This window comes from Panthera onca, chromosome D1 (assembly GCF_046562875.1).
Source record: "Panthera onca isolate mPanOnc1 chromosome D1, mPanOnc1 haplotype 2, whole genome shotgun sequence".
NCBI lineage: Eukaryota > Metazoa > Chordata > Mammalia > Carnivora > Felidae > Panthera > Panthera onca.
The window spans coordinates 102,699,782-102,771,870 of NC_138348.1; the positions used below are offsets into that span (position 1 = coordinate 102,699,782).

Genomic DNA, 72,089 nt, shown 5'->3' on the forward strand with positions numbered 1-72,089 from the left:
TGAAGAGTCTGGATAGAGGTTTATGAATTTTGCTTATCTTTTCAAAGAACAAGCTCCTAGGCTATTTATTCTATTTTATCGTTTGTTTCTATATCATTTATTTCTGCTCTAATATTTATTATTTCATTTCTTCTCTTGGTTCTGAGTTTGATCTTCTTCTAGCTCCTTTACGTACAAGGTTAAGGTATTTGAGATTTTTCTTCTTCAGGTAGGCCAGTATTGCTATAAATTGTTCTCTTAGAACTATGTTTGCTGCATCCTAAAGATTTTAGATTATAGTGTTTTATTTTCCTTTGTCTCCATGTATTTTTTATTTGTTCTTTGATTTCTTGGTTGACCATTCATTGTTTAGTAGCATGTTACTTAACTTCCATGTATTTGTGCTCTTTCCAGATTTTTTCTTATTGATGATTTCTAGTTTCATGGTATTGTGGTCATAAAAGATGCATGGTATAACTTGGATCTTCTGGAATTTGTTAAGACATGTTTTGTGGCCTAATATGTAATCTATTCTGAGGAATGTAGAGAAACGAATGTGTATTCTGCGTTAGGATGGATCTTCTGAATATATCTATTAAATCCTTCTGGTCCAATATGTCATTCAAAGCCACTGTTTCTTTGTTGATACTCTGTTTAGATGATCTATCCATTGATGTAAGCGGGGTGTGAAAGTTCCCTGCTATTACTGTATTATTATCAGTGATTTCCTTTACGGTTGCTATTAACTATTTTATGTATTTGGGTGCTTTCACGTTGGATGTATAAATATTTACACTTGTTATGTCCTCTTGTTGTATATCCCCTTAATGATTATATAGTGTTCTTTGTTTCTCTTGAAGTCTTTGTTTTAAAGTGTATTTTGTCTTATATAACTATTGCTACCCCAACATTCTTTTCAGATCCATTGGTATGATCAATGTTTTTCCATGCCCCTATTTTCAATTTGCATGTGTCTTTAGGTATGAAATGAATCTCTTATAGGCAGCATATAGATGAGTGTTTTTTGTTTGTTTTTTTTTATCCATGCCATCACCTTACATATTTGGATTGGAGCATTTAGTCCATATACACTCAAAGTAAATATTAATAGGTATATATATATTGTCATTTTTTTTTAGGTCTTCTCTGTTCCTTTCTTCCCTTGATCACTTTTCTCACCATAAGTTGGCTTTCTTTAGGGGTGTATTTAGATCCCTTTCTCTATATTTTTTGCATATCTCTTACTGGTTTTTGATTTGTGGTTACCACTACATTTGTATATAACATCTTCAGCATATAGCAGTCTATATTAAGTAGATGGTCACTTAAGTTTACTCCTCCCCACATTACAGGTATCTAGTGTCATATTTTACATGCTTTTATATTGTGAGTTCCTTGGTTATTTTTACTTCTTTTGTGTTTCCTGTTTTTCTTAGTCTTACTTATGGTTTTCCCTTTCCACTCATGTAGTCTCCTTTGACATTTTTTACAGGAGTAGTTTATTGGTCATGAGCTCCTCTAGTTTGTATTTTTCTGAGAAACTCTTTATCTCTCTAATCTGAGTGATAGTCTTTCTTGATAGAGCATTCTTGGCTGCATGTTTTTTTCCTTTCAATACTTTGACTATATTATGCTACTCCCTCTGGCCTGCAAAGTTTCTGTTCAAAAATCTGATGGATTTATGGGGTTCCCTTGTATGTAACTGTTTTTTTTTTCCCTCTTGTTGATTTTAAAATTACTTACATTTTGCCATTTTAATTATTGTGTGTCTTTGTATGGACCTCCTTGGGTTGTTTTGTAGGGGGATCTCTCTACCTCCTGCATTTGAATTTCCATTTCCTTCTCCAGATTTGGGAAATTTTCAGCTATTATTTCTTCACATAAAATTTCTGCCCCTTTTTCTCTTCTTCTGAGATCCTTATTATACAAATGTTATTACCTTTGATGTAGTCACTATGTTCCCTAAGTCTACTCTCATTTTGCATACTTTTTTTTTTCCTCACCTGCTCAGCTTGATTACTTTCCATTACTCTGTCCTCCAGGTCACCAATTCATTCTTCTGCTTCTTCTAGTCTGCTATTTATTCCATCTAGGGTATTTTTAATTTCAATTACTGTGTTCATCTCTGGTTCTTTTTAATCTCTTTGTTAAGAATTTCACTGATGCCTTCCACTCCTTTCTCAAGTTGAGTATCTTTATGATTATTACTTTAAATTCTCTATCAGGCATATTACATTTTCCATTTTGCTTAGGTTTCTTGCTGTAATTTTTTTCCTGTTCTTTCCTTTGAGACATATTCCACTGTCTCTTCATTTTGTCTAATTCTCTGATGTTTCTGTGACTTAGAAAAGTCAGCCACATCTTCTGCTCTTGAAAGTAGTAGGCAGGGCATACCCTTTTGATTAGGTATCCTCCACAGTTGACTGGCCACCAACACAGACCAAGGTCCCACAAAGTACAAAGTCAGAAGACACAGCGTTGGCTTGCACCACCAGTCTTCTGGGGAAGGGGACCCACAGCCCCAGGACTGAGGCAGTCTTGGCTTGAAGGGACATGGCAAGATGTAAACAAGTGGTGAATGTCCATGCCATTATGGTTCCTGAAGGTAGCCATGTATTTATGCTGAGGGGCAGGGGAGAGAGATGACAATTGCCAGCTCCTTTGTTCCTAGTCAAGTCCCTCAGAGAACACTGGCCTCCCAGGACATGCTCTGAGATGAGTAAATAACTCTTTCTCTCCTATGTACCTCAGAAATTTTTCAAACTTCTGCTTTTAATCTATATAGTTACAGGCAGTTTGTCCTGCTGTCTCTGCAAGCGTGGGGACTCAGCTTTCTATGGCCACGCTGGCTCTCCAAGAGACAAGCCCACTGACTTTTAATGTTCCAGGGTTTGAGTCCCACTGGTTTTAAGAACTCAGAAAATTCGTCCACTCTAGTTTTCCAAGCCAAATGCTATGGGGATTCTTCTTCCCCATGAGGGCTTCCCAGTGTGATAATCTGTTTCTTTTTCCTGTGTCCCCAGCTCCCTCCCACTTGTAGATGGCCACTGTTGATTTAGCTTTCCACTATGTCTCCGCTCTTCCTACTCTCTTCAATGTGGCCTCTTCTCTGCCTTCAGTAGTGGAGTTTGTTTTGCCAGTCTTTGGGTCATTTTCTGGGTTATTTACACTGATATGAGAGTTACCTAGTTGTATCCATGGGGCAAAGTGAGCCTAGGGTTCTCCTGCACCATCTTCCCCAGAATTCCTATATAGGTTTACTTTGGGGCTTTCTATTCTGTTCCCTTCAGTGTTTCCATTCCTTACCAATACCACATTGTTTGATAACCGTAGCTTTATACTAGGACTTGAAATAGGGTAATGTGAGTCTTTAAACTTTTTTTTTCAAAATTGTGCTGTCTATGCTAACACCTTTGCCTTTCTATATAAATCTTAGAATCAGTTTGTCACTATATACAAAGCAACTTTCTGAGATTTAAGATTGCACTGAATCAATAGATCAAGCTGGAAAGAATTGATGTAACAATATTGAGCCTTTCAACCCATTAACTTGGAACATCTTTTTATTCCTTCCATCTGTGTATTGTAGTTCCTCATACAGATCGTGTACATATTTTTTAGCTTTATGCCCAAGTACTTCACATTTTTTTGGTGCTATTGTAAATGGTATTTTTTTTATTTCAAATTCCAATTGTTAATGCTAGTATATAGAAAAACAAATGAATTTTATATCTTTCATATTCTCCCACCATGCTATATTCACTTGTTCCAACATTTATGTAGATTCTTTAGGTATTTTTTTTTTTACATAGAATAACCATGTCATTTGTAAACAGTTTTATTTATTCCTTTCCAATTTGTGTGTGTATGTTTGTTTGTTTGTTTATTTATTTATTTCTGCACTCTTGGACCTGAAAGAGAGCACTCTTTCCTGTTTTCAGTTTTGAAAGAAAATGTTCAATCTCTCATTATTAAGTATCACTCTTATTTTTTACTCTTTCTGAATTTTCGTTTCAGGTGGGTCTTATATAGACCATAGTGTTGAATTTTGCTTTGTTAAACAATCTGAAAATAGGTTTTTGGGTTTTTTTTAAATTTTAGTTGACACACAATGTTAGATTAGTTTCAGGTGTATGCCACAGTGATTCAGCATCTCTATACATTATGCTATACTTTTCACAAGTGTAGTTAGCAACTGTCACCATACAATGCTATGACGATATCATTGACTATATTCTCTATGCTGTAACTTCTATTCATTCCACAACTGGAGAGTGTATCTCCCACTCCCCTTTACCCATTTGCTCATTCCGCTACCCCCTTCCCTCTGGCAGCCATCAGTTCTCTGTATTCATACAACTGATTCTGCTTTTTGTTTATTGGTTTTTTAGATTTCACATATAATTGAAATCATGTTATTTGTCTGAGTCTGACATACTTCATTTAGCATAAGTCCTAGGTCCACCCATGTTGTTGCAAATGGCAAGATCTTCTCCTGTCTTATGCTGCCTAATATTCTAACGTGTGTGGATAGATGTATCCATTCATCTATCTATTGACGCTTTGGTTGCTTCCATATCTTGGCTATTGTAAATAATGCTGCCATAAACATAGGGGTGCATAGATCTTGTTGAATTAATATTTTAATTTTCTTTGGGTAAATACTCAGCAGTGGAATTATTGGATCATATGGTATTTCTATTTTTGACTTTTTGAGAAACCCCCATACTACTTTCCACCGCATCTGTACCAATTTACATTCCCACCAACATGCATGAGGGTTCTTTTTTCTACATCCTTGCCAAGGTGTTTGTTTTTTTGTTGTTGTTTTTTACTTTAGCCATTCTGACAAGTGTAAGGTGATATCTCATTGTGGTTTTAATTTGCATTTCTGTGATAGTGATACCACCTTTTCATGGGTCTATTGGCCATCTGGATGTCTTCTTGGAAAAATGTCTGTTCAGGTCTTCTGCCTATTTTTGAATCAGATTGTTTTTAGTGTTGAGTTGAGGTTCTTCATATATTTTGGATATTAACTCCTTTTTGGATATATCATTTGCAAATATTGAACAATCTGAAAATTGTTGTTAGGACAAATCCATTTATATTTACTGATGCAATTGATATGTTTGGTGCTAACTTTGGCATTGTTTTAGGGTATAATTATATATATTTACATCTTTATAATATCTATTTGCTCTTTTATTTTTGAATATTTTTCTGTTACTTAGAGATGTTTCTGTTTTTGTTCTAATGGTTACTTTTATTCCAATCCTTGTGTATAACCCTTTTTGTCACTTGGTTAATGTCTATTGGTCCCTTACCATCAGCAATATTGAAATTAGCTAGTAACATCATTTTTTCCCAACCCTGACTCTTCCTTATCTGACTTGAAGTAATACCCTTTTACTTCAGTTAATGACTCTCAGTCAGCTACCTAATTCTGCTTTTTCCATCTCTTCCCATTCTCCAACTTTTTTATAGTTTTACTGCAATTACATTAGAATACATAGCCATTGCATACCATACCCTATATCATGTAATCATTAGATTTATGTCTGTGAGTAAATATATATTTTTTCTTAACACAAATCGTTATATCAAATTGTCCAGTCATTTTGGTTATTTGAAGTTCACTCTGTTTAATAAATTCCTTAGGAAAGACCTTAAGGGAAATAGTTCCTAAATTATAATGTGTTAAAAGAAATTGTGCTTTTTAAATTGAAAGTCAAATTGTTTTACTTTAAAATTTCTGGCTCATATTTCCTTCGAGTTTCTTAAACATTTTATACCATTGACTTCTGGTGTAAATTGTTGATGTTAAAGAGCAAAGAAAAGACATAAACATAAAATGAGATGCTACATAAGGAACAATCTACAAAAAATGTATAATAATCACACATTTGGATGATCCTAGCAAAAACAGAATTATAAGCTAAAATTGATATCACCACAGCCATAGTGGGCAATTGTATTATATCTTTCAGAAACTTATAAACCAAACAGACCTGAAGTTAATAAATGTATATAAAGTCTGAATACAATTGATATGCATAACCTTGATCTAATAGAGAAACACTGAGAAGTGGGGAGGCAATTTAGTAAAGTGGATTAAGGAGTGTATTTTTATTTCAGATACTGTTTTTTGTTGTAATTCTGTTTGGTTCTTTAATATTTCTGTCTTTGCCGAGATTCCTTATTTTTCCATTCATTACAGTATCTTTACTTCATTGAGCATAGTTATAATAGCTGTCTCAAAGTCCTTGTCGGATCATGCCAACATCTAGATTATCTAAGGGTTGGCTTCCATTAATTGTCTTTTCTTTTCAGAATGATTACATTTTTTCTGGTTCCTTCAGTGCTGAGTAATTTTGAATTGTATCCTGGACATTGTGATAGTTATTTTATGGAGACCTAGATTCTATTTTACTCCTCAGATTGTGTTGAAATTTTTGTTCTGGCAATCAATTAACTTGGTTCAACTGAAACTGCAAATACTGTTTCACCTGTGGTTGGAAGTAACTCAAATCTCAGGTGAGTTTTTTGGCTTTAGCAATAAATTGCTTTGTGTCTACCCCAAAGGCATGCTTCAGGGATCAGTAGAGATTTGAGTACCATTCATACTCACAATTTGGGGCATGCCCTTCTCTGGTTCTTACTGTTCTGGGATTTCATTCTTTTTCAGTGACTGTGGTTGCTGCAGACTCTGCTCTCAAATTGTTGAAGCCATTTTAAAAAATAGTAGGTTTCTATTGCATTTCAGTACTCCATGCTTCTCTGTAAACTGTTCTCAGGTGAAAGGTTCAGAAACAGAAAACTTGCCTTTTCGTGGCTCCTTCTTCCAAGTTTCATCTTTCAAAATTTGCCTGCCCCTGTTCATTCTACATAGCCTTCAGGTACTTGTTTTTAGTATTTTCTCAGAGTTGATTATTGTTATCTGAAGGAAAGTCAATCTATCTTAAGCTACATGGCCATATATGATTTTTTTGTTGTACTTTTTTCATTCATTCTCCATACTCTCATTCCCTTTTTCCCATGGTCACCCATTACATACTATTATTCCTCATAGCATTCCAGTTTTTATTCAACACATATATTTAGGCATGTATGTGACCTTGAAAGGCATACAGTATTGTGTTAGTATTTTTATTTTACTTACATAAATGCTTTAATTTTTTCATTCAAAATTATTCTTTGATGTCTAATCACATTGCTACATGTAAATATAATTCATGATCTCTGAGAGCTGCATGTATTCTACTGTATGTGTACATGCAAAGTGTAACTTATCTATTCTCCTAAATGAAATGCATCTCTTTCCCAATGTGCCCAATAAGGTGATAAACATTTTGTCTATTTTTCTGCTGAGCTTACCGACATGTTCTTTATTTTCAGTAGTAACTCTTACACTCTACATAATAATTCTTCATTAGTTTTAAATGTTCCATATATATTATCCCAGTCTGTCATCAGTGAATAAAACTTTTAACTTTGAGTAACTGAATATATAACTACTTATAGTTTGTTTTGAGATCTTTTTAAAAAATACTTCCTAATTTGAGATCATAAAGAAACTATAAACTTCTTTATATTGCATTTTCATTCATAGGTTTTTATTTCATTTGAGCTTCTCTGTATGCAGCATGAGATAGGAATCTTTGTTTTTTCCAATTTGTCACAAGTGAGACAACTTTTCCATTATGGTTCACTAAATATAATTTTCTGATTTGTGATGTTACCAATGACATATAGCAAACTCCCATCTATAAGCAGGTCTGTTTCCAGAGGACCTATTCAATTTGATTGGTTTATTTGATACTACAATACTGTTTTATTACTATAATTTATGGTAGGGGTAGTCATATTTTTTAAATGTTTCCCAGGTATTCACAGACTATTACATTCTGCAAGATTTTACAATCAGGTTTTCTCTCCCAACCCAAGAAAAGCCTCTTGGGAACTTAATTCAAAATACATAGAATTTTTTTTTTAAACATGGACACAGTTGGCAGATTTATTCTTTCTGGTTTCAAGACTTATATAGTGGCGCCTAGGTGGCTCAGGTCACGATCCCATAAGATAGATCCCTGCATCAGGCTCTGTGCTTATAGTGCGGAGGCTGCTTGGGATTCTCTCTCCCTCTCAAAATAAATAAACGTGGTTTTTTTAAAGCCTTCTTATAAAGCCACAGTAATTAACACAGTGTGGTATTGGCACAAAGGCAGACATAAAAATAAATCGAGCAGAACAAATAGTTCAGAAATAAACATTAATATACAGGACCAATTGATTTTCAATTTAAGTGCCAAAGAAATTCAGTGGTGAATAATCTTTTTAATAAGTGGCCAGAACACATATGTATATCCATCTGCAAAAAATGATCCACAAACATTCCCTCACACCATAAACAAAATTTAACTCAAAATGGAAAAAAAGTTGGTAAATATAAGTGAATGATTGCTTCAAAAAACAAAATATGCTGTTGATTTTAAAATATACATAGAATTAAAATACTAGACAAAAATAACAAAATACAAAAAGGGTAAGTAGTGTTAAAGAATTCTAAGTTTCTATCATAATCAAGGATGCAAGGTGTAATTTTTAAGATAGCCAATAAAAGATACTAAGATAATGTAAAACCCTTAGTTAAATAGAGGAATAAATGGAATAATTTAAACTATTTGATTAATCAGGTCCCTGGGTGGCTCAGTTGGTTAACTATCCAACACCAGCTGAGGTCATGATCTCACGGTTCATGAGTTGGAGCCCCGCACAGGGCTGTCAGCACAGAGCCCGCTTTGGATCCTCTTATCCCTCTTCCTCTTCTCCTCTCCCACTCGTATGCTCTCCCTCTCTCTCAAAAATAAACCTTTTTTAATTTAAAAAAATACTTGATAAATCCAAAAGGAGGCAGTAAAATAGGTGGGTCCTGTAGGGAAAAAAAAGATTAAATATACTAAAAACCAAGATTTGTCTCACCATATTAAAACAAAAAAACTTTTATGTTGATTACAAGTGCCGTATTATAAAGAACTTAATGTTTGAAAGTAAAAGAGGGATGTATTTACCATTTCTCCTCCACCCCCAAAATAAACCAAACACTAACCAAAAAGAGAGGCAAACCAAGAAACAGACTCTTAACTATGGAGAACAGATAGTTACCAGATGGGAGGGGGTGGTGGGAGATGGGGATCAAGGAGTGCACTTGTTGGGATGAGCACTATCCTGAACACTTGAAACCAATATGATACTGTATGCCAACTGACTGGAATTTAAACAAAAACGTTAAAAAAAGTGCTTCTTTTCTCAAAGCCTCTTTTGCCTTTCGTTATTGTAACTACACAAGCTTTTTTTTAGTTTATTTCGAGAGAGAGGGAGAGAGCACATGTGCATGCATGCAGGATAGGAGCAGGGAGAGAGAGAATCCCAAGTGGGCTCCATGCTGTCAGCAGAGAGCCCAACATAGGGCTCAAACCCAGGAACCATGAGATCATGACCAGAGCTGAAATCAAGAGTTACCTGCTTAATCAACTGAACCACCTAGGCGCCCCCAAACAGACCTTCTTAATGATAATATACCAAGAAAATATAATCAGGAAGATAATATACTCAGATAATCCACCAAGAAGTTATAATGATGCATGTACTAATACTATGACCTCAAAATATATAAAGCAAAAATTGATAAAAATAGAGACAAATCTACAGCCATATTAATAGACATTAACCTCTCTAAGTAATTTTTAACAAATGAAACCTATGTGAAATACAATTGTGAACTGCATATTCTTGTAGGTGCACCTAGATCATTTATGAAATTGGACCATAGCCTTCACATAATGCAAGTCTCAGTTTCTAAAGGTTAAAATTGTTGAGCGTATGCTTTCTGATATAGTGAAATTAGATCAGAAATCAAAAACTGTAAGTAGAAAGGGGCACCTAGGTGTTTCAGTCAATTAAGTGTCCGACTTCGGCTCAGGTCATGATCTCACTCACAGTTCATAGGTTTGAGCCCCTCATCCAGCTCTGTGATGACAGCTGAGAGCGTGGAGGGTGCTTCAGATTCTGTGTCTCCCCAACTCGTGATCTCTCTCAAAGATAAACATTTTAAAAAAACTTTAAGTAGAAAGCCATCAACAGTTTGAGAACTAAATACATCAAGAGAAATACATAGAATTTTAAAGTTATTTAAGGGAAAATTAACAAATTTATAATATTAAGCCACCCTATTTTTCAAAGTGTTAGAGTTTTTCACTCAGGTCTTTTCAAAATGCCTCCATCAAGTTCAGAACCTACCTTCTATTATATTGTTTTGGTGATTATTACTGGTATAGGTAAGTGCTATTGATTTTTGCAAGTTTATTTCGTATCCAGTTCCTTACTGACTCTCTTAATGCACATAATTTGCTATGTTTGGTCTTCTTTGTGGACAATCACAACATCTGCAAAAATAAGGACAGTTTGCTTTCTCTCTTAAAATTCTCATACCTCTGATTTTTTGTTTTATTCAGGGTTTCTAAAATTGCTAACCTCTTTGTCTTCTTCTGACCTCAAAAAGAAGGTATTTAGGGCTGTGTGGGTGGGTCAGTCAGTTAAATGTCCAACTTGGGCTCAGGTCATGATAACATAGTAATGTAATTGGAGCCCCACATCAAGCTCGGTGTTGACATCTCAGAGCCTGCTTCAGATTCCGTGTCTCCCTCTCTCTTCCCCTCCCCTACCCCACTCACACTCTGTCTCTCAAAATTAAACATTATTTTTAATTTTTTAAAAGTATTTAACTTTTTAAATTGAATTTTAATGTTACATTAGTTTCGAAATATAGCAAATGTGATTTTGGCAACTGTACTCCTAATTTGAGAACAGTAAAAAACATGAAATGTTTGTCTTTAAACCACTAAGAATAAATTATACTGTAAGATTTTTCTCTCTGGGGCCATTTGTTAATCCTAAATTAATACATAATTGACCATGATGAATAAACACACATACATACTCAGGCTACATCTGTATCTACATTGATGGATATAAAAGAATCTTAAAGCCATGTTCAACATATTCAGAAGGGAAGGAAATAGGCCTATATTTTTCTTATATTGTGCTTGTGAAGTCTTAGCATAAAACATATTTCTAACTCATAATATTAATTGGACAATTTTTTCTCATTATGTAACCTAGGGATATCTGCACCCACTGATAAAATAATCTCAGCCTGTGACTTCTAGAAGTGGGGAAAATGGTAACATGTTTATCATTATCACAATTACATTATTATTACTGTGATTATTATTTATGTGTATTGAATGGTTATTCTCCATCCAATTTTTCTATTCCCTTTTGTGCAAATTAAGGTTTTTAAAATTTTCCAGAAGTACATGAAAAGATTCTTGTTTGGGGTTTTATTTATTTGCATCTCTATTTCTTCATTGATCTTGTCAGAGGTTGAATCTTGGGATCCTTTAAGCTTTATTTTTTATAACATCTCATCTCCTTGGGTTTTTGTTTGTTTGTTTGTTTTTGTCCCTTTTGGTTTGCTCTATTGCTTTCTACCAGCCACAAGGATTTTATTGATTGTTGCTGGGGTGGAGACATATTTTGGTTAAGCTTTATGTGTGTTGTTAACTTTTTTTTTTCTTCTGGTTTGTTAGTGTACAGGAATGTAAAGATTTATGTAATTTTCTGCCCTGCAACTTTAATGAATTCATTTATTCTGTTTGGGCTTTTTTCTTTTTTTTTCACAGGGTCTATTTCCTCTATACAGTCATATGTCATCTGGAATTAGTTAAGGTTTTACTTCTTCCTTACCAATTTGGATGCATTTTATTTCTTTTTCTTTTCTGATTGTTGATGCTAGAACTTCCAATAGAAGTGGTGAAAGTGGACATGTGTGTCTTGTTCCAGATCTTAGAGGAAAAGCTTTCACGTTTTTACCACTGATTATGATGTTAGATGTGGGTGTGTCATATATGACCTTTATTATGTTGAGGTACGTACTCTCGACATCCACTTAGTTGAGAGTTCTTATTGTGAACACAAGTTGAATTTTGTCAAATGCTTTTTCTCCATCTGTTGAGATCATATAATTTTTAATGTTTTTGTTAGTGTTAATGTGGTATATTACATGGATCAATTTTGGATGTTAACTCATCCTTGCATCCCTGGAGTAAATCCAACTTGTTCATGGTGAATGATGCTTTTAATATATTACTGGACTCAATTAGTTGCTGAGAATTTTGGCATCTATGTTTATTAGGGATATTATGTAGTTCGGCAGATTTTTTTTATAGTGTCTTTAGCTGTGGTATCAGAGAATAAATTTGGCATCACAGAATAAATTTGGAAAATTTGTAAAGAATAAGTATTAATCCTTCTTAAAATATTTGGTAGAATTAGCCTGTGAAGCCATCTGGTCTTGGACTTTTGTTTTTTGGGGAGATTTTTGGATTACTGATTCAATTCTGTTACTAGTAACCAGTCTGTTCTGATTGTCTATTTCTTCCTGATTGAGTCTTGGAAAATTTTATTTTTCTAGAAATTTTTCCAGTTATTCCAGTTTCTCAGCATGTAGTTTTTCATAGTAGTCCTTTATACTCCTTTGTATTTGTGTGCTGTTGGTTGTTATTTCTCCTCTTTAACTTCTGATTTGTCCTCTTTTTTCCTGTTGAATCTGGCCAATGGTTTATCTTCTTGAATTTACTGAGAATTACTTTGTAGCCTAACATGTGATCTATCCTAGAGAATTGTTCCATAGGCATTTGAAAACTGTACTCTGCTGTGTGGGGATTGGAATGTTTTGTATATAATTGTTAAGTGTATCTGGTCTAATGTGTCATTAAAAGTCAGTGTTTTTAATTGACTTGCTGTCTGGATGATCTACCCATTGATGCTGGGATGTTATAGTACCCGACTATTATAGTATTCTGGTCAATTTCTCCTTTTATGTCTGTAATATCACTTTATATATTTAGGTGAGTCCATGTTTGGTACATAAATATTTACAACTATTTATACTCTTGTTGAATTGATCCCTTTATCATTATGTAATTTTCTTCTACCTCTTGTTACAGTCTTTGTTTTAAAGTCTATTTTGTCTATTAATATTGCTACCCTGACTTGTTGTTTCCATTTGCCTGGAATATATTTTTCCATTCCTTCACTTTATTTCTGTATGTCTTTAAGACTGAAATAAGCTTCTTGTAGGCAGCATATAAATGGGTCTTTGGGTTTTGGTTTTATTTTTTTAATCTCTTTAGTCTCCCTTTGTCTTTTGTTTGGAACATTTAGTCCATTTACATTAAAGTAATTATTGATAGGTATGAACTTACTGCTTTTTTGTTAATTGTCCTCTCGTTATTTTTGTAGCTCTTCTCTGGTCCTTCTCTTGCTTCCTTCCCTTGTGATTTGAAGGCTTTATTATTATGGATTCCTTTTTCTTTATTCTATATCTATTAGAAGCTTTTATGTTTGGTTATAATATAGTTCATATATAGCCCCTAAGTGTATAGCAATCCATTTTAAGTGGATGGCCACTTAAAATGTGTTCCAACTTAAAAGCACTATATTTTTTCTATGTCTCTGAAAGTTTAATATATATTTCATATCTTATTTTCTGTAGCTCTTAGTTATTATGGATATAATTGGTTTCACTACTCATGCTATCAACATTCATATGTTATTGATCTATCTTCATTATGTTTCCTTTTGCCAGTGAAATATTTTTGTCACAATTTTCTTACTGTACTTATGGCCCTTTGTTTTCCCCTTTGAAAAGTGTCATTACTATTTCTTGTAAGGTCAGTTTAATGGTGATAAACTTTCCTACAATTCTGAATCATTTTGCCGGTTAGAGTATTTTTGCTTGTAGGTATTTTCATCATGTTGAATATACCATGTCAGTCTAGTCGGGTCTGAAACATTTCTGTTGAATCCCTTCTAGGGCTCTCTGTAAGTAACTAGTTTGTTGTTTTGCTCTTTTTAAGATTTTGACACTTTAATTATTATGTGTCTTTGTGTGGACATCTTTGTGTTCATCTTGTTGAGTTTTCTGGTCCTTAATATCTGTTTCATTGCCCAGGTTTTCAAGTAAATTGTATGCCCCTCTCTTTCTCTGTCTCCAGAGGGGTCTGTAATGTGAATGCTACTATACTTGATGCTGTCCCAGATCCCTGAACCTATTCCCATTGTTTTCTTTTTGTTACTCAGCTTGGGCAATTTCCTGTCTTCTAGATCACTGATCCATTCTTCATCCTCTAATCTGTTGATTCCTTCTACTGTATTTTTTGTTTCAGTTGTTATTCTATTCTGCTCTGATGGGTTGGGTTTTTATTTCTATCTCTATACTAACTTTCTCACTCGAGTCCTGTGAGCATCTTTTTGACGGTTATTTTGAATTCTTTCCCAGGTAGATTACCTCACTTGTTTGTTTGAAGCAATTTCGTCTGCCTCTCCATATTAGGTAGGTCAGCTCTATTTCCTGTTCTTGAAAGTAGCAGCCTTGTGTAGAAAATGTCCTGGGAGGCTCAGTAGATTCTGATCACCAGGGGTGACTCCTGCATGGGCTGCATGTGCCCTCCTGTTGTAATTCAGCAACTATTGGGGGGTGGCTGCCATCCAGCCCACCAGCATGCCCCCAGTAGTCATGGCTATCAGCTTGCCAGGAGGTGGGGTTAGCTCCCAGCATAGCTGGCTCCCTTCCCCCACCACTATGACAGGAGTTATTATGAAGGGACACCTGCAGTGGGGGGCAGCTTGGGTGATGTAGATCAGCACAAAAAAATACCAGGGTGAGAACTAGTAGCAAGGTAGATGGAAAGTGCCTGAACTGCCTCCTGCAAGGCTAGGCTGAAGGAAATGGCACTCCCTGATACTCCCAAAAAAGCTCCTACAGATTTCTGCCCCTCCAGCACATGCCCTAAAATTAGTCAGTGAGCTTCCTTCACATATAATCCAGACATGTTTCAAAGTGCTGCTTCTGTGCAAGTGATAGAGTGTGCTTGTCCTTTAAAAGAGAAGTCTTTATTTCCTATAGCTCCCTCAGGATCTGCCAAAGCCGGACATTATGGGTGCTTATCTTTTTAGTGAAAGCTTTCCAGGGCTGCGGGCACCTAATGTGGAGCTTGATCCCCTTGTTCTTCAGGGAGTAACTGCACACCTGTGATATTTCTACTGCAAGGGGTCACCACATTGGGAGTTTGGTTCACGACCACCTCCCTCCCCCTCCTATTCTTGTCAACGTGACCTTCTCTTTATACCTTCAGTTGTGGAGATCTATTCTGCCAGTCACAGGTCATTTTCAGAGTGAGTTGCATTATATGTAGTTATTGCCTCAGTGTGTCCCTGGGAGGAAGGGAGCTCAGGATCCTCTCGCTCTGCCATCTGCCAGACCAATAATCTTTTAGATTCAATATATTTACCCACAACTGTTCAAGCCTTCCATAAAATATGGAAGTTAAAATATATACCGCAGAGAATACTGATGAATAATTAATTGACTCAGGTGCATTTACTCTTCCTTTACTTATACAACTCATATCCTGCCATAACTAAGTTCTGTTAGTTCTACCTCAATCTAGTTGTTTTTTTTTTTCTTTTACCTATGTCTAATAGTCTTTTACTAGTCAAGAAGAGAAGTGAAGAATCTGAGCTCAATTCCTCCTGCAGACATAAGACTGCAACGGCATATAGTATACCTCATTCTGAGAAAAACCCGAAGACTGTGCAGGACAGCTTTTCCACAGTTAAAGATACGAAGACAAAGCTACATCTAGAAAGGTACGATGGGCAGAGATGCAGTCCTGACAAAACCCGCAGTGACCAACCAGCAGGAAGGATATCACAGGGGTGGAGGTCCTCCCTGAAGGATGAGGGTTTGAAGTCCCTCATTGGGCACCCTCAGTCACAGGGATCTGCATTGGCTCAATGAGCCCATAACATCAGGCTTTGAAAATAAGCAGGGGGTTAACTTCAGTAAGAGTGGAGGGCTATCAGAAAGAGGGATACACCCTTAAAGGGCTCAAGTACAATGAGACCACAGAGGCAGCAGTTTGAAAAGTGCCCAAGCTACACATGTAGGACATGTGTCAGGGGGGCAGGTACCACTTTTCTTGCCCCTCTTGAGCCTAGCTGGCCTGACACAGGTAGGTGCTAGTTGGTCATTCGACATCTATCCTGTGGACTTACCATTGCAGGTGTTCCTGTATAGCGACTGTTACCCTGCCATGCCTTGTGGTCAACCCGGTCCAGAACCAGCACCACTCCAAAGCAAGTCTTGCCCTAGTGAGAGAAGGAGGCAGCCCTGCTTACCACCAAACCCGTGGCAAGTTGTACCCAGGACTTTCACCCAGCTGCAAACATAGGAGACACCACTGGAACATCTGGTTCTACTAAACAGTAAGTACTGCACTAAAGGAAACCCCAAGATTTGTTAAGACCAGGAGACGTAGCTGACCTAATACATAGAGACAAACAGAGTCAGACAAAATGAGGAAAAAGATGAGTATGTTCCAAATGAAAGAACAACACAACTTCAGAAAAACAATTAACAGTATGGAGATAAATGACCTACCTGATCAAGAGTTCAAAGCAATAGTCATGAAGATGACCACCATACTTGAGAGAAGAGTGGATGAGCAGCTTGAAAACTTCAGCAAGGAAGCAGAAAATATAACCAATCAGAGCTGTAAAGTACAACAACTGAAATGAAAAATATAGTACAGAGAATCAACAGCAGATAACAAGATGCAGGACAGATCAGTGATCTAAAAGAAGAAACCTCTAGGACAACATCAAGGATAATGCAATTCACATAGAAAACTTAAAGAAATAATCACTGAAAACTTCCCTACACTGGGGAACGAAACAGACATCAAGCTCCAGGATCGACAGAGAGCTCCAGTGTGAACCCAAAAAGGCCCACATCAGGACAGATACTAATTATGACATAAAAATTAAAGAGAATTTTTAAAGGAGCAAAAGAAAAGCAATTGCTTACTTGCAAGAAAACCCATTTTAAGCTTTAAGTTGATTCTTGAGCAGAAACTTTGCAGGCCAGAATGCAGTGGTATGGTATATTTGAAGTACTGAAAGGAAAAAACCTACAACCAAGTATACTGAAACCAGCAAGGTTAGCATTCAGTATTGAAGGAGACATAAAGAAGTTTCCAGATGAACAAAAGTTAGAGTATATCACCACTAAAATGGCCATATATAAGACATATTAGACTTCTTTGAAAGGAAAAAGCCAATAGAGAAAAAGCAGACCAAAAATACCAATTTTATATAGTTAGTTAAGAGATACAAAAAAGATAGGAAATATTTCATATACATGGAAGAGGGAGTAAAAAAATAATTCTTTTAGAATGTGTTCAAACTTAAGCAACAGTCACCTTTACATGAAGTGCTATATGCATAGGATGTTATATATGAACATCATGGTAACCACAAATCAAACTATAAAAGAAAGGAATCACAAGGGAAGAAAAAAGGAAAAGAAAATTAACAAAATGGGAACAAGCACATCTATATTAAATAATTACCTTAAATGGACTGAATGTTCCAATCAAAATAGACAGACTGAATGGATTTCAAAAAGAAAAAAAAAGATCCACCTATAGGTTGTTTACAAGAGACCCACTTCAGACCTAAAGACACATACAAACTGAAAGTTAAGGAATATATAAAGATATTCCATGCAAATAGAAGCAGGGGGAAAAAGCCAGTGTAGCTATACTTATATCAGACATAATAAACTAAGAAACAATGAATAATAATAAAGTGATAAACAAGAAGATACAATTGTAAATATCTGTGCACTTATCATAGACGCACCTGAGTATATAAAAAAAATATTAACAGACATAGGGGAGAAAGTGACAATAACACACTGATAGTAGGGAACTTGAACACTCCACTTATAGCAATAGAAAGATCATCCACACAGTCAATAAGAAAGAGTGGCTTTAAATGACACATTAGACCAAAGGAACTTAAAATATACACATAACATGCCATCCACAAACAGCAGAACACACGTTCTTTATATACACATAAAACACTCTCCAGGATAGATTATATGTAAGAACACAAATTTAAATAAATTCAAAAAGATTGATCTTTTCCAAACACAATGGTATGAAACTAGAAATCAATTACAAAAATAAAACTAGAAAAACAAGAAAACAGGGATGTTAAACAACATACTACTAAACAACCAATGGGTTAATTAATGGAGAAAACAAGAAGGAACTTAAACATGAGGACACAAATAAAACTGGAAATATCATGGTCAAAAATCTTTGAGACACAACAAAAGCAGTTCCTAGAGGGACATTTATGACAATAGAGCCATCAGAAACAACACTTAATGGAGTTAGAAAAATAAAAAACACACCCAAAATTAGTAAAAGGAAAAAAAACAATGAAATACTTTAAAACAGAGTTCATTATTTGAAAAAAGAAACCGGGGATAAAAAAATTAACTCTTACCATTTGCAACAATGTGGATGGAACTAGAAAGTATTATGCTAAGCCAAATAAGTCAGGCAGAGAAAGACAAATAACAGATGATTTCACTCATTTGTGGAATTTAAAAACAACAGATGAACATAGGGGAAGGGAAGGAAAAATAATATAAAAACAGAGAGGCACACCATAAGAGTCTTAAATATACAGAATAAACTGAGGGTTGCTGGAGGGGAGGTGGGGGGAAGGATGGGCTAAATGAGTGATGGACATTAAAAGAGGTCACTCTTTTAATTTTTTGAGGAAACTTCAGACTGTTTTCCAGAGTGGCTGCACCAGTTTGCATTCCCATCAACAGTGCACAAGGGTTCCCCTTTCTCTACTGTTTCCTGAGTTGTTAATTTTAGCCATTCTGACCAGTGTGAGGTGGTCAGAATTGGTTTTGATTTGTATTTCTCTGATGATGAGTGATATTAAGTATGTTTTATAGGTCTGTTTGCCATCTGGAAATGTCCATTCATTTCTTCTGCCCATTACTTAACTGGATTATTTGGGCTTTGGGGGTGTTGAGTTTGGTAAGATCTTTATAGATTTTGGTTACTAACCCTTGATCCAATGTGCCATTTGCAAATATCTTCTCCAATTCCATTGGTTGCCTTTTCGTGTTGTTCCCAGCAACTGCACTACTAGGCATTCATCCAAAGGACACAAAATACTGATTTGAAGGGGCACACTCATGCCAATGTTTATAGCAGCACTATCCAAATTATGGTAAGAGCCCAAATGTCCATCAAGTGATGGATTAAGAAGATGTGATATACATATATATCTCACACACACACAATGCCAAATGATGAAAAAGAAAGAAGTCTTGCCATTTGCAACAACGTGGATGGAACTGGAGGGTATTATGCTAAGCGAAATAAGTCAGAGAAATATTATCATATGATTTCACTCATGTGGAATTTAAGAAACTCCACAGATGAACATGGGGGAAGGGTAGTAAGAATAAGATAAAAACAGGGAGGCAAACCATAAGACTCAAATATAGAGAACAGAGGGTTGCTGGAAGGGAGGGTGGGTTAAACGGGTGGCGGGCATTAACATGGGCACTTTTCAGGATGAGCACTACGTATCATATGGAAGAGATGAGTCACTGGATCCTACTCCTGAAACCATATAAAGCACTTGACAAAATTCAGCATTCATTTATGATAAAAACTCTTAACAAAGTATGTGTACAGGGAATATACCTCAACATAAGAAAGGCAGTACATGACAAATCCTCAGCCAACATCATACTCAGGGATGAAAAACTAAAGCCTTTCTTCTGAGATCAGGAACAAGAAAAGGATGTCCAGCTTCATGTCTTGTATTCAACATACTACTAGAAGTACTAGCTGCAGCAATTGGAGAAGACTAAGAAATAAAGTTATCTAAATTGGTAAGGAAGATGCAAAACTGTTACTATTTCTAGATGACATGATACCATATATGGAAACCCTAAAGATTTCAACACACTGTTAAAACTAATGAATTCATCAAAATTCAGGATACAAAATTAAGAATATAATCCCACTTAAAATTGCATTAAAAAGAATAAAAAACCTAGGAATAAATATAACCAAGTTGGTGGAAGACCTATACTTGAAAACTATAAGACCCAGAGGAAAGAAACCATGCTCATGGTTTGGAAGAATTAATATCGTTAAACTGTACCTTCTACCCAAAGCAATCTATAGGTTCCATGCAATCCTGATCAAAATACCAACAGTTTCTTTTCCCACAGAACTAGAACATACAATCCTAAAATACTCATGGAATTACAAAAGTCCCCAAATTGCAAAAGCAATTTTGAAAAAGAACAAAACGAGAGATCTCAGAATCCCAGATTTGTCAAAAATATCAACACATATCAAGGGAACAGGGTAGAGATTCCAGGAATCTACACATTTATGGTCAATAAATATATGACAGAAGAGGCAAGAATATACAAAGGAGAAAACATAGTCTCTTCAATAAATAGTGTTGCAAAAACTGGACCACTTTCTTACACCATAAACGCAAAATGGAAGATATGAAACCACAAAACACTTAAAGAATAACCTGGACACTAGCCTTAGCAACATTTTATGGACATCTCCTCAGGTAAGGGAAACACAGCAAAAATGAACTGCTGGAACTATGTCAAACCAGAAGATTTTGCCCAGTGATGGGAATTTTCAACAAAATGAAAAGGCAACCTATTCAATGGGAGACGATATTAGCAAATGATATATCCAATAAGGTATTAATATTCAAACTATATAAAGAACTCACAAAACTCAACACCAAAAATAACAACCTTATTTTAAAAATGGGCAGAGGACTTTTTTTTCGACAGTCATTTTTCAAATAAGTCAGACACATGAAAAGATGCTCAACGTCACTCATCATCGGAAAAATGCAAATCAAAAACACAATGAGCTATCACCTCACAGCTGTCAGAATGGCACCGAGACAAGAAACAACAAGTGTTAGCAAATATGTGGAGAAAAAGGAACTCTAGTGCACTACTGGTGGGAATATAAATGCATCCTGTAGGCAAAAACAATAGGAAGATTCCTTGAAGGTTAAAAATAGTAATACCTTGGGTCACCTGAGTGGCTCAGTCCATTGAGCATCTGACGCGGCATAGGTCATGATCTCGCGATTTATGTGTGTGGGCACTGCATCAGGCTCACGGATGTCACCGTGGAGCTGTCTTGCCTCTCCCACCATTGGTACCCTCTCTCTCAAATAAGCTTTAAAAAAACATAGACAAGCCATCCAGTAACTATACTTCTGGGTATTTACCTGTAGAAAATGAAAACCCTCATTCAGAAAGACATATGCACCCTTATGTTTACTGAAACATTGCTTACATGAGCCAAGATGTGGCTAAGTGTCCATCAATTGAAGAATGGATAAAGAAGATACAGGGTACATACAAAATAGAAGATTACTCAGCCATGAAAAAGAATGGAATATTGCCATTTGCATCAACATGGATGGAACTAGAGGATATTATGCTAAATGAATTAAGGCAAAAACCGTATGATTTCATTTATATGTGGAATCTAAAATATAAACAAATAAAGAAAAGCAGAAATCGACTCAGAACTATTGGTTGCCTGAGTAGGGATAACCGTAACACATAAAGGGGATTAAGAAGTACCATCTTCCATTTATAAATAATAATAGTATAACAACTTTGTATAGTGACACAAGGTTACATTGACTGTGGTGAACATTTTGTAATGTACAGAAATGGCAAATCGCTATGTCATATACCTGACAGAAATATAACAATGTATATCAACTAAAGTTGAAAATAAATATTTAAGATATTTACATGTCTTTCAAAATTATCAGTTTAAATAATACTGATGATTATAGGCAAATAAACATTACAATTCATAACTAAAATGACTTGAAGAGGTTCATTTCATTATGTCACATACCTGGTAATGTCAGCTTGGGTCTGGTCTAAACTTAGTGATCTCATTCTATCAATGGAACACTTCAATGAAATCCTTATACCCTGAACTATCACTGATACTGTTAAAGTCACCAACAGAGACTGAGCAAAGAATAAAGGGAATCAGAGAGAAACTAGACCCGCTGACCCCACTCAGATCTTTCACCCGCATGAACACCACCCCTCGTGCTGCACACAGCACAGCACTGTTCTCCACGGTGGGGGGAGGGGGCAGTTAGACATCCTAATGGAGGTGAGGGACCCCTGGGGATGCAGGAAGGAAATTGGTGGTGATTCCCGGAGGGCTGGGATCTGGGATATGCTCCCCATCTCAAAAAGCAGGCACGACACGAATGGAGGCAGACTTCAACAACAGCACCTACCTTGTCAGCTTCAGTCTGTTCTGGGAAGGCCAGCTCTCCATCTCTCCTGATCATCCACCCCAGTGAAGGAGTATTCTGGAGGGCAAGGAGCCAAGGCTACGACAGGGTTATTTTCAATGGTAAATTTGTTAATGGAACTACTCATGTCTTCATTGAATTTGGCCTGACCCCAAACTCACGTATGAGCTGTGGGAGTACTTGTATACCCAAGACCAAGAAGCCTTCTACTACCTGAAACCTCAGCACACACACTGTGAGGCTCTGACTCACAGGGCCACCAGGAATTGAGAAATGTCTTATCCTGCTGTGAAGGAAAAAAGCCTTTTTGTACACATCAATATACTTTTAGATAACCGGGAAGTTCTGTGGGCAGAGCTACATTCAATTAATATTGAACATAACACTTTCAGATAGCTGTCCTACTCGATAAGTGGAGTGTTTAGGAGACCTCTTTTTATGATTTCCACTCCCAAGGTTGGCATTCTCACCAAAATGTTCCTGCCCAAAGTGGAACTCCGTATTATATGTACCTGTACTTTCCCATGAAAACACACATCCTTTACCACAGACCTAGGTCTTACAAAATATGTTCAGTGTAAAGGTATTCTGATATGTGTTTAAAATGTTATGCCAAAAAAAAGGATTCTTTGATGAAGTATGGAACGCCCATGTACGTTCATCCCCTGTATCAAATTGTGTAAATTCTACCTCTTAAATATCTTTTGCATTTACCCACTTCTCTCCAAGCCTAGTGCTGCTGAGTTCAGATCATCATCATCTCATCTAGATTACTTGTCACAGCTTCCCTCCCACCAACTTTCCCCCCCTAATCCGTTGTCTATACTGCATCCTAAGTAATCTTTCCAAAAATCCAACTTCTACTGGTCATCTCCATTTGATCTCAAGATCAGATATTCCTCAGCATGTACTGCTCAGGCTGAAGGAGTCCATACTCCCCAGGTTGCAATGGAGTGATTCTTAAAATCCCTCAAACAGTCCTCCACAAACTGGGTTGAAAGCCTATTTCTCCTATCAGAGCTGCATCAAGGCCATGCCTTTCTTCCCTTACTCACACACAGATGCTCACTTCCTGGCCTCCTGGATCTCTATTAAGCTGGAAAATTTCATTGCTTAGAATGAAGTATCAGGGTCTCTTCATAAGCCACTTTGCGAAGGGTAACTAGGTACCACCACAAATCCTTGAACTTGGTCCAAGCCCTGAGAAAACCTGTCAGTTCCAGACTCCTTTGCTCCTTTAATAACTTCCTGTAAGTTTCAAGGGCTCAGTCCATTTCCTCTTTTCATTCCTGGGGATTCACTTTTCCTAAAGTTGATGACAGACTGTAATGTTAGCTTCTCAACAACACCTTTCTTGGTGGTTTTCAAAGTCAAGTTTGCAGTTTTCCTCCCTTACACTTTCAAAAAATATGCTGAGAGGAAGTAAAGTATGGATAGCAAACACGGAAAAACAACACACATTTCAGGTCTTATGTACTTTTCCAGGTGTTGATCTGTAGTCTCTGAAAGAAGTAAAAGTTCAATTGGGTTTCTGGTCTTTCCCTTTTATCTCTGATGGTGTACCTCACCAAATCTTTTCCTACCCACTAACCATCCTGAGGCCTAAAGTCACAGTAATGGATGAAAATGTGATCTCTTCCTTTTTCTGACTTGAACCTAAGGAGTCATCCACAGCAGAAAATTAAGTACCACTTCTATCCATTGTACCTAGCACCTGGATCCCCGTTCCCCCTTTATCCCCTTTCTGCTTGCTATCACTTACATACACATGTACACAGGTTTGAAACAGTGAGTCAAAGGGAGGATAAGAGCTTTGAAGCAGGAAGGTAGTCTTTCATCAGCTGGAGGAAAGAAATACAATGTACATTGATTCATGCATCAGACTAAACACCACTTTCTGCCAGCCACTTTGATAGATAATAGGGAAATAGCAGATCAGAAAAATGCATTACCTTCCTTGATAAGGTTTACGATTGTCAGAAGGCAAATTTCTAGGAAAAAATGGGAGGTAAGCACAGCAAGAAACATGTATAAATAAGCAGCAACCCTGTGACAAAAGGTCTGCAGACCATGCTAAAGAGCCTGAACTCCTCAAGGAAGAGGTTGGGATTTTAAAGAGTAATGAATACAGTTACATTTGCAACTAGAAAGGGTGTTCTGGAAGTTGTGTTGAAAATTTAGGTGGGGTAAAACTGAGACAGCTTGGTTAATTAGAGGCCCACATTAATCCAAGAAAAATATTACGTGAACTTCAAAAAATGATGTGGAAACGAGAGAAGACAACTTGCATATCAGGTAAATATTTTGAATCACAAATTTCGAGGACACACTGATTGCATGTGGCAGATGAGCAGAGTGGCCCTGGACTTGACATGCTCTCAGACAGGGAGAGAGTTTTCCAAAATGCTAATCCACATACAATGCCCAATATATGCAAAATTCACAACAATAATAGTTGTCAGTTGTAGAAAATTTTAAGTTATTTCTTACAAGCAAAAGAGTTCTATTACCTGTATTGTGTGGACAGACAGAAGGCCAATTTATGATCTTATTTTTTGAAGGTCCAATGTGGCAGTTGAAATGATGAAACCTCCTAAAGTCATTGACATCTCCCAGTGTAACAGTAAGTTTGCTCTGTCCTATGGTAGGTGGTGCTTGTCCTGGATCTTCCAAGAGTCATTCTTACACAGGGGGATGGTGATCAGTACCAGTCCTAGTAATCATGGATGTCCTGGAGCTCAAGTCCTAGCAGGTGTCTGTGGTATCAATCACCTTGTATTTTAAAGAGAGAAATCAGTTCAAAGAAATTATTTCCAACTTGTTTTATAGCAGATTTCATAGCCATTTTTCCTAAAGGGGAAAGTATCAATATTCTACATTCATATTTAAACATGGTAGCGCATCTCCTAGAGTTGGTGATTCTGTCTGGGGCACTGTGCAAATGTCTTTGATGGTTACCCACGGCTTCAGAGTTGGAACATTTTGGTTTGGTTGGCCGAATTCTCTGTTGGCATAACTTCCTAACCTTTAGTTTATGCACTTAGCAATTTTATATGGAGTTTCCATTTTATTAAATGTGTTTTAGTGGCAACTGTAAAGCCATGTTACTTAGAATAATGTTTATACTAGGCTTTAAAATAACTTTCTTTAAAGCTTATCTGAGTTTACCAATAACATTCATTTTGAGATTTATTTCAACTAATGATTTATTGCCTAATATTTATTCATGTATTCTGCAAATGTTTATCAAGGTTCTAATAGATATGAGGCATTATGGGCAAATGGAGAAAAATAAATGTTCAGCAAGGTTGCAGTCTGAAAGACATTCAATGTAGCAATTCTATAAAGAAAGTAAAAGGTAGAGGGCTTATGTTAAAGTTTATATTTGACTTAGCCCTGAAGGATATCTGTAGACAAAGAATGAGGCAAAAGAGAAAACTCATAAGGATCATAAGTAGGATTTCCAGGCTTAGCAAATAATAATCTAGGATATAATTTAGATTTGAGTAATTTTTAATTTTTTATGCATATTACATGAGATAAAGGGTAAACACTGCATGGGAAATTACTAAAAAATTTATTGTTAAAAATAATTCAAGTTTAATTTGGTATCAATAGGCCAATGGAGTGGAAGTATTTGAGGAAATACAGCAAAGGAAGAGACTAGAAAAAAGAAACTAAATCATGGAGGTTCTCATATACTCTGCTGAGAACTTGAGGGTTCATTCAGAAGGCTTTTGAAAGCTACAAAAATCAACTAAGGAAGAAAGTGATACAATCCACTTTGTGCTTTAAAAGGCCATTTCACAAATTTAACAAAATGTGTATGACCTACAGAAAAAATGTTTTAATGTTACTAAGGGATATAAAATAAGGGTGGTTTTTTTTCTTCTATTTATATAAATTTTGTTGTTGGACGGGATGATTTGATGTTGAAAAGTGTCATAGTGGCTTAAAATAATACAAATATATCATCTTGCAGTTCTGTAGTTCAGTAGTCAAATATCTGTCTCACTGAGCTAAAACAAAAGTTGAGCAGGGCAGCATTCCTTTCTGGAGGCTGTAGGGCAGAATCAGCTTCCTCACCTTTTCCAGCTTCTAGAGGTGCCCTTGTTCTGCACAGCCCCCTTCCTCCATTTTCCAAAGCTACAACAGTAGGCCAAGTCCCCCATAACATCTTTGTGATCCACTCTTCTGCCCTCCGTCTCCCACTTTTGAAGACTAATGAGATTTAGGTTGGTCCCACCTAGATCATCCAGGATTATCTCTCATCCCAAAATCCATACCTTTCATCACATTTGGAAACTCCCTTTTGCCATGGAAGGTAACACATTCACAGGTCCCAGGAATTAGAATGCAGATATCTTAGCAGAGGGGGGGATGCTAGTCTCCCTGCCATAATCTTTAATCAACAAGTCTAATGGAATCTTAATAATTCTGGAGTAGGCTTAACAGTATATTGATAATAATGTTAAGTAAAATAAACATTAAGACTAATCATAAGAAAATTTGTCGTAGGGGCACCTAGGACCTCATTGGACCTTCAAGAGTCAGTTGAGCAACTGACTCTTGATTTTGGCTCACGTCATGATCCCAGGGTGGTGGGATAGAGCCCCACAACAGGTCTACCCTGAGCATGGAGCCTTCTTAGGAATCTGTCTCCCTTTCTGTCCCTCTCCTGTTTGTACTTTCTCTAAAATAAATAAAATGAAAAAAAATTTTAATTTTAATTTAAAAAATTCGTTATATATTTGAGATAGTCTTTCAAAGCACTTAGTTTGACACATGGCAAAATGAATACTCTGACACATATATATTGTACAAGATATGGTTTACAATAATAAGCACAAAGGCTATATCTTCCTACCAAAGTATGCCAGTACATTAGGATTATTAAGATTCCAGGGTTATAATCGTCAGTCATCCAGGCACAATGCTATCAAACCTCACAGAACCCCAAACATGTCACACTGAAGTTTTGATATAATTATAGGATTATGGAAACTCTCATGAGCAAGCCTAATCACTATAACTTAACAATTCTTTCAGGTAATCCTGGAATAGTTCAGAATTTTCCAATTCTTCCACTAGCACCATTTTTCCACTTTGTCTGTAGGTTACAAACACAGTACAACCATGCTTATGAATATTCTGTGGAGACAGACAGCCAGAGACTGCAAGGCCTCTGGGGGTGCTAAGCATGCAGAGTAAAGCAAAGACTGGGTGTGGTCTTCCACTTCCCATTCTCCCTTCCCTCTGTGGTAATAAAACACTGCAATTTTAGCTAGGCCTGTGATCACCCAACTACAGGCTGTCTTCCTTGAAGCTGGTGGTAGCCATAACTAGATTTTTGACTGGATTATGAGCGCAAGTGATATGGGAAACTTGTGGGTCATGCCTTTAAAAGTAAAACACCTTGACCTCTGCTTCCTACCGGCTGAACTCTCGATATAATGCTGAGAGATGAAAGATCCATGTTAGATGATGAGACTGAAGTCATAAGAATAGCACCTCCGTTGTGACGGTGGTATCATGGGTGCATGCATATGTTCAAACTCGTTCAGCTGTGTACATTAAATACATGCAGTAATTTGTATGCCAAGTATATCTCAATATAGCTATAAAAAATTAAAAAGTTAAGATTATCATACCTTCTCAAAAAAAAAAAAATTAGAACAAGACAGAAAGTGTCCTTGAAAGCATGTAATGTCATATCAGCCCTAGCTTGCTCAAGTTAGGACTGTTTTGTGAGGGATAAATAAATGTATATGCTTAAGTCATTATTATTTGCTTTCTAGATAATACAGAATATGATATCAGTATAGAAATGCTTTGTAACAAACCTAAAATACAAGGCATGAACTCGGTGGTGGGGGAGGGGGGCATGTACTGAGTGAAAAGGAACCAAGACAGGTAAAATATCTGAGGATTTTCATTATGCCATAGCAAAACTTTCGGTGCATTGCTACCTGCAATGCCTTGGAAAGCAGACTATGTGCCAACAGAGCCTCTAAATCTAATGGAACTTGCTGGAAAATCTCAGAATATTGATTAGCACTGTCGGCTGTATGTTAGTTTTTGTGAAATCCTATCTAAATATATCCATTCAAGCTACGTATTTCATAGTGTTTGGACTTTTTAAAATGCAGACATACTATATTTTAAGCTATTTTGTTAACAAAAAAAATATTCCTATAAAAATTTCATAGAAAAAATAAGACCACTGCTTCACTAATGGAACAAAGGTAAGTAATTTGGTGCAAGGACACCAACTGTCAGATCACTAATATTCAGGTTAGAGACAAAAGCCTAAGTCACTAAAGAGTCTGCAGTGATGGCAAAACTTCAAAACTTAGCTAACAACCAGATTTGGGAGAAAACGAACAAGGAGGAGTCAAGATGACTCAAAATCTCAAAGAAATGCATACAAGTGGCTAAAACAAAGCTGGTGATCAAAGAATAGTAGGAGGAAGGAATTAGGAAACAGGAGTATGAGAAAGAAATCAAAAAGTGAAGGACAGAGAAAGATTAGATATTTAACTTACGCCAATAAAATCACTTACCACAAGTGTCTCTGTTATTAGAGTGAAAAATTAAAAGGATAATGCCAAGTCAGAATGAAGACTCCTGTCCCTGGTGGTTATACTTCAGAAGGAAGGTGGATTACATTTTGTAACCAGATTCAGTTAAATACAATGGAGATAAATGGCTCTTTGAAAGGAACATTCATTTATCTCCTGGGAGACTCTACCTTGCATCACTGGATCGAATACTTATCCAAACTTGTAAAAAAGTATGTAATTATGTTATATTATTTTAGAAATTCAGGCTGATATTAAAGTACTATTAATGAGATCTCTATTCTCTCACTTTGATTGTCTTATTTTCAACTTCATTTCACTTTCTAGGTTTGAGCCTTTTAATTTAAAACGTTTTATTCCCATTTTCACAAGAAATGGTGTTTCTCCTTATGAATTCCAATGAAAACTTTACATTTTGATTGATATTTCACACATACGAACAGATAATCTACCCCAAAGCGTAGGATGTTCCAGTAAGAAATAATCTAGATGGATGACTATTTTAAATGATAGAATAATCATTGCCTTCAAGTTAAAATTTTATTTTTTTATAAACTTTTTTCATCTTCCTGGAACTGGAATTTTTGAGAAGCATTTATTCTTGGGTGCAGAAAGACACATTCAGATTCAGTGGCAAAAAACATAGGTACTCTTTTGTCACCCTTCAGCTCTACTCTGGGATAGACGAGGGTTATATTCCTCAGGAAAATGATGGGATATCAGATGACAAAAGCACAGCCATCGTCATCACACGTGGCCAACACTTCAGGCCCTTCCCCATTGACATTTTCATTTGCAGGGCCATGAATGCCCGAGAAGCTATTACACTACTATTCCTAAGAAGCCCAGCCACTAAAGTGACCTTTAAGACAGAAAACAGGAAGATGCACATACACACAGTCAGGTTTGGAAACTTCCGTGGTTACATTCAATATCGTACCATGAGGACATTTTCAAAGATCTCGGTGTGTATGTCACTGATGCCTGGGACATGACTATTACACAAGGCACTAATATTGTCTACCCACATGACTATGTAATTAGAAATCAGATCAACATGTTTTTAAACTCCGTTTGCTAAAGCATAAATATACAAAACCCCTAGAACCAATCTCTACAAATAATTCGATTTGTATTGTCAAAGAATCCATCTGGACAGGGGAAGGACATTTAAGAACAAACACAAACAATGTAGGATGCAAAGCCAAGAAAATCAGACATGAAGAATGATTATACCATCCCTGGAGATTGTCTACATGTGATAATAAATGTTCATATTCCTTAAGCAGGTTTGGGTCATACTTTCTGTTACTTGTGGCTGAAAGCATCCTAACTTGACACTTTATTAGGGTAAAAGAGAATAAACATGTGATCGTCTTGATGGTCTAAAACATACATTATCTAACATTTTCTGTAAAGGACTAGATAATAAATGTTTTACACTTTGTAGTCCATTCATCTCTCACAACTGCTCAATTCTTCCATTGTAGGGTGAAAACAGCCATAGACATGTAAATGAATGAGTATGGCTATATTCCAATAAAACTTTATGACAACGAAAGCCAAATTTCGTATAGTTTTATTCTTTAGATTTTCTCCCAGCTTAAAAAAAAAAATACAAAACTATTCTTAAACTTCCAGGGAAAATGGCAAAGTAGAAAGATCCTAGGCTCACCTTGTCCCATGGATACATCTAGGTAACACTCACATCAGTATAAATAACCCAGAAAAGGACCCAAAGACTGGCAGAACAGACGCTCCACAGCTAAATGTATAAAAAAGGCCACATCAAAGAGGGTAAGAAGGGTGGAAACACAGGAGCCAAACTCACCAATGGGAGAGGGGAAAAGAACAGATCCCACACCGGGTACCCAGGCATAGGGAACTACACTGGGAAGATGAATCTCCATATTTGGCTTTAAAAACCAAAAGGCCTAACTTTGTGAACTCCCTCAGTCAGTGGTGTTAACACATGGAACTTTAAACATCAGCAGGCTCAGCTCAGGGAGAGCCAAAGGGTGACAGGAAAGGGAGTCCCTGCCTTTAAAGAGGCAGCACAACACACAGCCCTTTTGAGATACAATAGACAAGCAGCAGTTTGAAAAATGCCTGGGGTATATAGGAGAGAAATTTGTTTACTAAACTCAGAGTATGTGCTGAAGGGGTAGAGATCTTTGGGAGACTTCTCTAAGACAAAAGAGCTGGGAGATGCCATTCCCTCTCCCACCACCCAGCTTAGATACACAGACATCTCCCAGAAACAGCCCAGCATGAAAACCCTCGACCTAGCTTGCTAACAGCATGCCCTACGCCCACACTCTTCTGTGGACTCACACCCTGCAATCCAGCATCAGTGGGAGTTTTCCCAGGTGGCTGCAGATCGCCTCTTGTGGCAGATCGCCTCTTGTGGCACGCCCTGTTGGTACCTTGTCTTCTGCCCCTGTGTTCTCCTGTGGATCCATCTCCTCCAATGTGCCCTTGGCAGGAGTCCATCCAAAGCAGTGCTACCAACATGGCAGTGTACAAGCAGCCCCAAGAAGGAGCTAGCACAACACCAAAGTGATTCCTGCCCCAGCAAGAGGGGAAGATAACCACACACACCTCTCCAGCTGTGGACCCAGTAGTGGGCTGGGGGTAGACATCTGGTCTCACTACAGGCCCCACCCACCAACAAAAGCTTCACAGGAGGATGACACAGGAACAGCACACTGCATTTTGGTTCTACTTCAGCTCTGGCAAATGCCTGGTCTGACTCAACTCAAGCCCAAAGCAGCCCCAGACTGGCCCACTAATAACACAGGAGTAAACTCCGCTTACAATGAGCAAAGAGAACAATTGCAGATAACTGGACTAAAGGCAAACATACATCAGCCCAACAGTAAGGTACACACAACACACACAGGAAACATGACTAAGTGCCAGGTTCTGGTGAACGGGAACACTACACTGCAGGACACTGTAGGATCTCTTTTTTATTAAGGCCACTACTTTCAAGAGCAAGAGAATGTAGCTGACTTCCCTAACACATAGAAACAGAAGCAGTGAATTAGAAGAAACGAGGAGGAGCGGGGCGCCTGGGTGGCTTGGTCGGTTAAGCATCCGACTTTGGCTCAGGTCACGATCTCACGGTCCGTGAGTTCAAGCCCTGCGTCGGGCTCTGTGCTGACAGCTCAGAGCCTGGAGCCTGTTTCGGATTCTGTGTCTCCCCCTCTCTCTGCCCCTCCCCTGTTCATGCTCTGTCTCTCTCTGTCTCAAAAATAAATAAACGTTAAAAAAATTAAAAAAAAAAAGAAACGAGGAGATAGACAAATATGTCTTAAATGAAAGAATAGAACAAAATCACAGCAAAACAGCTAAATAAAACAGAGATGAGCAATACACCTGATAGAGAATTTAAAGTAATGGTCCTAAAGGTACTCACTGGACTTAAGAGTGGAGGATCTCAGTAAGACCTTCAACAAAGAGACAGAAAATATGAAAGAGAACCAACCAGAGTTGAAGAACTCAATAGCTGAAATTTACAATACACTGCAGGTAATAAATGGTAGAGTAAAGGAAGCAGATCATATCAGCAAGCTGGAAGACAGAATAATGGAAAGCAACCAAGCTAAACAGGAAAAAGAAAAAAGAACAATAATAAATGAGAATAGGTTAAGGGAACTCTGCAACACCATCAAGCATAATAACATTTGCATTACAGGGATCCCAGATGAAGAAGAAAGAGAAAAGGGAGCAGAAAATTTATTTGAAGTAATAATAGCTCAAAACTTCCCTAAACTGGAAAAAGAAACAGACATCCAGATCCAGAAAGCACAGAGAAACCCAAAAAAATCAACCCAAGGAGGTCTACGCCACACAACACATAGTAATTAAAATGGCAAGAAGTCATCATAAAGAATTTAAAAGCAGCAAAAGAAAACAGTTACATACAAGGGAAACCCCAAAATGCTATACACTGATCTTTCAGCAGAGTTTTGCAGGCCAGAAGGGAGTGGCAAGATACTGTCAAAGTGCTAAAAGGAAAAAACCTGCAACCAAGAATACTCTATCCAGCTAGGCTATCATTGAAAATAAAAGGCAAGACAAAGAGGTTCCCAGACAAACAAAACTTAAAAGAATTCATCACCATTAAACCAGCCTTATAAGAAATGTTAAAGGGGGGATTCTTTGAGTGGAAAGAAAGTACCATATGCAGAAGTAAGGAAAAAAATTCACAGGTACACATGAACATAAAAGGTAGTAGATTAATCACTTATAAATCCTGTATGGAAGTTAAAGCACAAAAAGAGTACAATCAAGTACATCTATAAAAATCAGTCATGGGATTCACAAAATAAAAGAACATAAAGTATGACACCATATACCTAAAACATGGTGGGAGAGAGTAAAAATTCTCTCTTTTAGAGCACTTTTAGAATGGGTTCAATCATAAGTGACCACCATCCTAATATAGACTGCTATATGCACAAGATATTATATATAAACCTAATGGTGACCACAAATCAAAAAACCTGCAAAAAATAAAAAGGAATCCAAGTATGTCACTTAAAAAAGCCATCAAGCCACAAGAGAGCAAGAGAAAAAAGGGGCAGAGAAAAAGTACAAAAACAACAATAAAACAAGTGACAAAATGGCAATAAGTAATACCTAACAATTATTTTGAATATTAATGGATTAAATGCTCCAATCAAAAGACATAGGGTGACTTAATAGAAAACAAGACCCATTCATGTACTGTCTACAACAGCCTAATTTCAGACCTAAAGATACATGTAGATTGAAAGTGAAGGGATGATAAAACATTTATCATGCAAATGGAAGTGAAAACAAAACCTGGGGTAGCAAAACTCATATCAGACAAAAGAGACTTTAAAACAAACACTGTCAAGAGCCAAAGAAGGACATTACATAATCATAAGAGAACAAGCCAACAAGATATAACAATTGTAAATATTTGTGCATTCAATATGAGAGCACCTAAACATATAAAGCAGCTGTTAACAAACATAAAGAAACAAGTAGTAATACAATAATAGTAGGGGAATTTAACACCTCACCTATATCAGTGGATAGATCATCCAAACAGAAAATCAACAAGGAAACAATGGTTTTGAATTACACATTGTACTAGATGGAGCTAACAGATATATTCAGAACATTCCATCCACCCAAAAACAGCAGAATACACATTCAAGTACACATGGAACATTCTCCAGAATAGATCACATACTGGCAAAAAAAAACCTGTCTCAACAAATTTAAAAAGATTGAAATCTTTTCATGCATAATTTCCAACCACAATGGCATGAACTAGAAATCAACTGCACGGAAAAATCTGGAGAGAACACAAACACATGGAGGTTAAAGAACATGCTATCAACACCAATGGGTCAAAGATACAAAACAATCAATGGGTCAAAGATACAAAAATACTATTTTGAAAGAATACATGCACCCTGATGTGTACAGCAGCATTATCAACAATCACTAAATTATGGAAAGAGTCCAAATGTCCATCAACATTTGATGAATAAAGGAGAGATGTGGTATATACGTACAATGGAATATTACTCAGCCATCAAAAAGAATGAAATCTTGCCATTTGCAATGACATGGATGGAGCTAGAATGTATTAAGCTAAGTGAAATAAGTCAGAGAAAGACAAATACCATATGGTTTTACTCATATGTGGAATTTAAGAAACAAGACAAAAAAACAAAAACAAAAACAAAACATGGTGGCAGAGGTGGAAAGACAGGAAAACCAAGAAACAGACTCATAACTATACAGAACAAAATGATGGTTACCAGAGAAGAGGTAGGCAGGGGTTATGGGTTAAATAGGTAATGGGAATTAAGGAGGGCACTCGTGATGAGCACCAGGTGTTGTATTTAAGTGTTGAATCACTAAATTCTATGCCTAAAACTAATATTCTACTGTATGTTAACTGATATTTACATTAAAATGTGGAAGAAAAAATAGATTTTAAAATAAAATTTTAAAAAAAACAACTGATAAGAAATCAAAGAGGAAATTTTAAAAATACATGGAGGGGCCCCTGGGTGGCTCAGTCGGTTAAGCATCTGACTTTGGCTCAGGTCATGATCTTGTAGTTCATGAGTTCGAGCCCTGCATCAGGCTCTGTGCTGACAGCGCTGAGTAGGGAGCCTGCTTCGGACTTTGTGTGTGTCTCTCTCTGCCCCTCCCCCACCTCTCTCTCAAAAATAAAGAAAACATTTAAAAAAATAAATAAAATTTAAAAAAATAAAAATAAATGGAGATAAATGAACATAAAAAGACAATGGTGTGCAATCTTTAGGATGCAGCAAGTTGTTCTAAGAAGAAGGTTATAACAATACAGGCCTACCTCAAGAAGAAAAGTCTCAAATAAAAAACCAATCTTTATACCTAAAGCTAGAAAGAAAAGAAGCAAAACCCAAAAACAGGAGAAAGAATGAAATAGCAAAGATTAAAACACAAATGAAATAGAAATTAAAAAAAAAAAGAACAAATCAACGAAGCCAGGAGTTTGTTCTTTGAAAAGATAAAACTAATAAGCCTTAAGCCACACTCATCAAAAAAAAAAGGAAAGGGGCATCTGGGTGACTCGGTCAATTAAGTAAACAGCAAGGTCATGATCTCACAATTCATATGTTTGAGCCTCTCATCAAGCTCCATGCTGATGGCACAGAGCCTGCTTGGGAAGTTCTCTGTCTCCCACTCTCTCTGCCCTTCCCCTCTGTTCAAGTTCTGTCTCAAAAATAAATAAACAGACTTAAAAAAAAAAGGAGAGAGAGGACTCAAAATCACAAATCAAAGAGCAGTATTAACAACGAACATCACAGAAATGCAAAGGATTATCAGAGATTATGAAAAATTATAAGCCAGCAAATTGGATGACTTAGAAGAAATGAATACATTCCTAAAAACATATAACCTCCAAAAACTGAATCACAAAGAAAAAGACAATTTGAACACACCAAGTACTAGCAATGAAATTGAATCAATTATCAAAAAACTCACAACAAACAAAAGTCCAAGAACAGACAGCTTCACAGGTGAATTCTACCAAGAAGGTAAAGAAGAGTTAATAGCTATTCTTCTCAAACTATTCAAAAAAAGAGAGGAAGGAAAACATCCAAATTCATTCTATGAGGTCAACATTATCCTGATACCAAAACCAGATAAAGATACTACAAAAAAGGAGAATTACAGGCCAATATCTCTAATGAACATAGATACAAAAATTCTCAACAAAATATTAGCAAACTGAATTCAAAAATACATTAAAAAATCATTCACTACAATGAAGTGGGATTTATGTGCAGACCAACAAACATGACACCTCACATCAACAAGAAAAGGATAAAAACCATATGGTTATCTTAATAGATGCAGATAAATCATCCGATGAAATTCAATATTCTTTCAAGATAAAAACTTTCAACAAAGTAGGCTTAGAGGAAATAAACCTCAACATAATAAAAACCATATATGAGAAACCCACAGCTAATATCATTCTTAATGGCGAAAAACAGAGCTTTTTCTCTAAGGTCAGGAATGAGATAAAGATTTATACTTATACCGCTTTTTTCCAACACAGTACTGGAAGTCTTAGCCACAGCAATCAGACAAGAACGAGAAACAAAATGCATCCAGATTGGTAAGGAAAAAGGAAAATTTTATCATGACATGATACTACATAGAGAAAACCCTAAATATTCCACCAAAAAAAACTATAGAACTGATAAACGAATTCAGTAAATTCACAGAATATGAAATCAACATACAGAAATATGTTGCATTCTGTACATTAATAATAAAGTAGCAGAAAGAGAAATTAAGAAAACAATCCCACTTACAAAAATTGCACACAAAAATAAAATATCTAGAAACAAGCTTAATCAAGGAAGTGAGGGGCGCCTGGGTGGCGCAGTCGGTTAAGCGTCCAACTTCAGCGAGGTCACCATCTTGCGGTCCGTGAGTTCGAGCCCCGCGTCAGGCTCTGGGCTGATGGCTCGGAGCCTGGAGCCTGTTTCCGATTCTGTGTCTCCCTCTCTCTCTGCCCCTCACCTGTTCATGCTCTGTCTCTCTCTGTCCCAAAAAAAATAAATTAAAAAAAAAAAATCAAGGAAGTGAAACACCTGTACTCTGAAAACTATAAAACACTGATGAAGGATACTGAAGATGACACAAATGGAAAGATATACCATGCTCATGGACTGGGAGAACAAATACTGTTAAAATGTCGGTACTACCCAAAGCAATCTACAGATTTTATTCAATCACTATCAAAATACTAACAGCATTTTCAGAGAGCTAGAACAAACAATCCTACAATCTGTATTAGAACCATAAAAGACCCCTAAAAGCCAAAGCAATCTTGAAAAAAAGGACAAAACTGGAGGTATCACAATCCCAGTTTTCAAGATATACTACAAAGTTGTAATTAAAACAGAATGGTACTGGCACAAAAACAGACACAAAGATCAATGGAACAGAATAGAGAGCTCAGAAATAAACCCATGATTATATGGCCAATTACTCTATGACAAAGGAGGCAAGAATATGCAATGGGAAAAAGTCTTTTCAATAAATGCTGCTGGGAAAACTAGACAGGTACAAGAAAAGGAATGAAACTGGACCATTTTCTTAAACATACACGAAAGTTACCTCAAAATGGATTAAAAACCTAAATGTGAGACTTGAAACCATAAGTAACCTAGAAGAGAGCACAGGCAAGTAATTTCTCTGACATTGGTCACAGCAACATTTTTCTAGATATGTCTCCTGAAGCAAGGGAAATGAAAGCAAAAATAAACTATTAGGGCTACATTAAAATGAAAAGCTTTTGCACAGCAAAGGAAACCATCAACAAAATGAGAAGGTAACCTACCAAATGGGAGAAGTTATTTGCAAATGATACATTCAATAAGGGGTTGATATCCAAAATGTATAAAGAACTTAATACAACTCAACACCAAAAAAAAAAAAAAAAGTCCAATGAAAAATATGAACAGATTTTTCTCCAAAGACATACAGATGTCCAACAGACGTGTGAAAAGATGCTTAACATCACTCATCATCAGGAAAATGTAAATCAACACCATAATGAGATATCACCTCACACAAGTCAAAATGGCTAAAATCAAAAACAAAACAACAAATGTTGGCAAGGATGTGGAGAAGAAGGAACCCTCACACGTTGTTAGTAGGAATGCAAATTGGTACAGCCACTGTGGAAACAGTATGGAGGTTCCCCAAAAAATTTAAAATAGAATTACCTATGATCCAGGAATTCCAGTACTGAGTCTTTACCCAAAAAAATGAAAACATGAATCCAAAAACATATATGCACCCCTATATTTATTGCAGCATTATTTACAATAGCCAAGACATGGAAACAGCCCAAGTGTCCATCCATGGGTGAATGGATGTGGTACACGTATATACAAGTATATATGTTGTATGTATGTGTGTGTGTGTGTATATATATATATATATATACACACACACACACATATATATACATATACATATATATGTATATGTATATACATATGTATATATGTATATGTATATATGTATATACATATGTATATATGTATATGTATATGTATATATGTATATATATATATATACACATATTCACTCAGCCATAAAAAAGAATGAGATTATTCCATTTGCAACAAAATAGATGGACTTAGAGAGTATAGTGCTAAGTGAAATACGTCAGTCAGAGAAAGACAAATACCATATGATTTCACCTACATGTGGAATTTAAGAAATAAAACAGATAAACAAAGAAAAAAGACAAATGAAAGAGACAGACTCTTCAATACAAAGAACAAACTGGTGGCTGGGGGTGGGAGGATGAGTGAAACAGATAAAAGGGATTAAGAGTACACCTATCTTGATGAGCATTAGATAATGTACAGAACTGTTGAATCACTATATTATACACCTGAAACTAATATAGCACTATGTTAATTTTATTTCAATAAAAAAAGAAGGGAAAAAACTTGGAAGAATTGAACACAAATTCCTTGGAGGTTGAGGGAAAAACTAGAGAAAAAGAAGAAAATTCCTATAACTTGAGAAAGTTTATCTACTAGAAAACTGCAATAAATATCACTTAGTGAAAGAAATATAACAAACACTTTCTGTTAATGTCAGGAAGAAAATATGAATGACTTTTACTCAACAATGCTGTGGTGTTCCATGTCAGAAAGGAACAGAAGTAAAAAAAAATAATAATAATAATGAATAAAAAACAATTAAAAAAAAAAGAACAGTAATAACTGTTTCTGGTTAGTTGCTCACTCCCTTACAAAAAAACCAAGAAGCAAAAAAAAAAAAAAAAAAAAAAAGAGGTTAGAGTGGAAGAGAGCCAAAGCATAAGAGACTCTTAAAAACTGAGAACAAACTGAGGGTTGATGGGGGGTGGGAGGGAGGGGAGGGTGGGTGATGGGTATTGAGGAGGGCACCTTTTGGGATGAGCACTGGGTGTTGTATGGAAACCAATTTGACAATAAACTTCATATATTGAAAAAAAAGAAAAGAAAAAGAAAAAAAACAAGAAGCTAAATATAAAAATTTAGAAGGTGACATAACACAAGCTCAACATAGGAAAATTAAGTTTTTGGCAGAGGTGCGATAATTAGACAATATAATCAAAATTGCATGGTATCTCTGCATAGAGAATGTGAACATGTTTTATTGTATTTAATCCTAGAAATTTGGTACTTTTTGATCCATTGTAAATATATCGTTTAAAATCTTTAGTATTGTAGAGGCACCTCGGTGGCTCAGTAAGTGAAGCATCTGACTTTGGCTCAGTTCATGAGTTCAAGCCCCGCATCAGGCTCTGTGCTGACAACTCAGAGCCTGGAGCCTGCTTTGGGTTCTGTGTCTGCCTCTTTCTCTGCCCATCCCCCGCTAGTACTCTGTTTCTTCCTCCCTCCCTCTCTCTCTCTCTCAAAAAGAAATAAAAACATTAAAAAAATTTTTTTTAATAAAATATTTACTATTGTAAAATACGCCATATTTTTAGAAATGTGCACTCAGTGAACTATCAAAAACACTGAGTAGCCAGATGGTCGGGAATAAATACAACAAGGGGCAAAAACACACACAAGCACAATCTAACACAAATTGAAATGCTAAACAGACCTACATATTCAACACAATTACAAAAAAATCTGAGTAAGTTGTATATGTGGCGGAGGACAGGGTATCATGTGACAATATAATTCTAAAATTTCTAAGGAAATTCAAAGGGCCAAAAATAATAACACCTCTAAAAGAGAAAGCTGCAAAACTTACATTTCCATATAGCAAGACTTTTTATTTTAATTTTGTTAGAGAGTACAAGGGGGGAGAGGGACAGAGGGAGGGAGAAAGGGAGGGGGAGGGATGGGGGGGAGAGAGAGAGAGGATGAGAGAGAATCTTAAGTAGGCTCCACCCTCAGGGTGGAGCCTAACACGGGGCTCAATCTTACAATCCTGAGATCAGGACCTGAGCCGAAATCAGAGTCAGGCATTTAACTGACTGAGCCATCCAGGTGCTCCAAGACTTCTTTTAAAGCTATATATAGATATATGACATTGTAGCATGGGTGCACAGAGAAATAAAAGATCAATGAAATAGAATATAGAGAACAGAACTCTTGGTTCATGACAAATAGACCACTACAGAGCAGCAAGGGAAGGGCAGCCTTTTCAATAAATAATTCTGGGAAAACAGGATATCCATGGGGAGAAAAATAAAACTGGAACCCTATATTACAACACACACACACACACACACACACACACACACACACACACACACCAGTCCTGGAAAATCATAAACTTAACTATGAAAAGCAAAGCAAATGGCTTGTCAGAGAGTACATCTCACACTACCTGTAGTGAAGAGACACTTTATAAAAATATCTAAACTGTCAAGGACCCATGTTTGGTTCTAATGCACATGACTAGTATACCACTTATGAAACCTGGCTCATCCCATGAGTTTGAAAACACTAGAACTGTCAACAAGGTGAATCTGCTAGTCACACACTTGCGTGCCATGGTGACATCACATTCCCACAACAGTTTCTGGATACTTAGTCTCAGTTTCTATACTCATCTCTTCATGGACCACTAAAAAACACTTTAGAACTAGCACAATTTTTCAGATGACAGTTTGGCACAATAATAAATAGCTCTTGGGCTGTTGAAGATAATATAAGAAAATACCTTCATGAATTCAAGGTAGAATATGTCTTCTTGGACTGAATTCCAAAGGCATTAATCATAAGGAAAAATACTGGTAAGTTTTAGCACATTAAAATCAGGAACTGCTTATCAAAAGATACCATTAAGGGAGTGAAAAAAATTAAAACTGTGGGGAAAAAAATCTGTAATACACAGAATAAAGGACTCTCTCTTTTCACTGTGTCCAGACTGGTAACTTAAAATCCAGATTTCTAAGTCAGACTATGTGAAAAATAAAACACATATCCCCCCCAAGAAACCATAAGCAAAGTCAAAATGTAAATTATAAACAGAGAAAAAAACACTTGCAATTTATATCCAGGCAACAAGCTAATATGCCTATTATATAAAGAGCTCTTAAAAATTGAAAAGAAACAGGCCCAGAGAGAAAAATTAGGGAAAGTTGTGAGTAGTCAATTTAATAGAAAAATGAAATTGGCCCTTAAACACAAAAAAAGAAATATATGTTTAAACAACACTGAGAGACCATTTCTTATATATCGAGATAGCAAAAATTCCAAAGATTAAAAACACAATATTGATAAGGCTTTGGAGAAATTGGCATCCTCAAGCATTGCTGATAGGAATCCAAAATGGCACAGCCCTTGTGGAGAGAAATTTAATAGTATTGAGAAAAATTACATATGTATTTACCTTCTGACCCAGCATTCTCAAAGACACCAGAAAAAATATGAAATGACTATGCATAAGATTATTCAGTGACACATTCATTTCAGACAAATTCATTGCTATTTGTAATAGCAAAAGACTGAAAATACAATACAGCCTAAAAAGGAAGGGGAGGGTGCCTAGAAAAGTCTGAAAGGTCCTAGAAAAGGCACCTGCTGTAATCTCCAGGATATGTTAAAGGAGAAGAGAAAGTGTGCCACCACTCAGGTAATAAAAAGGGAAGGACATATATAAATGTATTTGCTCATACTTGCAACAATTAAAAAAAAAAAACCACTGGAGGGGCGCCTGGGTGGTTCAGTCGGTTAAGTGTCTGACTCTTGATTCCAGCTCAGGTCATGATCTTATGGTTCATCAGTTCGAGCCCCGCATCAGGCTCTGTGCTGACAGTGTGGAGCATGCTTGGGATTCTCTCTCTCTCTCTCTCTCTCTCTCTCTCTCTCTCACTCACTCTCTGCCCCTCCCCTGTTCACATTCTCAATCTCTCTCTCTCTCTCACTCACTCAAAATAAATAAAGTTTAAAAAATTAAATTTAAATTTAAAAACCCACTGTAATATAAATTAAAGACTAATAAAAAGTTTCATATAAAGGCATGTAAACTTCAGAGTAGAAGGAACATGAATAGAAATGAAACTTCTTTTATGCCTTTTTATACCATTTTGGAACCACATACATGATTTACATATCAAAAATTTTACATTAAAAAAACAATAGGGCTCATGAGATCAAGAACTGCATCGGGCTTGTGCTGACAGCGTGGAGTCTGGGATTCTCTCTTCCTCTCTCTCTCTCTGCACATGCACCTGCAATCTCTCTCTCTCGCTCTCTCTCAAAATAAATAAATAAGGCTCACAAAATGTGTATGGGCTGTGCTTTCAAAATTGTTAACTTAGTCCTGTCTCCTTGTCTGCAACCTTGGTCACATTATGCTTAGATGTTCTGGCTTTGTTCTTGGGGTCTTGCTGACAGATCTGGACTTGTAAAGACCAGACATATCATCCCTGTTATTAGGACACATTAGTTAATTTGCAAACAGTGAGTGGTAAGTTTCCTTTCTCCTTTTTCCCAAAACACTTTCCCTTAACTCAAAGTCCTCCCCTGGAATAGTCAAGATATCTTGACATACTAAGGCATCAACACAGACCAAAAGATGGTTTCCCCATTCCTCAATATTCCCCCATTCTATTTCCAACAACGAAGATCTTAATTTCAAGATACATCCACAAGATCTTCCAAAAATGTTTTAAAAACATGCAAAAATCCCATTCACAAAAGCAAATTACCTTTATCCGCAATAAAAACATTCTTTTTTTGTCAAGGTTTATTTTTTCAGTCCTCAACTAAGGCTGGTAGCTGGCAACATCTTCCTTAAAGATAGGAGTTTTCTTCACTGAAATATCTCATGTGGCTCCTTGGCCATCTAAGTTTGTTTCCAGCCTAAGCCAATAAAAGTTAGAAAGCAAGGGCCCCATGGCTACATGGCTGAACATGCTGAGCCAGTCCTAAGATTTTCTGTACCTCTCATCAGACTTTGGCTGATTTTGTGGAGCACAGCTTTCTTGCCACTGCTCCTGATCTCGAAGCCTCAGTCATGGTGACTGGCACTTGGTAAGGAAGGGGTGCCAATGCAAAGGTGAATACCAAATAGCTGAGAGCCATTTTCAACCTGAAGGTTTATTACCACAATGTAGGAAGGCATCAGTTCCATCACTACACATAACAGAACCCATGTGACCTCTCAGAAGGTCTGAAGCTTTCAGGTACCTATGTACTTTGTGAACTCCATCCCCAATATTCTTTAGGGTCACTCTGTAGTCCACAATCTGTGTATCCTCCTGGCACTTGTGTGGCTACAACAAAGAGGACTGGCAGAGACAAAGTTATAGGAGTAGAACCACCAGGGTTACAGCTGAGACTTTTGTCAGAACATAGGATTCAGGGGTGCCTGGGTCGCTCAGTGAGTTAAGCGTCCAGATTCAACTCAGGTCATGATTCCATGGTTCGTGGGTTTGAGTTCCACGTCGGGCTCTGTGCTGACAGCTCAGAGCCTGGAGCCCACTTCGGATACTATGTCTCCCTCTCTCTCTGCCCCTCCCCTGCTCACACTCTGTCTCTCTCAAAAAACAAACAAACAAACAAAAAAACATGGTATTCAAAGTCTCCCAAGTGGCCCCATACACCATTTGGATACCCTTTCCTGCTCAAGACTCCTTTTCCTCTACTTCCTGCTCCCCAACCCCAACTCTCTCTGTCCTCCTCCATCTCTCCAGAGCACAGAAGACACCCCTCCACAGAGATGCACAGTCATGACCCCAGCACCATCCTTGGAATGGTTTTCTTCATCTCTAGTTCTTTAAGTAGAAGCACACGCATAATAGCATCAATCAGTATTTGTCAAATAAATGATGCTGCACCTCTATACTTCCAGAACATGTTGTAAAACAGAACACAGAAAAGGGACATGGCCCATTTTAAAAATCAAATTAATATAATCTTCTGTAAGCTGAGAGGAAGAGAAACAAGGTAAAAAAGAGTAAGCACCACAATCATCCATGAAGAAGAAGAAGGGTGATGGGGTCAAAACTCTGTTTACAATTAGAATCACTGTTGACACTTCTTTACAGCTACTCCTTCCTGGGTTAGGGAGGAGTGATATGGAGCAGACATTACAATGTAGGAAATGGAGAAACAGTCTAAGCATGAGGAAGCCCAGGTTTTCAACAAAATTCACCTACAGCCACTAATCACCTTGTTTTTTTTTTTATTTCCCTCCTTTTCGATTATGCTAATGATACATATCGAGAACCTAAAAGATTCCAACAGAGAAGATACTGACGCAACTGTAGGAAGAACAAGGCTCTGTTCTGAGTATCATTCATTAAATGCAAACTTTTTTTTACTCAATAATGACCTTAAGATGGGGATATAACATTAAACTGCTGTGGTCCCTGTCCTCATAAAACGGACTGTCAAGAATGAATACCAGTAAATGTCAAGCTATTGCAATAGGTATAAAGGAAGAGAAATCTAAAAGAAGACGAGAAGAATGAGTAGGATTCAGGGATGCAAAAGAGGAGGTACAAGGAGAGCAACCTAAAAGAAAAGCATTCCAGAAGGAACAGCATAGACAAAAGGCCTCATCTTTCATGTGTTTTAGTAGGCGATCCCTCTCTTGTTTGCTGTCTTGTTTCAAATAAGATGATTCTTAAAACATCACCGGTACTTACATATGCATGTACATACACACATACGTATGTATGTAAAAATGTGTGAATCATTTTTACAATGGACAGGATTCACAAAGACTGGAAGAAAAAAAAAGGTTTTGTTACTCTACTTATTCAATATAATCTCTCTCAGTATTCAATCTACCCTGGGCCAGACAAAGAACACAGCATTAAATTGGTGATGTACTGTGGTCTTTTTTAATTAAGAAAAACAATATTCCCTCAGTTCATCCATAACTTGGTAGCCTGGGAGACCAAAATAAATGAGCTGGGTAGAGTTAAACCTACTTTGCCTTAACACAAGTCCCCAACTAAATTTTAAATTACTCTTGAGTAGAGAACTTGCCTTGAATGCCATGTACTATATACCTAGCACAAGACAGATTCTAAAATGTTTGTTAAACAAATGGATATATTATTCAATATATTTTAAAGAAATATCATGGTTTTTGAGATGCCTAAGAGTTTTTGTAAATGTCAGCTTCCTCCCCTTGTGACCCAGCTGTGTGAGGGTAACTGTGGAATGGAAAAGTCTCTTTCAAAACTATACAGACAGAATAGAGTTCAAGAGCTCCCTGAGCTGCTCCACAGGACAGCTCGGGTGGATGTGACAGAATCCAGGCGTTTCATGCTGCTCGGTTTCCGCACCAACCCCTAGGGTTTTATTCATATAAAGTAGCAACACTTGCACCACCACCACCACACACACACACACACACACACACACACACACACACACACGAGGGACTGCACAACGGTTAGATCACAGGCTTGCAAGCCAGACTGCCCATCTTTGAATCATCACGCTGGAAGTTGTTAATTTTATGGACCTAGGCAAATTACTTACCATCTCCCTGCTTCATTTCCTAATGTATAAAATAAGTATAAGATAGGACCTACCTGACAGACTTGACTGCTCCCCCATACTCACTGAGTAATTAAGTAGGCAGCTGGCTGTCTTCATCTTCTCCCCACAATCCTTCCAGTGCCCTGAAAGAACTGAGATCTCACATCTAAACCAACTCAAACCTTGAGCTTTCTGGTGACTGTGTCCCCCAGTAACAGTGACCTTTACACCTCATATATTTTGACAACCCACTTTGATGGCCACACCTTGAACCTTGTCATCTCCAAATGACACCTCCCACTTCCTTACACGTTCAAACCACAGACTCTTACTCTTTCGTATTTAGCTTCTCACTCTTATTATGCCTCCCAGAAACCTTGAATTCACTAATTCACTAAACAAAAATGTACTGAATGCCTTTTATGTCCCCAGCACTGTTTTCCTGGATTCTTCCAACCCCTTTCAACTTATAAGACCCCTGCTAGCCCCAATTTCCTTTTCTTCCCAACATAGGTTCTGTGGTTAATTACTTGAACTATTTTCTCCCCTACACCCTCATATTCATGAAACATGTTTGTTTTTTTCTGTTTGAAGTCTGTTTCCTCAAAGGAAAGCATATATTAATTCTTAATTTGTTAATTCTTAAGTCTCAGTTTCATCTTCCCAAAGGTTAAAGGAGTAAAATCAAAATTATGTCAGTAGATATCACACATTCCTGGAGGTTACAAGTTAATTTGTATTCTCACCTTATACCACATATCAAATAAATCTCAAGTTATTTATAGGTTCCACCTTTTTAAAACATCTAATTATTACAACAAACTCATGGGATATAGTCTCTATGAGCTCTTCTTTTAAAACCGTACAAGATCAACTTCAGCTAAACAAAAGATAAATGATAAGAACTCTTACAGACAAAATGACGACAATTACCAAATCCACATGACTATACAACTAGCCAAACACAAAATAAAACTATGGAGATTACAGGTGGAAAACAGAATATAAATATTTTAGACTGAGACATCAAAGAAATATTATAAATGACATTATATACATATGTATTAAAATACTTATACTCATATGCACTTATATTAAATATTTTATATATACTTATACATATTTTAAAAATATTTTTAATAAAAAGGTTATATATAAATATATACTACTGTATAAGGCATATTAGATATAGTATATATGTTTTATATATAATATAGTACATACTATATACTATGATATCTAGTATATACTATATTATACTATACTTCATCCCATATAGTATATATACAATATATTAGACTATATACTATAGTCTATATATACACTACATACTATATATATAACACACACATATACATATATGTAGTATATAATATCTACTATATAGTGTTATATATATATTATAGTATATATATAAAAAACTTATTTTTTGAAAAACATACATTTCTAAATAAGAGTAAACACAAAGGCAAATAATTTAATAAACAGATATATAGTAGTGGAGAGGAAGAAAATAGGGTAAAAGAGTGTAAACAAATCATTTGGGGAGCACCTGAATGAATCTGTCAGTTAAGTGTCTGATTCTTGGTTTTGGCTCAGGTCATTATCTCAGTTTGTGAGCTTGAGCCCCACATCAGGCTCTGCACTGGCTGTGCAGAGCCTATTTGGGATTCTTATCATTCCCTCTCTCTGCCCCTCCTCTACTCACACTCTCTGTCTCTCTCAAAAATAAACATGAATAAACTTTAAAAAGAAAGAAAGAAAGAAAGAAAGAAAGAAAGAAAGAAAGAAAGAAAGAGAGAAAGAAAGAGAGAGAGAAACACTTATATACTCAATCTACCACAAAGGAGGCAAGAATACACAATAGGAAAAGATAGTCTCTTCAGTAACTAGTGTGGGAAACTGGACCACTTTCTTATACCATACACAAAACAACGCAAAATGGACTACAGACCTTAATGCGAAACATGAAGCCATAAAATCCTAGAAGATAACATAGGCAATAACCTCTTTAATATCAGCCTTAGCAACATTTTTCTAGACATGTCTCCTGAGGCTAGGGAAACAAAGGCAAAAATAAACTATTGGCACTACACCAAAATAAAAAGCTTTGCATAGCAAAGAAGACTATCAACAAAACAAAAAGGCAACCTACTGAATGGGAGAACACATTTGCAAATGACAAACCTGAAAAGAGATTAATACACAAAATATAAAAGGGCTTATACAACTCAATACCCCCCCCCAAAAAAAAAAAAACCCAAATAATCCAATTTTAAAAATGAGCAGACATCTGGGGCATATAGGTGGATCGGTCAGTTAAGTATCTGACTCTTGATCTTGGCCCAGGTCATGATCTCACGTTCATGAGATCAAGTCCTGCTGTCAGCACAGAGCCTGCTTGGGATTCTTTCCCTCCCAGTCTCTGCCCCTCTCCCAGTCACACTCACACACTCTCTCAAAATAAATAAATAAACTTAAAAAAAAAATGAGAATACATAAAGAGCCATTTCTCCGAAGAAGACATACAGATGCCCAATAGAAATATAAATAGATGCTCAAATTTTCTAAGAATCAGGAAAATGCAAGCCAAAACCACTATAAGACACCACTTTACATATGTCAGAATGGCATGTGATAAAGACATAGAGAAAAAAAGAACCCTCCTGCACTACTGGTGGAATGCAAACTGGTGCAACCATATTGGAAAACAGTATGGAAGTACCTCAAAAATTTAAAAATAGAATTACCATATGATCTGGTAATTCTACTACTGGGTATTTACCCAAAGAATTTAAAAAAATTAATTCAAAAATGTATATGCACCTCTATGTTTATTGCAGCATTATTTACAATAGCCAAGACATGAAAGCAACCCAAGTGTCTGTTGATAGGTGAATGGATAAAGATGTGGGGTGTGTGTGTGTTTTTGTGTGTGATGTGATGTGTGTATATACATACATACACATATATATACCCACATGTGCAATGGTATATTAGTCATAAAAAAGAATGAACTCTTGCCATTTATAACAACATGGATGGATCTAGATGATATCATGCTAAGGAAATGAGTCCATCAGAAAAAAACAAGTACCATGTGATCTCCTCTTATGTGGAATTTAAGAAACAAAACAAATGAGAGGCGCCTGGGTGGCTCAGTCAGTTAAGCATCCAACCCTTGATTTCAGCTCAGGTCATGACCTCATGTTGTGAAATTGAGTCACATATCAGGCTCCGTGCCAACAGCACAGAGCCTTTTTGGGATTCTCTCTCTCCTCTCTCTCTGTCCCTCTCCCCACTTGTGCGCGCTCTCTCTCTCTCTCTCTCTCTCTCAAAATAAATAAATAAATATTAAAAAAAAAAAAAGAAAAACAAATGAACAAAGGGGAAAAAAAGAGACAAACCAAAAAACAGACTCCTAACTATCTAGGACAAACTGATAGTTATCAAAGGGGAGGTCGGGGCGGGGGGGGGGGGGGGGGAAGCATGAAATAGATGAAGGACATTAAAAGGACAATTATCATGATGAGCACTGAATAGTGTATAGAATTAATGAATCACTATATTGTACATATGAAACTAATATAACACTGTACTTTAACTATACTAGAATTAAAAACTTTTACAAAGAGGATAAAACAAACCCAAAAATGCACACGCATACACACACACACCCACACACACACACACATTTTTAATAATCAAAGAAGTGAAAGACTTGTACTCTAAAAACTATAAAACACTGATGAACAAAATTGAAGAGGACACAAAGAAATGGAAAGACATTCCATGCTCGTGGATAGGAAGAACAAATATTGTAAAAATGTCAACAATACCCAAAGCAATCCACACATGTAATGCAATCCCTATCAAAGTACCAACAGCATTTTCACAGAGCTAGAACAAATAATCCTAAAATTTTTATGGAACCACAAAAGACCCCACATAGCCAAAGCAATCTTGAAAAAGAAAAGCAAAGCTCAAAGCATCACAGTTCTGGACTTCAAGTTATATTACAAAGTTATAGTCATCAAGACAGTATGGTACTGGCATAAAAACAAACACATAGATCAGTGGAACAGAATAGAAAACCCAGAAATGGACCCAACTAATCTCTGACAAAGCAGCAAAGAAGCTCCAATGAGAATAAGACCATCTCTTCAACAAATAGTGTTGGGAAAACTGGACAGCCACACGCAAAAGAATTAAACTGGACCACTTTAATACACTATACACAAAGATAAATTCAAAATGGATTAAAGACCTAAATGTGAGACAGGAAACCATTAAAAGCCTAGAAGAGAACACAGGCAATAACCTCTTTGACATCAGCCATAGCAACTTCTTACTAGAAATGTATCCTGAGGAAAAGGAAACAAAAGCAAAAATAAACTATTGGTATACATCAAAATAAAAGGCTTTTGCACAGTAAAGGAAATAATCAACAAAACTAAAAGGCAACCTAGGGAATGGAGAAGATATTTGCAAAGTACATATTGAATAAAGGGTTAGGATCCAAAATGTATAAAGAACTTATAAAACTCATCACCCAAAAAACAATCCAGTTAAGAAATTGACAGAAATGAATAGACCTTTTTCCAAAAAAGACTAGCAGGACATGAAAAGATGCCCATCATCACTCATCATCAGAGAAATACAAACCAAAATGACAATGAGCTATCACCTCACACCTGTCAGAATGGCTAAAATCAACAACCCAAGAAAAACAGGTGTCATTGAGGATGTGGAGAAGGGGGAACCCTCGCGCACTATTGGTGGGAATGCAAACTGGTATGGCCACTTTGAAAAACCGTATGGAGTTTCCTCAAAAAGTTAAAAGTAGGACTTAGTATGATCCATCAATTGCACTACTAGGTATTTACCCAAAAGATACAAAAATACTGATTCGAAGGGATATATGCACCTCGATGTTTATTAGCAGCATTATCAGCAATAGCCAAATTATGGAAAGAGCCCAATGTCCATCAACTGGTGAATGGATAAAGAAGATGTATACTTCAAACACACACACACACACACACACAAAATGGAATATCACTCAGCCTTAAAGAAATGAAACCTTGCCATTGTAATGTCATAGATGGAGTTGGAGAGTATGATGCTAAATGAAACAAGTCAGAGAAAAACAAATACCATATGATGTCATTCACATGTGGAATTTAAGAAACAAGAAAATAAACATGGGGGCCAGGGGGGGAGGGGAGGCAAACCAGAAAACAGACTCTTAACTATAGAGAACAAACTGAGGGTTACTGGAGGGGAGGTGGGGGTAGGAATGGGTTAAACGGGTAATGGGCATTAAGGAGGGGACTCTTGATGAGCCCTGGGTGTTGTATGAAAGTGACAAATCACTAAATCCTACACCTGAAACTAACATTACACTGTATGTTAACTGGAACTTAAATAAAAACTTGAAAAAGGAAAAAGAAAAAAAAAAGAGGTTGCATTCACACTGCATTCCCTTTCATAACTTTTGAATTTTGAGTTGGGTTTACATGGTAACTATTCCAAACTTCATAAATTTTTACAAAAAGGTAACTTCATAGTTCATTGTTTAAAATGTTTAGTTTTTACTATGATTTTTCCTTTTATTCTATTAGGATTTACATATAGGAAAACACTTCTTAAACATTTACTTCTTTCAATTTAGTTATAACCATTTCTTAAAACAAAATTTCTTAGGCATATATTTTTTATAATTTTTTTTTCAATGTTTATTTTAGTTTTGAGAGAGAGACAGACAGACAGAATCTGAAGCAGGCTCCAGGCTCTGAGCTGTCAGCACAGAGCCTGATGCAGGGTTCAAACCCATGAACCGTGAGATCATGACCTGAGCCGAAGTCGGACACTTAACCTACTGAGCCACCCAGGTGCCCCTCTTAGGCATACATTTTTAATTTCAATATTTTTAAATGAGTTTTAGCATCCTATAGAATAGTGGTTTAAATAAAAATGGAACAATCAATTCATATGTTTTATCTAAAGTTTTAGTACTTTTCAAAAAATCTTTATTAATTTATTTTTGAGAGAGAGACAGAGAGAGAGAACATGAGCAGGGGAAGGGCAGACAGACAGAGAGAGAAAGAGGATCCTAAGCAGGCTCCATGTTCAGCGTGGAGCCCGAAATGGGGCTTAATCCCACGACAGTGAGATCATGACCTGCGCCAAAATCGAGGGTCGGACAGTTAACCACCTGAGCCCCCAGGCACCACTAAAGTTTTAGCACTTCAATTATGGCAATTGCTGGGTTGGACATTTGGTGGTTAACATATGAATAATGGTACAAGTCCATTATTCAGGTTAGTAGAGACAGGCTCAGCCAGGTACATACATTCCGTTACATTCCTTGCCAGTTTCAGTGTGGACAAAAGATGCTTACCTTTCTGCATCACAGGATTACCTTCGCAGTGCTCTTACACCGTGAAGTGCCATTGGACCCGGCCAGTTTCATCAGCAGAAACTGAGCTGAGAATAAAGGGAATCGTGGAGAAACGACACCGGCTGATCCCACCCAGACCCTGCACCCATGTGGTACCATCACCAGTGCGACGCACAGCAGACCTACCACCCTCCACCCCGAGACATCTACTGCAGGTGGAATCAGTGAACCATCCTGCTAGAGGTGAGAGACTATTTGGGACGCAGGGAGGAATATGGCAGGATCTCCCTGAGGGCCAGGATGTCCTCCTCAGCCCTGAAGACAGGTGCTTCAGAAAAGGTGAGACAACCGAATCTACCTGGTCAGCTTCACTTTATTCTTGGGAGGGCTGGGCCTCTGTGTCTCCTGCTCATCCACCCCAACAAAGGAGTGTCAGCTCTCTGGAGAGCAAGGAACCATGGCTATGACAGAGTGATCTTCACAGCCCACTTGGTCCAAGGCACCTCCAGGGTCTTCTCTGAGTGTAGCCTGACCCTAACCACAACTGTTGAACGGTGTCAGTACCTGGATGCTGGAACCCAAGAAGCAAGAGGCCTCATCACCTGCCCTTTGAAGGCCTGACCCACGTGACCACTAGTGACTTAGCCAAGAAGAACCTTTTATGTAAGGTTAGCAGGCCATCAGACATAATGTGCAATTCGAAGGTACTTTATTTTTCTATATCAATTACCCCAATCACTTTAATTAACAGTGAGCCCTGCACTCTCAAATACCTATTGGTTATCAGCTTTGTTTTACTAAAGTCCACAGTTCTAGATCTATCAAAATGTTCCAGGCAGAGAAAATGTGCAAAAGTCAAACTGAGCTAACTATAGTATCAGCCATACCAAACCTCATCAATTCCCACTATAGTCTCCCTTCCCCCAGATGCAACTGCTTTGAATTATTTTTTTTTTAATATTTTTAATGTTTGTTTCTTTTTGAGAGAGAGAGGGGACGAGTACAAGCTGGGAAGGGGTAGAGAGATGGAGACAGAGGATCTGAAGGAGACTCCACATTGTCAGCACAGAGCCTGACACAGGGCTAGAACTCGCAAACTGTGAGATCACGACTTGAGCCAAAGTCACTTGAGCCGTGGATTACGCTTAATCCACTGAGCCACCCAGGCGCCCCCGCTTTGAATTATTTTAAATGTTTTAAACACTATTTACCACCATACTTTTTAAATATTGTGCTTATGTAGCTTGGTCAGCTACACAAAGCTCAATTTTCTGAACAAATGAGGGATTTTTCTCAGGTAAGGAAGCCTAGAAGAAACGCAGGGCTGACACAGGACCCGATACGCCCTCCAGGACCCATCTGAGACCCTTCTGTTCTGCCTCCTCAGCATGTGGCTCTCTCAAGCTTGTCACCTCAGCATCTCAAGATGGACATGCCACATCTACAATCTCAACTGTGTCCCAGGAGAAAAGAGGAAGGGTAAACGCAAAGGCACATTCCAGCTGCATCTGCTACCCAGGGACTTTTGATCATCCATCACTGGCCAGAATCATGTAAAATAACCACCCTTACTGACAAGAAAGGCAGGGAAATAGAACCTTTTGCTAAGCATGCTGCCACTCCGTGTTCTGTAAATAAGGAGAGAGGAGGAAGGACCCTGAGTCAGTCACGAGTGGTATTACCACACTGCTATCCCTTGATTTTTCCTTTTTCCAGTGACTATCAATTTCCAGGGTTCGTTGTAAAAGCTCCAGTTCTCTTACATCACACTTGTACCCCATTTGCCTTCACGACATTCTTCCAACTTAACAACAGTTGATCCTTGAACAACAAAGGTTTCAACAGCACAGGTCCACATTTATGTGGATTTTTTTCCCCAGAAATATATAGAAAACTATTTGGAGGTGTGCAACAATTTGACAAAAAAAAACTCACAGATAAGCCACATAGCCTAGGGATATAGAAAAAAAAAATTAAGAAAAAGGTAGGTCGTAAATTCATAAAATATATGTAATATATGTAGCTACTAGTGTATTTTATCATTTGCCACCATAAATATATACAAATCTATCATTAAAAGTTAAAATGTGGGGCGCCTGGATGGCTCAGTCAGTTGAGCGTCCGACTTCGCTCGGGTCATGATCTCGCGGCCGGTGAGTTCGAGCCCCGCATCCCGCATCCGGCTCTGTGCTGACAGCTCAAAGCCTGGAGCCTGCTTCAGATCCTGTGTCTTCCTCTCTCTGCCCCTCCCCCACTCATGCTCTGTCTCTCTCTCTCTCTCTCTCTCTTTCTCTATCAAAAATAAACTTAAAAAAAAAAGTTGAAATGTATCAAAACTTACACACATAAACACAGATCATCCATGGCATCATTCATAGTCAAAAAGAACTGTAAACCAAGATGCAGCATTAAATCCTAACTGTATACAATTAACCGTAGTAGATACTGCCCTGTTGGAATAATTTTGTAGCCACCTCCTATTGCTATTGTGGTAGTAGGCTCCAATGTTGTATCCATTTAAAATGCCCTATGATGGTAATCATCTCTGTGTGAGCAGTTTGTCTCTCCAAAAAGTGATCTCTTAAGGTTCTCCAAAAAGTGTTCTCTTAAGGTTCTCACATGTTTTTTTATTGTGTTTGGTGCAACACCATAAACCTTGAACAACACCATGGGACTCATACAGAGTGCCACGAGCGAGGCTGGAAGTGTTCCCAAGAAGCAGAGAACAGTCGCGACGTTAGAAGGAAAAGTTGAATTGTTTGATATGTTACCACAGACTGAGGTCTGCAGCTCGGTGGCCCGCCATTTCAGGATAAATGAATCCAGCATAAAGACCACTGCAAAAAATAAAATAAAAGGAAATTTGTGATGCTGTCATTTGTAGCTCTGCCAGCAGGAACAAAAACTTTGCACATTTTGTGAAATACCTTTTTATCCCAAACTGAAAATACAGCTTTTATGTGGGTGCAGGATTGCTATAAGAAAGGCATACCTAACGACTCTTAAGGATTCAAGAAAAAATGAAGTCATTATAAAGTGAAAGGAAGGTGAAGGATCTGAAGCTGGAGAATTTAATGCCAGCAAAGGACAGTTTGATAATTTAAGAGAGAAGTTTGGCTTTAAAAAAAATCAAGCTAACAAGGGAAGCTGCTTTGCCTGACCAAAAGACAGCAGATGGGTTTCCAGACACTATTTGCCTGAACAGGTTTTTAATATAGATGAAAGGGCTCTATTCTGGGGGGGGGGGGGGGGGGGGGGTAGCGGGGGTGAAATACCATACAGGACATGTCTCAGTAAGTGAGCACGGGGATTTAAGACAAGAAGCGATACATTAACTCTACTATTTTATGCAAACGCAGTTAGGTTTGCGATCAGGATTGCCTTGATCTATAAAGCTGCTAACCTCTAAACCTTGAAGGGAAAGGATAAACACGAGTTGTCAGTCTTTTGGTTGCACAACAGAAGACCCAGACAATGAGAACTCTTCTGGGTTGTTTCTACTGATGCTTTGTCCCTGGAGTCAGGAAGCACCTTGCCAATGAGAGACTGCCTTCTAAAATTCTTTTGATATTGGGCAATGTTCGTGGGCATGCAAAACTCTATGTGAGTTCAACACCAAAATTATCAAAGTGGTCTACCTGCTCCCAAATACAGTATCTCTAATTCAGCCTCTAGATCAGGGAATGATAAGGACCTTTAAAACTCAAAAAGCTACTCCACGAAAGACTGTCAACACTATGGAAAAAACCCTGACAGAGAGAACATCGAGAAAGTCTGGAAGGGTTATACCCTTGAAAATGCCATTGTTTATAGGGAAAAAAAAAAAAAAACCTTGGAAGCCATCAAACCCAAAATAATACATTCCTGCTGGAGAAAACTATGTCCAGATTTTGTGCGTGTCTTTACAGGATTTAAGACAGGGCCACTCAAGGAAATCATAAAAGAGACTATGGATATGAGAAAAAAAAAAGTGTGTGTGTGTGTGTGTGGGTGAAGGGTTTCAAAATAATGGACCTTGGAGAAACTCAAGGTTGATAGACACCACACCAGAGGAATGAAGAGAAAAAGATTTAATGAAGATGAGTCTTTCTGACCCAGTGCCAGATGGTGAGGAAGAAGACGCAGAGGCAGTGCCAGAAAACAAATTGATATTGGACATTCTGGCAGAAGGGTTCTGATCATTCAAGATTGCTTTTGACTTCTTTTGTGATGCCAATCCTTCCATGATATGGGCATTGAAACTAAAGCAAATGGTGGAAGAAGGATGGGTATGGAGAGACACATTTTTAGAGAGACTAAAAAGCAAAAGGTCAGACAGAAATTATGATGTATTTCTATAAAGTATTTCCAGATTTTATTCCACCTCCACCACCTGTTCTGCCTCTGCTCTCCAAAACAGCAAGACCAACCCTGCCTCTTCCTCCTCAGCCTATTACATTTGAAAACGATGATGACCTTTATGATGATCTCCTTCCTCTTACCAATAATCATGTTAACAAAGTAAATAAGTTCATAAACTTATCTGTTGTATATATGAGTACCTTTGTGTGAAAATCTAATAACCATACAGCGAGAACTGTAGATGTTTTCTGTTGTCATTATCATCATCACCAAAGTATTCGTTAGAACATCACATGCCAGACTTGCATGGAAGTGGATAGCTTATCCTTAATAGGCATCAAGTGGGTGGTATTTAACATAAAATTTCTAATATGTTAGTTTTCTTGCTGCTTCATAACTTTGCTTCCAAAGAATTGTATCACAGTACAGTATGCCTCCCTCTCATAATGGGAGAAATTGCATTTCAGCCTATCATCACAGGCAAGTGGGTTTTTATAATGTAACAATGTTTCCAGTATTATCACAGTGACTATGCCATAAAATTTTTATAACAATGTATTCATTAGTTGTGTAGGCGAGGATATGGTGAAGCAATTGTATCAAATGACACGAGGCTACCACAAAGCAATCATATTGCTGGTTCTTCATTATCAGTGCATGAATCATTAACATGAAATCATTACAATAATTACACAAAATTCATCATTTTCACGTTATTTTTTCATTTTTGATGTCTAGTGTTAGCAACAAATTTCACAGCTACAGTGTTGTGTATCATAGAAGACAATACTGATGTTGGTACTGACAAACAGTTCATCTTGTAAGCAAACAACATTAACTTATAGTAGCTCTGCAGTACAGGACTCTAAACATACTTTCTCCTTATAATTTCCTTAAAAATATTTTTCTCTACCTTCCTTTATCGTAAGAATACAATAGATAATACATATAACATACAAAGAATGTGTTAATTGACCTTTTATGCTAATCAGTAAGACTTCTGGTCCATAGTAGATTATTGGTAGTTGAGTTTGGGGGAGTCCAAAGTTTTGTGCACATTTTTGACTGTGCATATGGTTGGTACACCAACCCCTGTGTTCAAGGATCAACTGTATATACAAGGGTTTTTTAAATGAGTACTGTACACATTGCTAATTAAATGTGCTATCTGTTGTGGTTTATATATACAATGGAATACTACTTGGCAATGAGAAAGAATGAAATCTGGCCATTTGTAGCAACGTGGATGGAAGAGTGTTACGCTAAGCGAAATCAGGCAGAGAAAGACAGACATATGTTTTCACTCATGTGTGGATCCTTAGAAACTTAACCAAAGTCCATGGGGGAGGTGAAGGGGGGGAGGGGAGTTATAGAGAGGGAAGGAGGCAAACCATAAGAGACTCTTAAATACTGAGAACTGAGGGTTAATGGGGGTGGGGGAGAGGGGAAAGTGGGTGATGGTCATTGAGGAGGGCGCCTGCTGGGATGAGCACTGGGTGTGTATGGAAACAAATGTGACAATAAACTATATTTAATATATTAAAAAAAAGGGTGCCTGGGTAGCTCAGTTGGTTGAGCGTCTGACTTTGGCTCAGGTCATGATCTCACGGTCTGTGAGTTTGAGCCCCACATCGGGCTGTGGTCTGACAGCTCAGAGCCTGGAGCCTGCTTCAGATTCTGTGTCTCCCTCTCTCTCTCTGCCCCTCCTCCGCTTATGTTTTGTCTGTCTCTTTCTTTCAAAAATAAATAAACATTAAAAATATTTTTTAATATACATATTAAAAAATATACACTGAGTCTAAGTAAATAAATAAATAAAATTAGGTTTAGTAAACAACAACAAAAAAATGTGCTATCTGTTGACCCATGTAGCACATGTTCCTTCCACCTCTTCACCCCAATCACTAATTTTTGGTTTTACTGAAATTTCATTTGTTTAGTTGACTATGTATTGGTCTGTCATTTGTCCACATCCTCCACCATATCCTTGAAAATTCTTCCAACTTTATTTTCTAAAACATCACTAACATTAGACAGTGTTTCAAGTCTATCGTTAGCCATCAGAATCCTTCCCCAGAACATTTCATCCATCTATTCTCGTCAGCAATGACCACTTTCTACCTGCTGCACAGTGTAGAGGACCTGGAACTCTCCCTGACCACTTTCCTGTGTAGCATCTCCCGTCTCCTGAGTTTACTGCTCATTCTGATGAAGTATATCTTCCCAAAACTTTATAAGGGAAAATTTTTAATTTTTACTTCTTACCTGTCTAAAAATATCTTCATTCTACCTTGGTACTTGTTGACTAGTTTGGCTGAGTTTAGAATTCTGAGTTGATAATGATTTTCCTTCAGTTGTCTTTAACTACAGAGAAGTTCAGATTCATAATCAGAAGTTCTGATTCATAAACACGTCTATGTTATCTGTTTCTCTCCTCATCTCTTCAAATCATCTCTCTATCCTGATGTTACGATTATATGGTTTGAGGTGAATAGGAATAAAGACTTTTTCATTTGTTGGCTGGACACCCAATAGATCCTTTCAAACTAGAGGGTAGTGTTCTTAATTTCAGAAATATTTATTATTTCTTTGATAATTGCCTGTCACTTAATCTCTTGTCCCCTTCTGGAATAGTCCAACATTAGATCTCCTAAGATCTATAATACCTTCCAAATTTCTTCATTTTTATATTTTTTAACAACTGTACATTTTCGCTATATTTTCTGCAAGATTTTCTTGATCTTATCTTTGGCATTTCTGTTTTTTAGTCACCAATGTTTCTTTTCATTTTAAAGCTCCTACTTTTGCTTTGAATATACTCTAACAGCACCCCATTATTTCCTGGATGCAATATTTTATTATACTGTGAAGATATTCAGATTATTATGTTGTTGTTTAATCTTTTTTTTGATTCCTTTCATCTGTATGATTATTGGTCTTTCATGAAGGATGTGACATCCTTTAGATGTCTACTTATATCTGTTCATTATGCACTAAAAAGCCACTTGGATGCTCTACATGCATGGATGCGACTAGTCAACAGGACAAACTCACTGTGCACTGATAGGATGACAAACAAGGAAAGCCTTATAATACTGAGTTTGATGACAATTTCTTGGATATGACACCAAAAGCAACAAAAAGCAAAACAGATAAATCTTACTACACCCAATTTTAAGACTAGGGTGCCTGGGCAGCTCAGTTGGTTGGCATCTGACTCTTGATTTTGGCTCAGGTCATGACCTCACAGTCATGAGATCAAGTCCCACATCGGGCTCCATGCTGAGCACATAGCCTGCTTAAGATTCTCTCTCCCCCTCTCTTTCTCTGCCCCTCCCATACTCACACTCTCAAATAAACTTTTTTTTTTTTTTTAATTTTAAAACTTGTGTGCATCGAAGACACAACCGACAGGGCAAAAAGGTAACCTATGGAATCAGAGAAAATAATTACAGATTATGTATCCAATAAGGAGCTGATATCCAGAATACATAAATAACTCCTACAACTCACCAACAACAAATATCCAAATAACCTGATTTTAAAATAGGCAAAGGACTCGAAAAGGCGTTACTCCAGAGAAGATACACAGATACTGGGGCGCCTGGGTGGCTCAGTTGGTTAAGTGTCTGACTTCGGCTCAGGTCATGATCTCATATGGTTTGTGAGTTTGAGCCCTGCGTCAGGCTCTGTGCTGGCAGCTCAGAGCCTGGAGCCTGCTTCAGATTCTGTGTCTCCCTCTCTCTCTGCCCCTCCCCTACTTGTGCTCTGTCTCTCTCTGTCTCTCAAAAATAAATAAATGTAAAAAAAAATTTTTTTAAAAAGAAGATATACAGATATCAACAAGCATAAAAACGATGCTCAATATCATTCATCATTAGAGAAATGTAAATCAAAACCACAAAGATACTATCTCGTACCCATTATGATGGACGTTATTTTAAAAAACCCATAAAATAACAAGTGTTCACAAGGATGTGCAGAAATTAGAACCCTTGTATATTATTGGTGAAAATGTAAAACAATGTAGCCATGATGGAAAACAGTATGGCAGTTCCTAAAAATAAAAATAGAATTACCATATGACATAACAATACCTCTTCCAGGTATAAATCCAAAAGAATTGACAGAAAGGTCTCAAAGAAATAGTTGCAAACTCACAGTCATAGTCACAAAAGCCAAGAGATGAAAGCAATTCCAATGTCCATAGACAGATGAGCGAATAAACAAAATGTCTGTATACATGCAGTAGGGTATTAGTCTTAAAAAGGAAGGAAATTCTGACATGTGCTGTAACATGGATGAAACTTCAGGATATTATGCTAACTAAAATAAGCTCATCCTAAAAAGACAAATGCCTCAAGATTTCATTTATGGGAGGTATCTAGAGAAGTCAAACTCATCTAAATGGAAAGTGAAATGGTGATTGCCAGAGGAAAAGGGGAAGGCAGAGTTATCATTTAAAGTACACAGAGTTTCCGTTTAGAAAGATGAAAAATATCTGAAAATTGGTTGCACAACAATGTGAATATTCTTAACAAAACTGAAATGTACACTTAAAAATGGTTAAAATGGTAAATTTTACGTTATGTGTATTTTACCACAATTAAAAAAAAACATACTTCTATTTCTCCTACTATGGTAGACAAATATAATCCAAAACCACATCTGTTGCAAAATACTTAGAAATTCTAGATGACTTATAACAAACACCTTTTTTAAAAGCATAATCTTACAAAGTCCCATGGAATTTCATACCATATATAACCTGACAATTCCCAAATTTACGGGTATAATGTAGGCAATTTCCTCTGAATGCTTCCAGACTGATATATTCAACTGCCAATCAACATCTCAACTTGATACATCTCAAGCTTAATATCTAAGTGTCTAAAACCAAACTCTTTATTTTCCTCCAAAAACCTGTTCTATCCTGTCTTCCTCATCTCAGTAAGTAGCAGTGCATTTCTTGCCAGTTGCCCGGGTCTGAAAACCTTGAAGTCTCTCACATATGCTCTGCATTAATTCCATCATCAAATCCTATTTTCTTCCCCTTCAAACTATATCCAGAATTTGATGACTTTTCTCCACAGTCATTGTATCCATGTGTAGACCACCATCATCTCTCACCCACACTATTTCCACAGCATTCAGTTTTGTCTCCTTGTTTCCAATCTTGGGCCCTATAGTCTATTTTCAAGTGTATCCAGAAAAATCCACATAAAATACAAATTGGGTCAGGGCGCTTCGGTGGCTCAGTCAGTTGGGCGTCCGACTTCGGCTCAGGTCACGATCTCAGCCTCCTGAGTTTGAGCCCCACATCGGGCTCTGCGCTGACAGTTTGGAGCCTGTATGGAGGCTGTTTCGAATTCTGTGTCTCCTCTCTCTGCCCCTCCCCAACTCCCGCTCTGTATCTGTCCCTCAAAAATGAATAAACATGAAAAAAAAAGTTTAAAATATAAGTTGGGTACATGCCACACCCTTGCTCAAAACCCTCCAATGATTTTCCATCTCACTCAGAATATGAGCAAAAGATCTTGTCCTAACTCACAAGGTCCTACATGTTCTTGCCTCTCATTACCTCTCTGGCTTCATATCCTACCACCCTGCCCCTTATTTATTCCTTCCAGTCTTACTAGCTTTCTTGGCTTTAACTCAAACAGGATACAAACTTATATACAAACATATACAAGGTATGGGACCTGAAATCCCTGCATAAGCCTAAATTTCCAAAGGGCTACTCTCAGAGAAAGGGTCTACTGGAAAAAACATACCTATTGATAATGAAAGATGACAAAGAAGCTTCTCAGTTTTGTCCTAAACTCTCAGAAGGAAGGCACAATCTCCACCTGAGAGTCAGTAAGCACAGTCCTGGCTTGGTAAAGAAATTCTTATCTAGACTACCTGTTCAATTCAGGAAACCCCAATCCAATAACCAAGAAAGTAAATAAGCAAGCTGGGGAGGACTCCTTAGGGTAACTTAACAGAAACAAATGCAAACTTTTCCTGAATTCATGCACTCAAAACAATCCACATAGGATTCTCATAAAATCACAGTCCAAAAGTACACAAGAAAACTATCTTACATAAGCAAGAATAGGAAGATATCATGCAATTTAGATCTCCAATAACATCAGATGGAAGTTTTCATTATTTAAAACACCAAAGAACGCTAGTAAGACTGGAAGGTAATAAATAAGGGGCAAAGGTGACAGGTTATGAATTATTTAAAATTACTAAGGGAAGGGGGGTGGGGCTTGGGAAGATGGCAGAGTAGAAGTGCCCTGGGCTCACCCTGCCCCACATTATGAACTAGGTATCATCCACCTCCAAGTCAATAAACTGGTGAGCAACCCAAAGACTGGCAGAACAAACTCTACAACTAAATACAGGGAAGAAACTGCATCTGAAAGGTTAGGAAGGTCAGAGAGACGGAGAGAGGCTGTCCATAGGAGTGAGGGTGCTGTGCACAAGAAGAGGGCAGAGAAACAGCCTTCACACCCGGGAGCTCACACAGCAAAGACGAACCCTCACCATGTTTGGCTTTAGAAAACAGAGGGGATGAATTCCTTGAGTTTGGAAAACCAGTGGGATTTGGAGCCTGAAACTTTAAAAGAGCTGACCTAGCGCTGAGCACACCAGGGCAAATGGGAGACAGCTCTGCTCGTATGGATTCTGGAGTGTGTTGGGGGCCCTCTCCAAAACGAGGGGGCTGGCATCTTCCTCCCACATCCCGCATCACAAACACAGAGACACCTGTGCGAGTCAAGGCCGCACAGAGGCTTGTCGCCCAAGCAGCTAGCACTGCGCCACGCCCACAAGTTCTCCAGAAGGCTCACCTACTCCAAGCCTGCCAGCCTCCGCCCCGGGCTCAGGGCAAATTTTGTTAAAACCTCCCATGTGCCCCGCCCAAGTGTCGAACCACGCCCATGTGCTGCACCCGGCTCAGCCACGTCCCCTCAGGCAGCGTTGCGTGCTAAGGACAGCCGCGCGCCCCCTGGTCAACAAGGTACGCTGTGCCCGGGCAACAGGTGCACTGGCGCCATCGCACACCGCGCTCAGCCACCACACCAGGCCCAACCGCCGCACCGTACCTAGACGTGTGCCCTCGCCGGGTGCCACGCTCAGCCTGTCACCCCAGCTGCCCCGGCGCACAGTCCCCAGCTGCTGCAGCGCTGCAGAGATTTCGGCATAGGACCGGTGGCCCGGTGCAAATTTTGCTAATACTACCTCCGCGCTCCCAAGTCCCCCGGCAGGCACGCCCCCTCAGAGCTGGCCTCCTGGCATCCCGCTAACACCACAGAGAGCAAGCACAGCCCACAACAAGGGGAGAGTCAGTGTGGACGAGCGCACCAAAAGGAACAGCGGCTCACACACAACAGCAGGGTATAAGCAACACGCGTAGAATAATCTCCTGAAGTGCCAGGTTCTGGTGAACAGGGGACACTGCACGGCAGGGCACCACAGGACCTCCTCTTCATAAAGCCACTACTTCAAGAGCAGAAGACACAGATGGCTTTCTTAACACAGAAACAGACACAGAGGAGCAAAGAAATTTTTAAATGAGGAGACAGAGAAATCCTAAATGAACAAAGAGGACAAGGCCACAGCCAGAGATCTAAGTGAAACAGATGTAAGTAACGTGCCCGGTAGAGAGTTAAATGCAATGATCCTCAGGATACTCACCAGACTTGAGAAAAGAGTGGAGGACACCAGTGAGACCCTTAACACAAAGATTAAAAAGTTCATGAAATACACAGCAGGCTAGAAGAAACAGAGGAATAAATTAATGACCTTGAAGACAGAGTAATGGAAAGTAATCAAGCTCAACAAGCAAGAAAAAGTATTCAAAATGAGAATAGGCTTAGGGAACTCACTGACTCCATCAAGCATAATAACATTTGCATTACAGGAACCCCACAAGAAAGAGAGAAATGGGGGCAGAAATTTTATTTGAAGAAACGATAGCTGAAAACTTCCTAGATATGGAGAGAGAAACAGATATCCATATTCAGAAGGCACAGGGAATCCCCCAAAACTCAACCCAAGGAGGTCCACAACAAGACACATAATAACTCAATGAAAAAAAGTAGTAATAAAGAAAATTTTTTCAAGCAGCAAGAGAGAAAAAAAAATTATGTATAAAGCAATCTCCATAGAACCATCAGTGAATTTTTCAACAGAAACTTTGCAGGCAAAAAGGGAGTGGCATAATATATTCAAAGTGGCTCAGTCGGTTAAGCAGCCGACTCTTGATTTCAGCTCAGGTCACAATCTCACAGTTCATGTGTTTGAGCCCCACATGGATCTCTTAGCTGACAGGGCAGAGCCTGCTTGGGATTCTTTCTTTCTCTCTCTCTCTCTCTTAAATAAACTTTATTAAAAAATACATATGATATGATATGATATGATATGATATGATATGATATGATATATGATATATTATATATGTATTCAAACTGATGAAAAGCCAAAATTTGCAACCAAGAATACTCTATCCAGCAAAGCTATCACTCAGAATAGGAGGAGAAATAAAGTTTCTCAGATAAGTAAAACTAAGCAAGTTCATGACCACTAGACCAGCCCTATAAGAAATATTAAAGGGGACACTTTGAATGGAAAGGAAAAGCCATAAATGAGAATATGAAAAGTAAAAAACACAAAAGCATTAAAAATAAGTGTATCTGTAAAACTCAGCCAATAGATTCACAAAATAAAATGATGTAAAATATGGCAGCATATACCTAAAACATGGCAGGGTGGGTAGGAAGGAGTAAAGAATGGGTTCAAATTTAAGTGACCATCAACTTCACTTAGACAGCTATATGCATTATATGTATTATATACAAACCTAATACTGACCACAAATCAAAAACCAGTAATAGATATGCAAGGAATAAAGAGAAAGGAATCCAAGTTTATCACTAAAGAAAATCAGCAAACCATGAAAGAAAGCAATTATCACAGAAAAACTACAAAAGTAATCACAAAACAAGTAACAAAATGGCAATAAACACATACTTGTCAATAATTACTCTGAATGTAAATTAACCAAATGCTCCAACCAAAAGAAATAAAGTGACAGAGTGGATGAAAAAAAAAAGACCTATCTATGGGGCGCCTGGGTGGCTCAGTCAGTTAAGCATCCAACTCTTGATTTTGGCTCAGGTCATGATCTCACAGTGAGTTCAAGCCCTACATCGGGCTCCATACTGACAGCGTGGAGTGTGTTTGGGATTCTCTCTCCCCTTCTCAAAATAAAAAAACTTAAAAAAGAAAACAAAACAAAAAAGAAGACCTACCCATATGCGGCCTAAAAGAAACTTATATGAGACCTAAAGACACTTGCAGATTGTGAGTGAGGGGATGGAAAAACATTTATTATACACACAGAGGTCAAAAAAAAAAAAAAACTGGGGTAGCCATACTTATTAGCAGACAAAATAGACTTTGAAACAAAGACTGTAACAAGAGACAAAGAAGGACACTATATAATAATAAAGGGAACAAGCCAACAAGAAGATGAAACAATCATAAATATTTATGCATCCAACATGACAGCACCCAGATATATAAAACAGTTCATGACAAACATAAAGGAAATAACCCAAAGTAATACAATAATAGTAAGGGACTTTAACACCCACTTACATCAATAGACAGAGACTCGAAACAGAAAATCAACAATGAAACAGTGGCTTTGAATGACACACTGGAACAGATGGATTGCACAGATATATTCAGAACATTCCATCCTAAAACAGCAGAATACACATTCTTTTCAAGTGCACAGGGAACATTCTCCAAAATAGGTCACATATTAGGCCACAAAACAAGTTTCAACAAATTCAAAAAGACCAAAGTTATACCATGCATCTTTCTGACCACAACGCTATGAAACTAGAAATTAACCACAAGAAAAAAATCTGGAAAGACCACAAATACATGGAGATTAATTAAGAGGCTACTAAACAATGAATGGGCCAACCAGGAAATCAAAGAAGGAATACAACATTACATAGAAACAAGTAAAAATGAAAACACAATGGTACAAGGTTTGGGATGCAGCAAACATGTTTTAAAGCGGGAATTTTGTAGCGATAATGGCCTAACACAAGAAGCAAGAAAAATCTCAAATAAACCTAACTATATACCTAAAGGAGCCAGAAAAAGAAGAACGAAACCCGAAACCAGCAGAAGGAAGGAGACAATAAAGATTAAAGCAGAAATAAATGATATAGAAATTTTAAAAACAATAGATCAGTGAAACCAGGAGTTTGTTCTTTGAAAGATCAATAAAATTGATAAACTATTAGAACTGATCAATGCATTCAGTAAAATCACAGGTTTGAAGATCAATCTACAGACATATGCTGCATTTCCGTACACCAATAATGAAGCAGCAGAAAGGGAAATTAAGGAAGCGATTTACAATTGCACCAAACATAATAAAATACCTAAAAATAAAATTAACCAAAGAGGTAAAAATCTCTACTCTGAAAACTATAAAACACTGATGAAAGGAATTTAAGATGACACAAAGAAACGGAAAGACGTTCCATGCTCATGGATTGGAAAAACAAATATTGTTAAAATGTCCCCAAAGCAATCCACACGTTTAATGCAATACTTATCAAAATAACAAAAGCATTTTTCACAGAACTAGAACAAACAATCCTAAAATTTGTATGGAACTACAAAAGACCCCAAAGAGCCAAAGCTATCCTGAGAAAGAAAAATAAAAGTGGAGATATCACAATCCCAGATATCAAGATATACTACAAAGCTGTATAATCAAAACAGTATGGTACACACACACACACACACACACACACACACACATAGGTCGATGGAACAGAACAGAAAACCCACAAATAAGCCCACAATTATATGGTCAATTTATCTTCGACAAAGGAGAAAAGACAGTGCCTTCAACAAACGGTGTTGGGAAAACTGGACAGCAACATGCAAGACTGAAATCGCTCTGCTTTTTTTTCATCATACACAAAAATAAACTCAGAATGGATTAAAGACCAAATTATAAAAACCCTAGAAAAGAGAATAGGCAATAATTTCTCTGATACTGGCCCTAGCAACATTTTCCTAGATACTAGGTCCCCGAGGCAAGGGAAACAAAAGCAAAAATAAACTACTGGGACTACACCATAATAAAACACTTCTGCACAGTAAAGGAAACAATCGACAAAACCAAAACTGAATGGCACAATGCTCTCTGGGCGGTCAGCTTCAGATTCTGTTTCCTTCTCTCTCTGCGCCTCCCCTGCTCACGCTCTGTCTCTCTCCTTCTCTCTCTCTCAAAACTAAATAATAAATTTTTTTTTAATATTTAAAAATAAACATTTTAAAAAATATATAAAAATCATTACACTGAGGGCAAGAAGTTAGACAAAAAAGAACACATACTGTGTGATTTCATTTACATGAAGTTCAAGAATCAACAAAATGACTCTGCTGGTAGAAAACATTATTGAAGGGCTGTGCGTCAGCAGCTCAGAGCCTGGAGCTGCTTCAGATTCTGTCTCCCTCTCTGCCCCTCCCCCACTCATGCTCTGTCTCTCTCAAAAATAAACATTAAAAAACAAACATAATTGTGGTTGCTGGGGGTGGGATGGGAGCATAAGGAACTCTCAAAGGATGCAAAAGTTCCGTGTTTGGCTTGGTTTGTTCGTTACAAAGATTTGTCAAAAACCCATCGAATTGTACAATTAAGGTATGTGCATTTTATTGTTTGTAAATTATACTCCATTTTTACAAAATCTGAAAGCAATGCAATTACATTAAACCTATAAAAACAACACAATCTGCAAGTCAAAAGTGATATTATGAGAGCAACTATATTCAGAAGTCTCAGCAAATATATTTATTTTTAAACATAAAAATAAAAATAATTTGAAAAAAATTTTTTAACGTTTATTTATTTTTGAGACAGAGAGAGACAGAGCATGAACGGGGGAGGGTCAGAGAGAGAGGGAGACACAGAATCCAAAAGGGGCTCCAGGCTCTGAGCTGTCAGCACAGAGCCTGACGCGGGGCTTGAACTCACGGACCGCGAGATCATGACCTGAGCCGAAGCCGGACGCTTAACCGACTGAGCCACCCAGGTGCCCCTGAAAAAAATTTCAAAAAGAAAAGAAGCATATAGGTTGAGGAGAAATAAATTAATAATATAAAAGCAGACATTATTTGAAAATAAAAAAATAGATAAAAATAAATCCTAGAGCTAATTTCTTCGAAAATACCAATGAAATGGAAAAGCATATAGCAGTTTTGCATAGAAAACACATTCAAATCATTAAAGTGAGAAATAGACTTTATTCACAGATATAGAAGTACTTTATAATGATATAAGAAATTTTCATGCACCACTCTAAGCTACAAATTCTGAAAATACAGATGAAACACACAATTTTCTAAGAACACATAAACTTCCAGAAATGACTTGAGAAAGTAGTCCATCTGGGTACCAATAACCATGGAAGAAATAAAAAATTTGCCTAGGGAATAACTCCAAATGCTGTACCATATCTAAACAATTTAACTAGCGAATTCTAGCAGAGCTTCAAGGAAAGATATTTCACATGTAATTTAAACTGTTCCAGAGCACAGAAGAAGATGGCATGTTTCCCAATCATTTTCCCAAGCCATCAATATTCTCATTTCAAGCCCAACAAAGAGAGCACAAAAACAGAAAACACAGATTAATCTCCCTATTAATGTAAATAACACACCAATCCAGTAGCATATTAAATATACCAGTCAATTAATTAACCACTTCAATACCTCAGAATATTGAAAAGAAATGAAAGATTAAAAATAATTAAAATAAATGCAATATTAAAGTAAATTCAAAAGCTTCCTGATAATAGAAGAAAACCTCCTCAATCTATTAGAGAACAATTACATATATATAGCCAATATATAGTTGTTAATGAAAGACTAGAGCCCATTCACATTAAATTCAACAAGAGCAGTGTGCTTAATGTCGAGCACTTTTCTGGAAATTCTAGCCAGTTCAATAAAGGACAGAAGAATTTGTTTAACTGGTAACTTTTAGAAGAATGGAGACAAGTTTCAGAGGATGCTTCTCTAAATAGAAAACCCAAGTCAATTAAATGAAAACTACTAGCAGAGGTAACTACTTTAGAAATATACCAAACCTACCATTTTTTTCTATATACAAGTAATCCGTTGAGAAATTTAAAAGGAAAAAGAGCACCCCATTTTAAACAACAACCAGAGACATAAAATGCCTAGGAAACATCTTAATAAGAAATGTGAAACAGCTTATATGAGAGCTATCAAGCTTTACTAAGGACCAGAGAAGAAAACCTCTTTATGAGAAGGTTTAATATCATGAACATGTTAATGAAAATACCAACAGAATGTTTAAGAAGTTAACACAATAATTCCAATGTTCATTTGAAAGAATAGACAAGTTCTAAATGGCAGAAATTACTTTGAAACATGAGTAATAAGTTAATAATAAAAGATGCAGAATATTTGTCAAATATTAAAATGTACTATGAAGACACAGGAATTAGAGTAAGAGCATTGCAACAGGAATAGACAGAAAAAGAACCAATTACATATAACCATTTTCTCTAGATAAAAATGCCATCTGGAATCAAAAGAACCCTGTGTAGGAGGAGGAGTTAACCCCATTTAACAGAAGAGAAAAGAGAGGATCACAAGTAGAGTAACTTGCTCTATATCATCGTTAGCATCCAGCTGGAAAACGTTATTAACAGTGATTATTTCTTGGAGATGGGATTACAGATAATTATTTTTCTACTTTGTGATGATCCCTTTCTAACAAATAGAAATAATAAGGATAATATTTGAAACAGTAAATGGATGCAAATTTCATTTCCCATATGTTGTGTTCCCTAATCAACAGTGTTCATCATTTTGGGGAGAAAAAAGAAGTATTGCTCAGTTTTGATCTTCAAACCAGAATTCTAGCACACAGAAACAGGAAACTTGAAAGCTAGATTTGTTTGGTTGTTTTTTTTTTGTTTGTTTTGTTTTTTTTTTTTTTTTTTTTTTGGTTTCTGAGAGGACAATACCCTCAAAAGGATATTTAATGCCCTTCATATATCAAGAGAGTTAAGTCTGGTCAACTTAATCAGAGTTTGACAAAATCCATGACGATAGAGGACTTCCAACACATAGACAGGAAAAGAATAGAGCCCTTTAGCCACTAGGAAAAGCAGCTGGGAGACGGGAGGGAAAGAAGCCATCAAGGAAGTCCTCGATTCTGCCCCTACAACTACCATAGTCAAACCTTGAGGAAAGTACAATCAAAATAGCTTGAGATAGTTTGAGGTCATACCAATGGGGGGACTTGGATTTCACGTTCCATTTTGAACTTTGATAAAAGCATGGCTAGCAGGTATTTCGCCAATGTACAATAGAGTGAAAACAATGACATAAAGAAACAACACCAAGGGACAGGGGAGGGGAGAGGTGAACAATGATACTGGGTCACATAAGGTCATCAGCATTAGTAAGATTCAAATGGGAGCAGAGTCATCAGTGGGACATGATCGAGAACTTCCCCAAGAGCCACCATCTTGCATTTCCCTTGACTGGAAAACAGGCAAGGACAGCAACAGATGCTCAGAGATGAGGTGCAGTGAATCTCATGAATTAGAACAGTCAGGACCAGCAGAGAAAGCTTTTTCTTAGGATAGAAATTCTCCTGCTACCAGGAGGTCATATAACCATCTCTCTGTGCCAGGATAGAAACCAGAGAAAGAGAAGAAGAAAAGGAGGGTGATCAAGAGGGATAGGGCAAGAAGAAGACTCCTCCAACACTGTCCATTTCACAAAGTAAGAAATGGGGAAATAATCTGAATGATACCATTTTAAACTGCAAGAGACACTGACCGGTGATCTTGTTTTGCATATCTGATTTTCTGTTTATTGATTTTGACCCAGGTATGTGTTTTCCCTAATATCTATCACGTGTTTACCACTCATGGTCTGCCAAGCACTGTGCTAAATGTTTTACATTCATATCATATTCCATACAACAATCAAAAGAGGCAGGTGATAGCATAATCCTTGGACCAAAGAAGAACAAAGAGCAATTTAGAAAGGTCAAATAAATCTAACCAAGTTTAGACAGCAAATAAGTGACAAAGCAAAGATCTGAACCCAATGCCAGAGCCACTCATCCTACCCACTATGTAATACTCCCTCTGTGCTAACATTATGCCTCCTCTGCAGATGTTAAAAGAAAGAGGCGTTACACGGCCATTATAAATCATGAGTATGAACATCGTTGAGACAAATGGAAAACGCTTATGATAAGGTGGCCAATACAGGATACAAAATTTATATACATCTTGACTGTATGTAAAAGGCAAAAGACTA

General features: G+C 37.3%; 3 pseudogenes; all 3 read left to right on the top strand.

Moving 5' to 3' along the window:
- The first annotated feature begins 16,000 nt into the window (after positions 1-16,000).
- Positions 16,001-30,000, top strand: LOC132662250 (NXPE family member 1-like; annotated as a pseudogene).
- LOC144612894 (NXPE family member 1 pseudogene) lies at positions 20,833-23,949 on the top strand (annotated as a pseudogene).
- A 1,220-nt stretch (positions 30,001-31,220) lies between the features above and the next one.
- On the top strand, positions 31,221-55,218 carry LOC145712443 (NXPE family member 1-like; annotated as a pseudogene).
- The last annotated feature ends 16,871 nt before the right edge of the window (positions 55,219-72,089 follow it).